Source organism: Mesocricetus auratus, unplaced genomic scaffold (genome assembly GCF_017639785.1).
Source record: "Mesocricetus auratus isolate SY011 unplaced genomic scaffold, BCM_Maur_2.0 Super-Scaffold_100040, whole genome shotgun sequence".
NCBI lineage: Eukaryota > Metazoa > Chordata > Mammalia > Rodentia > Cricetidae > Mesocricetus > Mesocricetus auratus.
Window position 1 is genome coordinate 5,373,169 of NW_024429217.1, and position 71,195 is coordinate 5,444,363.

At 49.0% G+C, this 71,195-nt stretch overlaps 2 protein-coding genes and 1 pseudogene across 2 annotated transcripts in view; 2 read left to right on the forward strand and 1 right to left on the reverse strand.

The window, feature by feature from the left end:
• Positions 1–7,657: 7,657 nt before the first annotated feature.
• On the forward strand, positions 7,658–40,852 carry Tmem123 (transmembrane protein 123). The gene is made up of 5 exons (XM_040734724.1): positions 7,658–8,056; positions 12,152–12,208; positions 37,417–37,671; positions 37,876–38,029; positions 38,732–40,852. Exons 1-5 carry the CDS (start codon positions 7,948–7,950, stop codon positions 38,754–38,756), a joined length of 600 nt encoding a protein of 199 aa, XP_040590658.1. The 5' UTR covers positions 7,658–7,947; the 3' UTR covers positions 38,757–40,852.
• Positions 23,854–29,248, forward strand: LOC110342259 (annotated as a pseudogene).
• A 21,523-nt stretch (positions 40,853–62,375) lies between the features above and the next one.
• Positions 62,376–71,195, reverse strand: part of Birc2 (baculoviral IAP repeat containing 2) — a 21,986-nt gene continuing 13,166 nt past the window's right edge. Inside the window, exons 6-9 of the mRNA XM_040734778.1 lie at positions 66,180–66,419; positions 63,550–63,804; positions 63,284–63,325; positions 62,376–63,006 (exon numbers count right to left, since the gene is read on the reverse strand). Coding sequence (XP_040590712.1) covers positions 62,813–63,006; positions 63,284–63,325; positions 63,550–63,804; positions 66,180–66,419 — 731 coding nt within the window. The 3' untranslated portion in view covers positions 62,376–62,812. The remainder of the gene's footprint in view (positions 63,007–63,283; positions 63,326–63,549; positions 63,805–66,179; positions 66,420–71,195) is intronic.

Below are 71,195 nucleotides of genomic sequence, written 5' to 3' on the forward strand. Positions count from 1 at the left end.
AAAACCACCCAACACTTGGAAGTCTCTTCCTCTGCTAAGACAACTTCATTCTGACCAGAAACATCCTGGAAACACCCCCAGAGTGACCTTCCAGGCAGTAAATTCTCAGCTTTCAGACACAGATTCCCCATATTTTTCTGTTCCAGTGCCAGAGACCAAATCTAGCATCTAAATACAATGGTTAGTGTCCGTGTCAAGGCGATGATCTAGGAGACGGACCTATGGGCGTGCCTGCGGGAGATTATAAGCGGTGGTGGGACGTCCCATATTTTAAACATTTTGTGTGTATGGGTGTCTCATCTGCAAGTATGCCTGGTGCTCCCTGAGCCATCAGATCCCCTGGGACTGGAGTTCAGACACTTGTGTACTGACTGACATACGGGTGCTGGAGATCGAACCCGTGTCCCCTTGAGAAGTAGTCAGTGCCCTTAACCACTGAACAATATCTCCAGTCCCAGGGAAAACCCATCTTAATTGTGGGTGGGACAATTCCCTGGGCAGGGATCCCGGACTGTATAATCATATCGCATGCAGAACTGAGTGCAAGAATTCACTACATTTGTCTCTCTTCTTGTCCTGCAGATGCAGTGTGACCAGCCTGGTCACATCCCTTCTGCTGTGACTTCCTCTGCCAGTGTAGATTGTAACCTGAAACCGTGAGCAAAAGCAAGGTCTGTTTCTGTGGAGCCGCCTGTGCTCAATCACAGCGACAGGAAGGGGAGGAAGGGGGGCCACACTAGGTGAATGCGGCTGTAGCTGCCTTTGCCTGGACGCTTGTGCCCCTCCGATCGTCTGCCAGGCTGTTGAAAGTGCCCAGAGAATGAAAACATCCTCCAGAGTCTCACGCTGGGGCGAGGGAAGGACAGGAACCTGGGTGACAGCAAAGGAGGACCTTGCCTCCCCCCAGAGAGACCTCACGCCGATTTGATTGCTTAAATGAGCAAGTGTCTTTTCCAGAACATTGTTAATATTGCTACAGAGGATGCAGCAGACAGCCGGATTCTCCTTTGCTGTGACCTGGCCCGAGTATAAGTAAATCCATCCTCCTTTTTAATTGGAGTGTGTGTGTGTGTGTGCGCGTGCGCGCACATGCTCCACTCGGGATGTGTGTGCCTGTCAGTGCAGGTTCCGGGATCCCAGCCCTAGTCTTCACGATTGCACAGCGAGTCTCTAAACCTCCGAGTCTCTAGAGCGTCCTTGCGTTTTCCTTGATCCATTTGCTCTCTGTCTCCTTTTAAGAAGTGGGGGTTAGAGGACCTAGGAGCCCTATAGCACTACCCCGCGCAGAGCACCACAGTCCCTCCCTCTTTCAGAGGCCGTCCCTTCAGAACTTCAGTCCACTCAGAACTTTTTTATTTTTGTGTTTTTGAAACAGGGTCTTGCTAAGCATCCCTGGCTGGCCTGGGACTTGCTATGTGACCCACTGGTCTCAGATCTGCAGCCATCTTCATTCATGTAACTGAATTTCATTCATTCATGTAACTGGATTTGCAGTCAGCACCACTATGTGTGGCTCCTAGAATTCTTTCCTGACCTCTGCATTAGAAGTGGAAAGTCCAACAGTGTAGGCTTCTTTTTTTGTTTTGTTTTGTCTTTGTTTTTAGCTTGTTTTACTTCCCTTTTATTCCTTCTGTCTAAAATCTTATGCAATGTCAAACAAAAATGATATGCGATTCTTTTTGATTAATTAACTATATGCACATTGGCGGCAATTTTTACTCTGAGGAAGACTGAACTAAAAGATTAGAGGAGAACGTATAAGGAAACCTGGGATTTTAGAATGCAGAGGGAAGAAATGGGTGAGTGGGCTTTCATTGTAGACTCAGTAACAGTTTATGGAAGCCATCACTCAGTCTGCTAAAATGGGAGCTGCCAGGCACTTGGCAGAGACGTGGAAACGGACCCAGGCCAATTTACAGTCTTTTGTTACAGCTTTCCACAGCTTTGCCTAATTACTAGCCATCACAGTCTCAAAGCCAGGCGGCCTGATTCTTTCATCATGCAAATATTAGTTTATCAAAAAGTCCTATTGGCTCATTGCTGTGAGATAACTATTCATAGAATGCAGACCAGACGGGCCCTTCTCTGGCATCTGCTCCGTTATTTTCTCTGGTGTAGGCTGGCTATCCTCAAAGTATATATAGCCGAGGGTAGCCTCTGGTGCCTGACCCTCCTGAGTGCAGCGGTTACAGGCATGCAGACCCAAACCCAGCGCCCGTTTCTTTTTAAATAAAAACTTATTGTGGTGAAGTTTCAAGCCAGTATGATAGTTAGTCTTACTGCCAACTGGACTTAGGACATACCTCTAGGTATGTCTACTGAGGTTGTTTCCTGAGGGTTTCAATGAAGAAGGTAGACTCATCCTGAGGTGTGGTACCATCCTGGACTGAATAAAGTTAAAATAGGCCAATCTTCACCTTTCTGCTTTCTGACTGAGGAGAGGTGACCAGCTGCCTTACCTACACGATAGACCAGGCCCCTCAAACTATGAGCCAAAGTACAGTTTTCTTTAAGTTGCTTTCATTCAGTACGAGACAAGCAACGAAGACAGCAAGTTTTTTCTGAGAAAACATGAAATCTTTGTGTCTTTTGCACAGTCCTCACAAGAGCAGCCTCTGCTGTTCCTGTGTGGAAAGCAATTCATGCCTGGCCCTTCAGGGCTATGTTAGTATTTATTGTAATTTCAATTTATGATCGGGGGCACACATGCAGGCGGAGGACAGCTGTGTAGAGCTGAGATTAAAGGCATGTGCCAACTACTGCCTGGCCTCTCTTCTATATTTAAATTTTAGAACAAATTTATACCCGTTTATTCCCAGTAACATGCTTACTGAAAACAATGAAACATTTCACTAATTAAAAATGTCAAGAATGTAAAGTATATGGAATCATTATTTTTGAGACTGTCCTGTAGTTTGGATAATAAAAACCCAGATATTGGGGTTCAAGCTGAAGATCAGAGAAGCAAAACAGCCTGTCACTAGCTCTTACCTCTACCTCAACTGAGTCCATCCTGTCCTCACTGTGACTGGAAACTGAATGCTGAGTACCTGAAAGAGACGCTGAGCTCCTGTGTACCATGAATAACATAAACCCAGAGACAGATCTTGGGGTTCAAGCTGAAGATCAGCAAAGCAAAGCAGCCAGCCATTAGTTCTTACCTCTACCAAGCTCAAATAGAAGTTCTGTCTCCACGAATCCCCAGAGACAAATGCTCTCCCTGTCTGGAAACTAAATCTCACATGAGTCCCTTTGTTTCTTCCTTTTATACCTCCCTAGTGCTGGGATTAAAGGCATGAGCTCTGTTTCTCTTTTAGACTGGTTCACTCTTGTGTAACCCTGAGTGGCCTTGAACTCACAGACATCCACCTGCCTGTCTCCTGAGTCCTGGGGTTAAAGGCGTACGCCACCACTGCCTGTCTCTTGAGTCCTGGGGTTAAAGGCGTGCTCCACCACTGCCTGGCCTCTATGGCTGTGGCTAGTTTTGTATTTTGGTCCCCAGTGGCTTTTAGATCATAAACAATGCATCACCACAGTAGCCTGTATTTCTACATTTATCAATGGTTAAATCATAATGGTTATAAGGTAAATCATAATGTAGGTGTGAAGGAAATGAATTTACTAGGTTCCCTTTCCACCTTCTTTATAAAAGGAAACTAAGTCACTCTATGTACAAATGGTGTACATGTGTTTGTGTGCGTGTGGAAGTACATATGACCATGTGTGTGCAGGCCAGATGTCCAGCACCTTCCTCTACCAATCTCTACTGGCAGTTAGTTGTTTTGAGACAGTGTCCCCCTGACCTAGAGACGTACTGGTTATCCAGTCAACAAGCTGTGGGGAGTCACCTGTCTCTGCCCTGCTAGCATTAGAGAGCCATAGGCACCTGTCACTACGCCCAGTTTTCACATGAATGTTGAGCATTGAATTTGGGTCCTCACGCTTGCACAGCAGACACGTCACTGACTGGGCCATCTCCCTAGCCCCAGCTCACTTCGAACCCCCTCATTGGGGTCCATCAGGATTTATCTTGCCACTAGACTATAAACGCCATATGCTATATCCATCATACATACGCCAAACATTCAGTAAGGAGTTTGTAAACCGTCTTGAGAAGACTCACAGCAGAAGCAGTCAGCTGTGAGGAGGAGGAGGAGGAGGAGGAGGAGGAGGAGGAGCAGAGCACTGTGCCCTGCCCAGATGGTTGAAGATGACATGTGAAGGGAATCTGGAGAGAGCAGTAAAAACTGTACAGAAGAAAAGGTCAGTAGGTATCTTGTATAAAAGAAGTGTCAACTTCTGTTTAAAAGAAGTCACTGAGTCCCCAAAGAATAATGCTGAGAATGGCATTGCTATGGGAATGTGTGTCATAGCAAACTAGGAAAATTCATAGAAGTTACAACAAGGAGTTTTATGTTTTATTTTCTTCATTATGGACTTTTTGTTTGGTTGGTTTATTGGGTTAGGATCTGATGTAGTCCAGGCTGGCCTCAAAATGCCAGTGATAGGATTAGAAGACTGTGCCTCCATTCCTGGCTGGTTTGGTTGAGACAGGGTCTCTTTATGTATGTATGTATGTATGTATGTATGTATGTATGTATGTATCTCCAGCTCAGCCTGGCCGGAACTCACTATATAGCTTAGATTGGCCTTGAACTTGCAACAATCTGTCTCCTAAGCACTGGGATTACTGGCATGTGCTGCTCCTCCAGCAAGGGGTACTGCTTAAAGACATAAGGGCAGATTGTGTCAGTACTCTTAAAACATTTCTTCTCTGACACAACAGCGACGTGGCGTCAACCTGGGGTGGAGGTAGGCAGACGTGCTGTAGAGAGCACTGTTGATGAGATTCTGGTGGCTTCTGGGTAAGCTTGTGGTCCTGGTAATCTTTTGTGATGGTTTCGATCAAGTAATTCCTTGGTATACACACTTTTTCTTTGTAACTTCTCAGATTTAATTTTTCGTGGGGTTAGCGTGACTCCATTTTGAGTTCTAATACGGCTCGAGGGAAATATGGCTCGAGGTGGGACCATGGCATATCCTGCAGCAGGTGAGGGACAGACATCGGGTGGAGTATGGACAGAGACCTGCAGATGGGAATTGTGTGGAAGGTTTACTGGGGGAAGGGAAGAGATAGAGACACAGAGACAGAAAAAAGACAGAGAGACAGGGCTGCCTCCTCAGAGGAAAGAGAGAAGAGAAAGGAGAAGGGGTGGCGTTTTCCTCTTAAAGGGTCAGGGTACACATGTCATGTGCAGAGGGGTGACTCTGTGCCAGGCTCCCAAGGGGCGAGGCCAGGTTTGCCTGGATACAACACTGGCGATCTTTACATTTCTATTATATGAAGATGAGCAGAGATAGAGCCTGTAGACACACTGGCATGTCTAGAGAACATTTACTGCTTGGGTCACAGGGCTATCACTAAACAAAGCAAGCACCTAGCATGGTGGTGCACGCCTGCAATCCCATCACCTAGGAGGCTGAGGCAGGAGAATTGCCATGAATCGGAAGACATCGTGGGCTACATAGAGAGACCCTGCCTGAAAATGAAGCAAATCATCCATTGTATGACGGAATGAGAATCAGGCAGCAGACATTCTGGGGGAGCCTCCATCAAGGTCAGGCCTGAGAACAATTGTCAATAAATGTCTTCATACTGTCTCCATCCACTCTCTCTGCTGCTAAGTACCTTAGACTGATTAGAAGTAGCAGAAATTTGGCACAGTTCTGGAGGCTGGAAAGTCCAAGGAAATGCCAGCAACTAATTTAGAGTGTGTTCAGGGTCCTTGGTCTCACAGACTGTTTTTGGAGATGGGGTGGGGGACGGCAGAGTGGAAGTTTCCCTTGGGTCACTTTCGTGAGGCACTAATTTCATAGTTGAGAGCTCTGCTCTCCTGACCTAACCACCACCAATTTATATCACCACCCTGGGCACTGGGTTTCAATACTTGGAGCTGGGGCAAGCATTCATGCTACAGAACCATGTCTGGAAGCACTTGTTATTCCCATGGCCAGATTCTTCAGAAACAGAACCACCAAATCCTAAACACACAACTGGTTTTTTATAAAGCCTGTGGTAGATACCTGTATTTTCGGGTTGGCTGACTGCAACCTCGGATGTAAGTCTTATAAATGTAGAGCAGAATCGACCATCCGGCGTGAGAGAGCAACAGTGCCCTGAATCTGTCTTTGACATTAGTTGAAGGGTCTGCACCAGTCACATACCATTTTAGAATTCTGAGTGGAATCAAAATACAGTCTTTGGGAACACTGGCCCGAAGGGCTTAAGAGGGATTTTTTTGCCAAAAAACAAAACTGTAGGGAAAAGGGACCAGTCAAAGAAACACACCCTGAGCAGAGCCAAAGAAACACACTTTGGCCCTGCAACCAGAACTAAAGAAATGCACCCTGACCCCAAAACCAGTGCCAAAAGAACACACTTTGTCCCTGGAATCAGAGTCAGTGAAAGAAATGCACCCTGGTCCTAAAATTGGAGCCAAAAGGCTAAAAAGGACCAGAGAAAGTAACACACTTTGGCCCTGAAACCAGAGCCAAATCTGACCTTAATCCTGTGCAGAAAACTAACCAATCCTTGAGCAGAGCTCTAGCCAATCTGAGCTCAGCACTAAAATCTGACCAACCCCACCCCGGAAGCCCTATATAAACCATGTGTCTGTTCAGCTTGTGTCTGTTTGAGCTACCAGGCTGTCCTCTGCCACTCTGGCAGAGGGCAGCCACTCTCCTGGATTCTTCCCTTTCAATGGATAAACCCTTTCAATGAGCTTTGGGTGAAGATCTTTTGCAGTGGCGAATGGAGCAGAGTCCACCCTGGACAGAGCAGAGCAGAGAGAGCAGGGCTGTAACACTTGCCCTGAGGAAACCTTCCCTTGGCAGAGCCTAGTTGTCACACTCCGCTCCCGGCTCTCCCGGAGCAAAGCTGAACTGTAGCAACTTCGCCCAGAGAAACCTCCTGCCTAGCAAAACTGCTACACTGGGCAAACATGCCCAGCTGGAAGACCCTGTCCTGCCGGAGCCTTTCCCCGAGGCTGGGCTGTAAGCAGCTAAGTTTACTACAACCTGTGGTGGTCCTTGGCTCCCGAGCTCCAGGATACCTTTCCACCTGAGCTGTGTAACACTCAGTATTCTGTGACTCCCTAATGCCAGAATACCCGACCCATCCCCATCTGACCGAAATGCCAACAAAAACAAAACAAAAAAACTAGATTGCAACAGGCTGTCCTGAGCTAGGTCAGCGGACTCGGTGCAGAGAGGGGCCTAGGTGATAGGTGGAAAGTTTCCAACAGTTCTGCGCGCCGCACCACCCTGCTCTCGGAGTTGCTTCCGCACACGAGTGGAAAAAAGGAGGCGCGACTGGAGTACGAAGATCGTGATGAACTTGCGTGTGTCGGCTCTTACACAGAGTCTGACCTTCCCATACTCCTCTGCAGTCATCCAGCCTGTGACTCCCTTTCTCGCTGCTCACCACACGCACCCAAACCCCACCGGAATCTCCACCCCACTCAAAAACTTCTACACAAAACCGCCAGCCCGAGGGCAAAGAAAAGCCACGCCCCCACCCGCCTCCAAGTGCCCCGCCCCTTCTAGGCTCGGCCTCATTCCAAGAGTCACGCTCCTCCCCGCCTCCTTTGACCACGCCCTCTCTCGGGCGCGCCCCTTCTTCTCAGAGCCACGCCCCCTCAGGTTCGGCCGCTTTCCCGGCCCCTCCTCCTGTGGGCCACGCCCCTCCTGACTCTGCGGGCCCCGCCCCGGCCCCGCCCCATCGCTGCCGGGCCCTCGCCGTATTCGGCCAGTGGGGGCACCGGCGGCGGCGGAGGCGGCTACTGGGGAGCGGGACGCGGCGGAAGGGGACGCGGAGCGGTCGCGTGCGCGGGGGGCAGCTCCAGGTGCGGAGCGGTGGCCGCGGGCGCTCAGGGGCCCCGGGGAACAATGGCGCTGGGCCCGCGGGGCGCGCTGCTGCTGCCGCTGCCGCTGCTGCTGGGCGCGCTGCAGGTGCTGGCGCTGCCGGGGGCCGCGGCGGACGGTGCGGACCTCCAGGGTGAGTGCGCGGGCCGGGAGGGAGCGCGCCGGGGCGGCCTGCGTCTCCACGTCCGGCGTCTGCCGTGGGCTCCGCGGGCGTCGGGAACCGAGGTGGGGGCGGGTTCCTCCCGGCCCCCCCCCGCGGGGCCACCTGCCGGTCGAGCCTCCGGTAGCCTGTTGAGTTCCCCCGGGTGGCCCTCCTGCTCCCCAGCCCTCCCCCGGAGTTCTGCGGCTGGAAGAAAGAGCCGTGGATGGAAACGTGTCCGCTGACGGGTGCGGAAACCATTCTGGTTTTCGGATACCCGCGCTGCCTCCAGCTGCTACAAGTTTGATTCCAGGGCCGGTGAGGCTGGGTGGGGGCCTTGGGTGCGCGCGCCGCGGTCCTCCGCGCAGGTGAGGCGCTTGCCCGGGCCGAGGCCGCTGGGGCTGTGAGCCACCTGCGCGGCAACCGTCGGGGCTCCGTGGTCCGGAGCCCACGACGTCACTAAGGTCGGAACAAAATGATGCTGGCAGCCTTCTGTGTAGGGGATTTTGTTTCCCTTCGGGACCTTGACCTTTTGGACACTTTGAGAAGAACCCTGGGTTTGTTAGAATTCTGTTTTCCCTTATCACCTCCTGGAGTCCAGTCGCTACAGAAGTAGTAAACTAGGATAAGCAGCTTTAAGTGACCAAAGGCTTTGTGGTTTTCAGTTCTGTACATCAGGGTGTGCGGTGTGAGTGAGTGTGTGTGTGTGTGTTCTCATCTATGGAGAGATAACCTGTTAGTTTACTTAAGCAGATGGTTTGGTTTGGGCCCATGTCAGTTTACTTAAGCAGATGGTTTGGTTTGGTTTGGGCCCAGCACCTGCTTTTGCCGGAATAATCCTGGTGAACTAAAAAACTTTGTTTGTTTGTTGGGCCGAATTTCAATCTGTTTTGTTGAGGCAGGATCCAGTAACCCCGAAGCCCAAGCTGGCTTTGAACTCCCTACATAACTGAAGATGACCTTGAACTGCTAAACTTCTAGCTCTACTTCCCAAATCCAGGGCTTACAGGTTTTCATGACCTCAATCGCTAACATTTTATGTTTGCACTTTTGACTTGTACCTGTGGCAAGCTGTAACTGCAGACCTAATTCTGAGACAGGCTAAAGAAAGAACAAAAAGTGAAATTGTGCCAGTGTTCTGCCTTAGAGCAAATATTATGCTAATGTTTATGGAAGGAGGCCTTCATTCTCCCAACTGCCTGCTTGTGTGTACCAATAAATCGGTTTCCTCTCACGATTCGCTGACCAGAGAGGAAAGTGGAGTGCCCCTTTCTGTTGCTGACTGGCCAGAGAGGAAAGTGGAGTGCCCCTTTCTGTCGCTGACTGGCCAGAGAGGAAAGTGGAGTGCCCCTTTCTGTTGCTGACTGGCCAGAGAGGAAAGTGGAGTGCCCCTTTCTGTCGCTGACTGACCAGAGAAGAAAATGGAGGGCCCCTTTCTGGCTTTTGCTCTCATAACACTTTGTGTTGTCCAACTTTTCACTCCACCTTGTTTGTGAATGTCTCGCTAGAGAGGTCAGTGCTGTTTGAAAAACTTGAAATGCTCGGATGCCCCAGTGCCAAGAACTGGTAGAACCAATGAGTTCGGTTCTATAGACTGTCACCTTCAAACTGTGCTAAAAGGTTTTCCTAAGTGAGTAATCAACAGGACCAGGCCCCCTGGTAATCCCTGGACTTAAGAGGAACCAGCAAGGCAGGATGATTCAGTTTAAGACCAGCATTGGCTAAAAATTATAAAACAAACCAAAAACAAAAACAGGTAACTGTCTTAGAAGCCTTTGTATGCAACATGTAATTAGTATAAGCAACATTGCAATACATGGTGATTTTAGCAGCCATACTGAAACATGGCTAATATTTTCTGGGTACATTTTCTGCCGTGTTCCCCACCACCACCACAACTATGCTAAATTAAGCTCTGTGAATCACTCCTGGGATCCTCATATACCATCTCCATCAGTTGAGAAATCTGAGACTTGCAGGAAGCTAACCTACTTCCATTAAAACAAGTGATACTTGTTTGGCCGCAGATCGGAACCCAGACTCAGCCGTTTCATCACGGAGTCACATCAGCTGATGTTAGCTCTCACTGTTTTCATTCCACAGCGCTGCCGGGAATATTGTGGAAGAAAGAAAATAATGCCATGGAGCTTCTGGTTTTCAAATATTATTCTGCCTGGCATGGTGGCACATACCTTTAATCCCAGCTCTCAAGAGACAAAAGCAGGTTGAGCTCTGTGAGTTCCAGGCCAACTTGATCTAAATAGCGCCAGGACAGCCAGGACTGTATAGGGCCTGAGGAAAACAAAATAGTAGTAATTCATAGTGATGATGACGCTGCCGGGTGTGGTGGCACACACCTTTAATCCCAGCACTCAGGAGGCAGGATGAGAAGCTGTTAGCATGGACATGTCTGTTCAAACAATCAAAAACCTTGCCGTGAAATGCTGCCTCGGGAGTGACAGTGACTGATGCTTATGCAGCAATTGTACAGAGGCTGACCTCCGTGACAGAGATGTGCCCAGTGTCTTGGGCAGTGGGACAGATCACTGATTAATTAATAAATGCACAGTGAAGCCAGAAGAGGGAGGACCCAAAGGATGGCTTGGTAGAGGAAGGAGCAGCTAGTGACGTAACGTCAGGAAGATGTTGAGAGGAGAGACATAGATCTATGAAGGCTTTGGATTAAAATCAGCCCGATCCAAGCCCAGACTCATTAACAGCTGAGTGGCTTTCTCTGGGCCTCAGACTCTGCCACTGCAAAAACAGTTCTCCTGCCACAGAATGTCCAGGAGGCCGAAGTAAAGGGAACCCACCCCCATAAGCACTTACTGTCCTTGGCCTTTACTCCATACCTGCCAAGCACATCTGAATTGACGAGGACCTGCCTGAGTTCCGTCTCACAGTCACTGATAGTCCCATCCAGAGGAAGACATTTGCACAGGGAGTAGATTTAACAGCAAATATTGCAAAGCTGTTGTTGCCGACTTTCCGTTGTGTTTTAAAGGTTTGGTTTGGATTTCTGTTTGCTTTGAGTGAGGGAGTTTGTTGGAAGTGGGTTGTCAGAAACATAAACACCTTTGTTTCTCTTTACACCAGGAGTGTCTTAGAGCCGGGCTCTCGGCCTCACCTCACTAGGGCTGGTCTCTGTGACAGGAAAATTAACAGTATTACCTGAGCTCCTGCCCCTCGTGGGTTGTAGTCTGTATATGGATTAAAAAAAAATCACTAAAAAGTTGCTTACCCGAAGCATAGGATCCTCCCAACCCCCCCACCCCCGCCTTAAGGTACTAGCATAAAAGTTAGAAGACGTAATTTTCACTGAAAAATGAGAGACCTACTGAGTGAAACTAGGGGTGCTTGTGGTGAGTAGATGATCAGGAGGCATCCGCCAACAAAGAGCCTTTCCAGGATGGTCCCCACTTCCCGGGGCAGAGTCTCTGCAGGCACCTTGACAAAGCTGTGTTGTCACCAGAGAGTGGCCCATAGTCAGCACTGTGCACGTGCTTGTCACGGAAGCTCCCTGTGTTGTGTGTGAAAGACCTAACAATGCAGCCTCAAACTCACTGACAGCTCCAGGATGTTTCATAGCAACAGTGGTACAAGCAGAATTTCCTGTGACATTGTCTCCCCTCCTCCTGCCGTTGGCATGCTCAGGCCTTGCCATCTGCAGCTGTGAGCTCCCCTCCCTCTCATCTGCATACAAGCCCCGGGCTTAAAGGCTCAAGGTCTCGGCCAGACACAGATAGATGGTGGATACGCTTGAGGTAAATGGGCCTCGTTTTCTTCAAGCTCAGTTACTTCTTCAAAAAATGCAAGCCTCTCTCCCCTCCCCCTGCAGCTCAGGAAGCAGAGACGGCCTGACTGTGAGCATGTACAATGGGCTGCTCATCAGCCTGGTGGCATGTGTAAGGGAAACATTCCGCATTCTTCCTCAGGGCCCTGGCCAAGCTGTCTTTCCATGGTGTGGCGCCTCTCTGACTTCTCAGTTGGCTTCAGTGTGCAAACCCCTCACTGAAGGGCAGGGGCTCATGCTGTGTTCCAAGTCAAATCCTCAGTGCGCCTTCCTAATGCATCTCTCTATTTCTGTAGGCTCTCCAAGGGGAAACGACTCTCTGCCTCTGCTGACCTCCAGTGCTAATGTGACAGGTAAGTTTTAAGTTCGGGTTTCCTTCCGTGTAGGCTATAGCCCTGCTGGCCTAGTACTAGTGTATGTATTCAGGCTGGTGCAGGACCTGCCTGAACCCCAGGCTCCTCTCAGGAATCCCATAGCCTGTGTAAAGTATTGCCCACTATAGACATTAGCACTTGACTGTTGCTGTTGGTCTAGGAAAAAGGTGGATAACAGAGAAAAAAAGTACAGGAGGCTGGGTGCCTGTAATCCCAGCGCTTGAGAGGTGCGTGCAGGAAGATTAGGAGTTCAGGGTTGTCCTCGGCCACATAGGGACATCAAGGCAGCCCAGAATGCGTGAGAAGCCTGTTCTAATTTGCTTTCAGTTGCTGTGATAAAATTCCATGACCAAAAAAACATGGCAAGGAAACAGTTTAGTTCATCTTACAGCTCTCAGGCCACATTCCATCACTCAGGGCAGGAACTCAAGAGTTAAGAACTGAAGCCCAGCCCAAGGGGGAATGCTGTTGAATGGCTTGCTTCTCCTGGCTTGTTCAGCCTGCTTTCTTACACAGCCCAGAACCACCTGCCTGGGGTGGCCCAGGACCACCTGCCTGGGGTGGCGCCCACAGTGGGCGGTGCCCTCCACATCGACCATTAATCAAGAACAGTTTCCTGCAGACTTGCCTGTAGGCCAGGCTGACTGAGATGTCTTCTCAGTTGAGGCTCCCCTCCTCCCAGAGGGCTGACCCTGTGTCTCGTCGACCGGCACAGTCTTCATCTCAAGCAAAGCAAAAACCTACCGGGATTTCAGCACTGAGGGAAAGCATGTGGCTTGTGACGTTGTGAGTCTGCAGGCCCACTAACAAACGAAGGCCCCTGAACTGCCCGTGCTGGCTCTGGATGTGACTGTTCAGCCCGCCGTCTTGTTTCTCAGAGAGACCGTTAGTGAGCCCCTTCCCTCACACCGCTAGTTGGGGACATGAGCCCTTCTTGGGGCTCTGCACTCGCTAGCTTGAAGGTGGTATCGTGGCATAATCGGGCATCTTGACACTGTCTCATTCCCAGTGCTGACTTAGTCAGAAACTGGAAACAGTCACACATGTTGTGCTCTTACCGACACACTGAGTCTTGACTCCGGAAGTGTTTTATGTTTAATAGTCTCATGGTTACTGCCATTACGTGCACTAACGTCATTGCGCTACTTCATGGAGTGGTCTTGTTATTTTTTCCTTGTCTAACCATGTCATATAGTGGGGTTTAGGTTTCCCCTGAGTCCACTGTGTGATGCAGGCTGATCTTGAACTTAAGATCCTCCTGCCTCAGCCTCGTGGGTACTGGAGTTGGAGACTGACACCACCCACCTGGTCACAGAATCCTGTGTGGTTCATCTCAAACTTGTGTGATTTGCTCTCATTAGCTCTGACTTTCCTGCTGATGTCAGGTGATCATAGTAATGACTGTGCTGAATTTCAGCTTATGCAGCAAAATTATAGAAAACTTTTCATGGGGGAGAAAAGGCCTAGAAAGATGCCCCCATGTTTACTAGTATTTATCAACTGGGTGATAAATTATCAGCAAGTATAGTAGTAATTACTACTGAGGAGTTGAATGTTTTACATATATGTTATTAGACTGTTAGGTGGATGTTTTTTCCTGTTGGCTTATTTTTGGGGGAAAGAAAATTGTGTGTGTGTGTGTGTGTGTAGGTGTGTGTGTAGGTGTATAGGTGTGTGTGAGTGTGTAGGTGTGTATAGGTGCATAGGTGTATATGTGTGTGCGTGTGTGTAGGTGTGTATTGTGTGAGTGTGTGTGTAGGTGTGTATTGTGTGAGTGTGTGTGTAGGTGTGTATTGTGTGAGTGTGTGTATGTGTATGTGTGTGTGTAGGTGTGTATTGTGTGAGTGTGTGTGTAGGTGTGTATTGTGTGAGTGTGTGTAGGTGTGTATTGTGTGAGTGTGTGTGTAGGTGTGTATTGTGTGAGTGTGTGTGTATGTGTGTGTGTGTGTGTGTGTTAAAGGCATATTCATCATTTGAGTCTGTGTCCTATGGAGCCCAGTGGTTGTCCTCAGGTCTCTTCCTTCCTCACTCTCCATCTGTATTATTTTTATGTTTATTTTATTTATTTATAGGAGATGGCTTAGCAGTTAAAAGCTTTTGTTGCTCCTATCAAGGAAGAGCCTGAGTTCAATTCCCAGTACCACACCAGGTGACTCATACCCAGCTGTCACCAAATCCAGAGAATACAATGCCCTTGGCCTCAGCAGGCACCTGTTCTCCTCTGTGTGTGTGTGTGAGTGTGTGTGTGTGTGAGTGTGTGTGTGAGTGTGTGTGTGAGTGTACGCACACACGCTCCCCCCCCCATACACACACAACTAAATTTTTTTTAAGTAAAAGAGCGGAACTTTAAAAGGGGCGGGGAATTACATAGAGAGTGTTATGGGAAGAGTTTCTGTAACTGCTACGAAGCCGGTTCAGACTGGACCTGTGCAGTTCTTCGTGGCATTAATTACACTCATGTTCACGTGCTTGCATTTGAAGATTGCTGATAATGTGTAATGTCCCTAGGTTTCTCCTCACAGATCGTGGAGTGGAATAATCATACACTGTATGCCCACTTACTGCACCAGATGAATATTTGGATTACCCACTTGGCTTGGTGCTATTTCATGCACGAGACATTTAGTAAATAAAACATCTGAGTTTGCCCTCATGAATGTTCCATCAGGGAGGGGGAGGAAGTATAAGAGAGTAATGAACTGCATGGTTTAGATGGTGGTAAGAGATAAACTGTTAAAATACATAAGTAGGTGAGTGGTAGAGACTGACCATGAGGTCAGGTTCTTTGGGGTGGGTAGACCTGTGAGCTGAGTCAAGGTGAGATTGGAAGACAGGAGAGCCAGCCCTATCCACACCAGAGGAGAGCGCCTTCCTTCCGGGCAGGAGAAACCACTAGCATAAGCGCCACTTGCAGGTACTCTGAGGCAGGAGTGAGCCTCTTCCTCCAAAGATTATTGGCATGTCAGACTTGGCAGCAAACACCGTTACCTACTGAGCCATCTTGCCAGCCCAATAACAATGTTTCATACTTGAAAATTGTTAAGAATAGATTGTGAGGCTCACCAGAATAATGTGTGAGGTGTGGGGCTTGATTTAGCCATTCCACAATGGATCAAAACATGTAGTACACCAAAATATATACACGATTTTAAAGTTCTCTGTTTTGGTCTGGTGTTTTCAGCTGAAATCTGTAGGCACGGTGTTTGAAAACTGGGAATTCAGCCCCCATGGCCCTGTGCGTCTAACGTAGTTGCTCACTCATGTGGCCGTTGTCCCTCTTTCCTTCTCTCTCTCTCTCTCTCTTGGTTTTGTTTCTTTTTACAAAAGAAGCAAAGTGACTTTATCCAGAGCAGAAACATAGCGCAGGTCAGAGTGGGCCAGCCAGCCAGGACTGATACCGGGCCATGTGCAGAGTGCTTAGGAACCCCAGCTATCGTCTGGGACTTCCTTTGACGGAGTTAAGGGAGCAGAAGCGCTCACTAAGGGGGATCCAGTGGGCAGTTCTTTTTGTTTCGTTTTATTTTTTCTTGTTGTTGGAAAAAATTTTCATACAGTTTTTTCAGCTCACAGCCCCACCCCCCTCCTTACTGGAGAATGCATTTTAGCATCTTTGCTTTGAATAGTTTCTTTGCTACTTTGCCAAGAAGGGGAGAGAGGGAAGGAAGGACGGGGAAAGAATGAAAGAAGGAAGAACATTAACAGGCTGTGCTGGGTGCTGAGGCTGGTCTCAGGGCTCTGGGGAACTGTTTGGGCTGCTCGCTGTCCCCACTGGTTCTAGTGTCTACCCATGTTGTCTTTCAGAGGACTTACAAAGAGGGAGGGATGCTTTGGCTGCGGGTTGGGTATGTGTGGCATGGAGTCGCTCTGAGTCTCCCCTCTCATGAGGCAGCACAGGTCTCACGGGGCCGTTGGCATGTGCAGCCCCCAGCGCTGAGCACTGGCAAAGCAGGAGCTCAGATGGTTCTATTTCTCTTCTTCCTCCTCCAGTCTCTCCGGCTCCCTCTCAGGGTCTCTGGGCAGACTGTCGTTGGTACCTAAAGCGCAGTCCCCTCCTGTCTCCGCCTTTCCTGCCCGCCATTCGCCCATGAGTGCTGAACATGACGCTCAGGCCTCGCTCCTTAGCGAACAGTCCTTGATCTTCAGCGCTGTACTGGTCTGTGTCCACGAGGTGCTCTCTCCCTTTACTCCAGCTACAAAGCCAGTGCCGGAGGGGGCGGTACTGATTTCAGTCACCACTGCATCCCAGGGCCCGTGCGGGACCTGGCACCGAGTTCTTTAGGAACAGTGAGCTGTAACCAAGTGTTCTGAGTGGAAGAAGTGTGCACGCTCTCCTAGCCCTGTGCCAGGAGTCACCGGGGTGCAGTCAGAGAGCACAGAGCGCTTGTGTTTCTGCAGTTGCCATGATTAGATTCTGTGAAGAAGCAGCCCTGAGTCTTGCTTCTTCCCAAGGTCAGACTGTCCTGCTGCACAGCACTCTGGGTGAAGCCTCCACAGGTGATGCTGGGCACCCAGCAGCCTCTTGGCAGGACATCTCTGTCCTGTGCTGATCTGTGAGAAGGTAGAAAAGGCCAGAGGGGAAGGCTGTCCTGAGGGGGACAACTCTCTGTCCTAGAGAGTTGCTGAAGTCTCCCTGCAGTTTGAGATTGATTGGAGTGCAGTCAGAAGCCACTCAAAGGCGGTGGCGGGCAGTCCCATGATCTGATTGGCATTTCAAAGAGCAAGGTTGGTGATTAGAACTATTGAGTGAGTGCAGGCAGCTGTGGTGGGAGCCCGCACAGGCCGTCTGCTGACGGATAGGGATAGCAGGTGGGGGCAGGAGCACAGGCTGGTGTTCTGAGCGCAGAAGTTTTATTGTCTGGGTCAGCATCAGACACAGCCTCCACATTTGGAGATGATTTCAAAGGGAGAAATTTAAGACTGAACACTGGCGTTCACAGCAGACGAGAGACCCACCAGGCAGAGCTGTGTGAGGGGAGAAAGAATTGGGCTAGGGGAGGGACTCCCTCCTCTTGTGCTCCGTTGTCTGTGAGGCAGAGCTGACTGGGCAGTGGCAGCGTTGGAGCAGGCAGGTCTCGCTTCCTCAGCCAGCCACTTATAAGAAGGGTTCGTGTGCATCCTTGAACCCTGGAGATTGTCTGGCAGTCAGGCTGCTCATCGCTTTTTAACTTGTAACCTGAACTTCGTAGCTCGCTGCAGGCTTTGCTTACCTGTGTGTCTGAGTCTGTGCCACGTGAATGCAGTTACCCTCAGAGGCCAGAGAGGGAGTCAGATCCTCCCTCGGGAGCTCTGCCCCAGGTGGCTGTGAGCCATCCAGTGTGGGACTTGGGAACTGAACTTGGGTTCTCTGAAAGAACAGTGAGCTTGTCTTACTAACCACTATTTTGCAATGAAGAGACACCGAGGTGAATCTATTTGTTGGGGGTGGCTTACAGTTCCAGAGGCTCAGTCCATTATCATGGTGTAGGGAGCATGGCGGTGGGCAGGAGAGGTGCTGGATATGTAGGGGGGAGGGGTGGAGGAGAGATCCATGACGAGCCAGCTGAGATCTTCTGGAACCTCCACCCCTAGAGACACACTGCCCCTCCCTGGTGACCAAGCGTTCAGATATATGGCCTTTGGGGGCCATTCCCATTCCGACCACCACAGCAGCCTGGACTCCTGAGTCTTCTCTGCAGCCCATGTCAGGCTATCATCTTTAGAGCAGCCGCCCAGGCTTAGAAACGCTGACGCTGGTGCCAGTGTTTCGGAGCGGGAGGAAGCATTGAGACACCCACTGAGCAGCTGCAGTGGGAGAGCATCGGAGGGGCCGTCCCCTCCTGGGAGCTCCTTGCACAGGTCCGTGCTCAGCGTGGTGGTCGTAACTGGACACGTGAGGAGAGCACAGCGGGTTCGGCGAACAGGGGATTTGTTTCCTTGCTGGGCTGTAGGGTATGTTGCCTGGCGATGGCCGCTGCGTGGAAGCCTTCTGAAAACAGGCCTGGCGCCCCACCCACTGAGGCGTGCGAGCAGTGACGGCAGCTATAGATTAGTGTGGTGGGGTTCGCCTTTCCGGCTAACCTGTCCGTCTGATAGTCAGTCCATCAGCTGTCAAGAGAATAAGGGGAAAGCCCGTGGGGAAAGAAAGCTTCCCTGAAGTTCCAGAACTGAACCTGGAAGTTACAGAGAGTAGTGGAGATCCGCTGCTTAGATCAGTGTAACACTCGTGTTCTCGTGGTCCATCCCAGGCCCAGCCGTGAAATGTCCTGACACTTCAAAGCCAGCCCATCCCCAGTAGTCCTTCGTGACGGTGTAAGCGGAGGAGTGGAGAGAAGTAATAGGAATTTGAATCATTTATGCCTTGTTCCAGGGTACATGGCTTAAAACTTGGCCCTTTGAGAGATTCCTGTGAAGGTGGACACCTAGATTTTTGTGGGTTTTGTAAATATACATGAAGACTTTTCAAAACCATACGGTAATGTCATGCTGATAGTTTAAAAATATCAAGTCATGTTTTAGATGGCTGTCTCTAGGCCACACACTAACATTCTTCTCTAATTATTGTTCTCTGAATAATTTTTCATAAACATACTCTGCAAAAAAAGAAAAAGAAAGCAAAATTTGACAAGCCCTTTGCCCACCGAGTCATCCTACTGAGCATTTTTCTTTTTCCTCTCTCTCCATGGTCGAGCTCCCGTGAGAACAGCAAACTTCTGACTGTTCTAACCGTGTCTAAATGCCCTCCCCTTTCCCTGAACCCTTCCACCCTCTGTCAAGGACCACAGCATCCACATGTTAAAAGTCAGTTGATTTTATTATGGTTTACTTGGTGCAGATGCCCATGGAGGCCAGAAGAGGGTGTCGATCCTCAAAGGGATCAAAGTCTGGAGTCGCTGGTGGTTGTGAGCCACCCCAGTGGGTGCTCTGAGCCCAAACCCAGTCCTCGGCCAGAGCTGCAACCTGTTTTGTTTTCCTTCTCCTTTTGCTACAGAGTCTGCCTGTTTTTCCTAATCGTGTTCCCGTACCTCGGGAGTAGCTGAGCTGCTGCTGTTCACCACCTGGCCTGGCTTTAAGGGCAAACTTCAGATTTTGTGCGCGCGTCTGTGGTGCCTCTCTTGTGGCTTCTGGTTTATATCAGGTGGCACGATCCTCAGTCCGTCTGTGTCACGGGATGGTCAGGGTGTCTTTTTTATGATCGGTGGTTGTCATTCTGGTTTGGGTACACACCACGTTGACTTTGTCATTAGCGGCTGTATTGTTAGTTGTCTGCATTTCTGGTGATTGTGAGCCGCTCTTTGATATGTGTGCTTTCTTTCCTCTGGATTGAGACCCAGACACTAGTGACCTGTCTGTTGCTGACAGAATGCTAAAGTTGTCAACTGCTGTTGTTGAAATTTTACCTCCACAAGGCCTCCTAGCATTTTCCTCTGCTGTGGGGGGGAAAGGGGCGCTCCCCTGTTGAGTGCGAGTGTACTGGGAACTGTTTCTTCCTCTTGCTGGACCGAATCTCCCGTCATTGTGAAGTGGTCACATTTATTTGTACTGCTTTTGTCTCAACACATGTTTTACCTGTGAGGTTACCCTCTCGTTTAGATCCCATTTTCAGGGGATGCTGTCTTCCTTTACTTCACGTTTACATGTACACACACACTTGAACTTAGTGTTTTGTAAAGACCATTTAGCTTGATGGAGATTTGGGGTTCTGTCCACATTTAGTCACAGCCTTTTCATTGGGGGACTTGATGTATTTACATGCAAGGTTACTATTGATAGGCAGGGTCTGAGTCTAACTGTTTTGCAAGTGATTTCCTAGTTTTGTTGTATTTCCTCTCTTATAGTCGTGTGGTAGTATGCTCTGGTCCTTGTTTACTACTTTTGGGTTTACCTACTAGTCTTGATTTATGGGTTTTCTTCACACCCAAAAGCTCGAAAGAAACAAACCTTGATTGTAATTACTGTTTCAAAACTAGCCCACTGATTTCCTTAGCACTCAGGCACAGGAATAGCTGTTCACTGGTGTGCCAGTAGGAGACTATAGTGATATATTATTTATGATTTACTAAAGCTTTTCTGAGGATTCAGAAAGCAAAGTCAGCCTCCAGCTATAGAGATCAGGCAGTGGTGGTACACACCTTTAATCCTAGGACTCAGATTAAGAGGTAGATGGGTCTCTGTTAGTTCAAGGCCACGCTGAGCTACATGAAATTGATCCAGTCCTAAAGAGAAACAGCTCACACAGAGATGATCTCAGCACTTGGGATCACACGCCTTTAATCCCAGGACTCATGAGAGGTATTTAAGACGGGAGCAGGGTCTCAGAGCTGGCATTCACTCTCCAGCTTCATTGAGGATAGGAAGACACTGAGTCTCAGGACTCTCCAGCCATGATGAGGAGAGCACAGCAGTCTGGGATTGCAGTCTGAGGTTTGGTGGAACCAGGATCGCATTTCAGTCTGAGGCAGAGGTAAGAACCTAGTGGTCAGCTGCTTTGCTTCTCTGATCTTCAGCTTGAAGCTTAAACCCCAGGATCTGTCTCTGGGTCTTTCATTTATCATGCTACAGGAGACTGTCACCAAGGCTCTTACTCAGCTGCCATCTTGCTGGGAAGACCACTTTTTTAAACATTATGCAACAAGCTCTCTATCTTCCTTCAGAAAAAAGCAGGGTGAGGGTGCAGGGCATTCAGTGTTCAGTGCACAGCCCCAACGTCTGCACTCGGAGCAGAAATGCCATCAGTCCACCTCAGGAGTCCCCAGAGTCTGTCAGCGTCAACCCTGTTTTAAAGTCTCTTCTGAGATTCATGTACTCTCTTAACTGTGACCCAGTGTAAAATCAAAATCAAAAAGCAGATCACATACTTCCAACATACAACGGCACAGGATACACATCACATACTTCCAACATGCAACGGCAGAGGATACACATCACATACTTCCAACATGCAACGGCAGCAGGATGCACATCACATACTTCCAACATGCAACGGCACAGGATGCACATCACATACTTCCAACATGCAACGGCACAGGATGCACATCACATACTTCCAACATGCAACGGCACAGGATGCACATCACATACTTCCAACATGCAACGGCACAGGATGCACATTACCATTCCAAAAGGGAGGATGGACCAAAGCAAGACTGGAAACCAGCTGGGCAAACTCCAAACTGCATCTCCATGTCTGATGTGAAAACACTCTTCAGATCTCCAACGCCTTCCAGCTTTGTTGGCTGCAACACACTTCTTCCTGTTGGGGTGGGACCACCCTGCTAGCAGCTTTCCTCGGCAGGCATCCCATGGCTCTGTCTAGTGTCACCATATCTTGGGGTCTCCAAGGCAATCCAGGCTTCACCTTCACAGTTTCTCCCAGTGGCCTTTCTGGGCCTCCATGTAGGGACACCGCTGACACGTGCCTGGCCTCGGCTGCTTTCCTTAGCCTCGGAGTGAGATTCCATACCCCCTTTCTTGTATCCTTGACTCTACACTCAGAACCATGTGACCAAAGTTGCCAAGTTCTGCTGCTTGCTGGGGCTGGAGCATGCCCCGTTGTTTAAATACATCGCCTTGGTTTTCTTTTATAATGGTTTTCTTCATTGCCTAAACGTGGCTGTCCTTGAACTCACTCTGTAAACCAGACTAGCCTTAAACTCTGAAATCTGCCTGCCTCTGGATTAACGATGTACGCCACCACACTGGGTCCTAAGCTTTCTTTCATTCCTTTTCACAGGTTGGAAGCTTAGCTGGGCGGGGTCTTAGTCTGAGGTCACTATTCTCTTTATTCCATTTAGCATTAGCTTTTCCTTTGAAACTCTCTATCTTCATGTTGTATTTTTCCTTGCTCAGCTTACTCCTTTTCATTACAAATCTGCGTAAGACTGGCCACTAATAACCATGCCACACAGTCAATATCTGACTATTTTGAAATTGCCTCAGCTAAGGCTGTTAACCCAGAACCCTTCACTTTAGCCTCAGGCAGATTTTTAGCTGGGGGGCGGCAGAAAGCAGCCACATCCCTCCTCGAATATCATGCTAACATCCTTCTCCTCTAAAGCCTGTTGAGCCAGGCCCCCACAGTTCAAATCACACTCAGCACCAGTCTTCCATGGTTCACTAACATTGTCCATGGAGGCTCACTTAGCAGAATTCAGATGCTTTTCTAATCCAGAGTCCACATTCTGTAAGAACATGATCTGACCTCTCACAGCAGTTCCCCAGTTCCTGGTACCAACTCTGTCTTAGTTAGGGTTTCTGTTGCTTGAAGAGACACCGTGACCATGCAGTTCTTAGAAAGGACACATTTAATTGGAGCTGACTTACAGTTGAGTGTCATCACGGCAGAAAGCATGGCGGCACACGGGCAGACGTGGTGTTGGACAGGAGCTGGGAGCTCTGCATCTGGATCAGCAGGCAGCAGGAAGAGACAGTGAGCCACTAGGCCTGGCTTGAGCGTCTGAAACCTCAAAGCCCACCTCCAGTGACACACTTCCTCCAAGATCATGCCTCCTAGTGGTGCCTCCTAATGGACTTGGGGGGCGGCATTGTTATTCAAACCACCAGAGGGGGTCAGGGATCCGGCCCTGGTACTCTGCCCCTGACTTTTGTGCCCAGCCATCCTTGTTTTAGCTGAAAATCCCGAGGCAGGGAGAGCGTGCCAGTGGGCCCGGAGGCTTTTGCTGGCTTGTTAGAGGTAAGTAATGAAAGTTCAGATAGTTGGAGTTGCTGGTGAGTATTGCATTAGTTCCTTTCAGTTGCTGTGATACAATACCCTGGCAAATTCAGCTAAAGGGAGGAAGGGTTTATTTTGGCCCACAGTTCCCGTGGGGGGGGCACACACCTGCAGGTGCATGAAACTAGCCCAGCAGTCAGGAAACAGACTGGTCATACTGTATCTGCACACAGGAAGCAGAAAGACAGAACAGGAAGTAGAACCAGGCTGTAAACCCTCAGAGCCTGACCTAGTAACAGACTTCCTTAATCAAGGCTCTGTCTCCTGAAGTGCTACATTGGGGACCAGGTGTTCCAGTACAAAGGCCTGTGAGGACATTGCTGGCCCAGAACACCACAGCTCTAGGTGGTGGAAACCTGAGAAACCACGTCAGTGTGCTTGAGAATGGAGAGAAGCTTGAACAGGTGCTGAGCACAGGGATTTCGTAAAGTTCAAGGAGGCAGAGCATCTGAGTGGCTGTGAACAGCAGACGGCACTTCAAGGGTTAATGGAGTCCCTTTGGTTCTTACCTGGATATGGTATTTACTAGATGTGCCTCCCCACCCCCACCCTCTGCCCAGCCTCACACCGCTAACCAAGGCATCCAGCCTAGAGTAGCACTTTTATTCGTATTGTCAGGAGGTCTGGTCTTTGTGTCAGTTTCCTTCTTGGAATGCTCCGTGGGTTTACAGGGATTCGAGTTGGGACAGGCAGAGTGTTTCGAGCAGCCTGCACGAGCTGGCAGTCTGTACCTGTCCCAGTGTTAGGACTGAGTCCAGTGTTCAGGAGTGGAGAAGCCAGGTCTGGTTAGGATACCATTGTCACTTAGACCCTGAAAGCTACCAAACTCTGTGTGCTGACAATTCTGCTTTTGTACCAGATATCCCTCTGCCATGGGCACTCAACAAATGTTCACTCTGTACTTTGTGTGTCCCAAATGACGTCGGACAGTGTGCCAGGTACCAGGAGGTGCGGAGACTTAGTTGGCCTTAGGTAACACCTGTTAGGATGTCTCAACTGACTTGGAAAGTTGTAAGAACAAAATAGTACTAAAGATACAGTGAAAAGATGAGGAAGAGATGACTTTCAAGAAAGAAAATCTTGGAGCTGGAAAGATGACTCAGCAGTTAAAGAGTACTTGTTTATGCCGAGGCCCCAGGTTCGATTCCCAGCACCTACATGGTGGCTCACAACCGCTTGTCCAACACCTTCTCTGGCCACTGTGGACACCAAGCATGCACATGGTGCACCTGTATATGTCCAAGCAAAACACACATTCATATGAGATAAACACATCTTTAAAGTCTTAAGAAAAAAAAAAACCCAGAAGAAAATCTTAAGGAGGGGAAGCCAGCCAGGCTGTGCTCCCAAGGCCCAGACTGGTCTAACCTGTGCTCCCTGTGCTGTGTGCAGTGGTAGCAGCAGCGGTGACTGTGGCAAACCGGGCTACCAGGCACGGCACAAGTGCCTCGCCTGTGTCTGCATTCGGTGCAGCGCGTGCCTTTCTTACACAGAAAGGGGCCAGGACTGCGGCTCAGTGTGGGTCATTCATCTGTTTATATTACATCCTGACCACAGCACCCCATCCTCCCCTTCCCGTCCCTCTCCCCAGTCCCCCCCACAACCCTCCCCTCTTCCATCTCCATTCAGAAAAGGGTAGGTCTCCTAAGAGTATCAAGAAAACACGGCATATCAAGTTGCAGTAAGACTAAGCACCTCCCCTTGTGTTGAGTCAGGGACAGCCCCTGCTTCCGCTGTTAGGAGTCCCACAAAAGGACCATGCTACACTACTGTCACATATACACAGAGGGCCTAGGTCAGTCCCAGCAGGCTCCCTGGTTGTCAAGTTCAGTCTCTGTGAGCCCCTGTGAACCCAGTTAGCTGATTCTGTGAGCCTTTCTGTGGTGTCCTTGATCCCTCTGACCCCTACACTCTTTTCTCCTAATGTTTGGCTTTGGTCTCTGCTTCTGCCTCCATCGGTTACTAGATGACACCTCTGATAACAATTGGGTCAGGCACCAATCTGGCCACAGGAGTCAGCCAGTTCTACTATTGCTGGGAGTCTAAGCTTGAGTACTCCCCATAGACTCCTGGGAGATTCCCTGTGCCAGGCTTCCAACCGACCCCAGAATGCCTCCGGAAGCAGTCCCCCTCAGTCCACTCTCAAAATCTCTCTCTTTCCCCTTCCCAGGGAGATCTCAGTGTCCCCCAAGAACTCTTCTTGTTGCCTAGTCCTCTGGGTCTGTGGATTATAGCATCGGTAGCCTTTATTTTACAGCTAATAGCCACTTACGAGTGAGTACAGACCATGCTTGTCTCTGTCCATCTGGGTTACCTCACTCAGGATGGTTTTTTCTAGTCCCATCCATTTGAGGCTCGTCTGTTCCTGATGTGCCTGGCCGTGGAGACTGTCGCACGGCTGACTGATGCATAAGGGCTCTGTGTCCTGCCAGTCTTGACCATGAGGACTGATACAAACGGGCACATTCTTCATCCTCATCTGCATCTTTACAAAGATGGCTGCCTTCTTGGTGTTTCTCAACACTGAGGTGAGCGTGACTTTTCCTTGTTTCTGCCCGGTGAGCATGTGGTTGGATGTGGAGGTGAGCTCATTCTCATTTCTGTCTCGAGGAACCACCTCAGACTTTGCCTCGCCCTTTACAAAGTCGGGAAGCCAGTGAAGTCTCCGTAGGTGAAGCTTGAACTCTCAGAAAGGAATCCAGTCTTCCATGCCTGCCGCACCCCTCCCCATGCCCACTCCCGGTCTGTGGGACGTCAGTGCCCCCTTCCCCAGCTGTGCTCGGGTGAACCCTGCATGTCTCCCCGCCTCCTCAGCAGTTTCTCCTTGGACGAAGTCTCCCAGTCTCAGCCACTAGGCGGTTCAAGCCTCAGAGCCTTCCAGATCCTAGGCCTCTTGGTTCCTCATTCCAGAAGCTTCAGATAGCTTAGGTTAGTCAGCTCTGTCTGTGTTCTCTGACAGTCGTCTGTCTGTCTTGCACCGGCATTATTCCTCCCTCTGACTGCCCACTCCACCCTCAGTTTGCCTCTTTTTATCAGCAGTCAGCCAGGAACTTGTTCCAGTGTGTCTAAAATTAAGTTTGTTCTTTCTTTTACAAGAGTTGCAATTCAGTTGTTTTAGGAAGACACACCCCCAGGAACAGACCTGGCTGGGGTGGAATGAAGAAAAGTCAGATAACACAGAAAGCTGGGCTCGGTGGTCTGCTTCTCAGCTGGAGAAAATACATCCGTGAGGTTCTGGTGTTTATAGAGAAATAGACCATTGCATACCATTAGACAAGCAGGCAGGCAGGGTTAGCTGGTCTCAGTAGCATGGGGCGGGGGTGGGGGCGGATCTTCAGGCTACAAATATGAGGCAGAGGGAGAAAGCTATGGTGAACATTCCTGCACTCTGTCAGCATTCGGTCCCAAGCAAGGCTTTGCCATCCTTCTGAGTCTGAGGCTATGTGGTCATTGACATGGCTCAGCGTGTCAGCACACATTGACTCAGGATTCCTCTGCACCCTGAAGGGTGTGACTTGTTTAAAATCTTTACAGGCCTCTGGAAAACTGTGGCCATTAGCGTGCATGCTAATTTAGTCTTTGAGCTGATGCTTTAGTGTCTGAAGCAAAAGCTTGAAAGGGTCCTGACCTCCTACCTCTCCTTCTAGTAACTCCCAGGAGTAATGGAGACATCCCCATATTGTTTACTACTGTGAGTAACAGAGAGACACGCCCTCATTGTGCACTCCCATGAGTAATTGAGAGACACACCCACATTGTTCACTCCCATGAGTAATTGAGACACGCCCACATTGTTCACTCCCATGAGTAATTGAGAGACACGCCCTCATTGTTCACTCCCATGAGTAATTGAGAGGCACGCCCACATTGTTCACTCCCATGAGTAATTGAGAGACACGCCCTCATTGTTCACTCCGGTGAGTAACAGAGAGATATATTCTCATTGTTGGCTTTGTCTCTTGCACCAACTGCAGGTTAGAGCTCCAAGCTTAGCGGGAGTTTACAATGTTTCTCTTATGTAGTGTCATGCATGTCAGGGTTAGGCAGTGACTCGGTATGGCTGATTTTATATTGCAGTCATTACTGGTGTGATCAAGTAGGACACAGCTCTCGGGTGCTGACATGAGCGTCCTGTGGGCAAGGGGTCTCAGTTCTTCCCCTCAAGGCTGTCCATAGGCCTCAAGTGGCTAGCTTCCCCAACAGCCCTCTCCTGAAGAGAGCTGTGGAAGACCACCTCAGGTCAGGAGGCTTCCCCTACACCACAGTCCCTTTCGCAGAAGACAGTCTCCAGACGGGGTGTAAATGCAGACCTCAGCTTTTGGAATGGGGTATATCAAAGAATCTGTACACTTTACAGTTCATGCGTGAAGGTCAGAACACAGCCTAGATTCTCAATGTACAGTGCGAGTTTCAGGGACCGGATTTCATATAACAAAAAAAAGCATGAATGTGTTTAAACCTATGAGACAGTGCAGCTCTTAGAAAAAAAGGTGTAAATATTTTAAGAAACCAATTATATTGAATGCAAAGAGATGCTGGAAGACATATGCATGGAGTAGTGACATTAAAGTTAAACCACAGAGAGCAGACGTGTGGCGTAGAAACCCTACCGAGTGAAATACCGTAAAGAAGCCCTCAGTGCATGACCTGAGGGGAAGCAGGTTAGGGTACACTTGCACCTTGGCTCCTTTGTTGACAGACTGTCTTAGGTTGCAATTGCTGTGGTAAGACTCCATGAACAAAGTAACTTGGAGAGGAAAGGGCTTATGTGGCTGACACGTTGCAGTCCATCACTGAAGGAAGTAAGGACAGGGACCTGGAGACAGGAGCTGATGCAGAGACTGGACGGGAGCTACTTACTGATTTGTTCCTCTTAGCTTGCTTGGCCTGCTTTCTTATAGAACCCAGAACCACCAGCCCGGGGATGGCACCACCCACCTGGCCTGGGACCTCCCCCATCAATCACTGATTTAAAAAAATGCCTTCAGGCATGCCTACAACCCATCTTACGCAAGCATTTTCATAATTGAGGTTCCCTCCTCTCAGATAAGTCTAGCTTGTTTCAAGTTGGCATAAAAGTGTCCAGAACACAGACTGACGAGCACTACAATCGTGAGTGCTTTGACACTGAGCTTCTTACTTCCGGTAGTTGTGGCAGGTACCCATGTGTTTACCGATGCTGCCTATAGTGCCTTGAGGGCTGTCAAAGGGAAATCAGTGTCTGAGTACACACTGCGCGTGGGCTCGCAATGCTGAACTAGATGTTTAAACGGCATGGGCACGAGGCTTGCAGGACTAAATCCTGCTGCCCTCCTCTGGGTCTGTGACAGAGATCACACAAACTTGAAACCATGAAGACCATCTGCATGGCGTCTGGCTCTCCTAGGCTGCTGCTGTCTGCAATCCAGTATTTCTAGAAAATTAAGCATGTGTGTATTTTAGTGTCTTGAGGTTTCATTTTCCTTTGTCTTTCAGGGAAAGTATTGGCCAGTAAGTATTAAAGTTTCTAGTGCCAAAGTCAGCCCAGATGACTTACACCTGTAACCCGGGCTTCCCAAGGCTGAGGCAGGAGGATTGCAGAGAGTCCGAGGCTACCCTTAACATAGTACTTCAGGTCAGCCCTGGCTACAGAGTAAGGCTCGTATCTTTAAAACAACAATTGCTAGCATCAAAACTGGGCACGGGACCATGCTAATCTGGGTATTCAGGAGACTGGAGCAAGAGGATTCTAAGTTCGAGGCTAGCCTGAGAAAGTTCCAAGCCAACCTTAGCTACATAGCAAGACCCTGTCTCAAAAAACTAAAACGAGAGAGCAGGACATCCATCTTCACATCGCAGCGAATGTGGTGTTGATCAAATTAAAAATGGGCAGTGTTGAGAAAGCAAGAAGATTTTTGTTCAGAAATGTGCCCAGTGCCACACTGGAAAGGGAGGCAAGCATAAGACTGAACCACATCCCCATGGTCTGTTCCGGAGGAAGACAGGCCAGGCTGCTGGATTCTCGCACACAGATGCCAGCAAGAACAAAGACATCACCCGGGGGAGAGAATACCCTGATGGAGCATTTGGAGAATCCCAAAGCACATCCCTGGAACAAAAGTGATGTTCGCTGGAATTAAGAAGGGAGAGAGGGCAGACCTAATAGTTTATCTTTAAAAAGCTACTGATGAGTAATTCTGCTGCCTTATTTATTGTGAAACATTTGTCTCATGACTTTTAATGTGTACCATAATTTAATTCATACACCAAAATTCAGAATAGCTAACTAATGTTTTTGTTGGACAGTCCTGATTAAGTAAAACTGACTTATAGTAAAGTGGATATAACCTTTTTTAAGATAACAAGGGAGGGAGGGGAGGGGAGGGAGGGAGGGAGGGAGGGAGGGAGGGAGGGATGTCCACAGTGAACAGGAACCGTTTGCCAGGATGCCCCGGTGTGTGGTTGCCTCCAGGGGCGGCTTTGCTGATGTTAGAGCTGATGCTGTTTTGCTGACTGGCTCTCTGTGTGGTGCTCTGAGCTTTTGACGATCACATTCTTCTGTGGCAGCCACACTTGGCACAGGCCTGCTCTGTGTTTAGGCCGTAATCTGCTGAAAGCGAGTGGCAGCACCACCTGCGTAGCCTATGAAATTTCTAGTAGAGCGTGAATAGTGTTGTCTGAGGCACGATGCCTCCCCCATCTTAGCCCTGCAGAGACACGGGTATGAGAGAGGTCACTGGCAATGCCTGTGTGGGCTCCCTGATGGGGGCAACTCGTGGTGTTTCTTATATGCAGATTCAGGGAACATCAGAGTGCTCGGTGCAAACCTCGCTGAAGTTGATACCTGAAGTAATTGAGCGTGTTTGTGTTGTAATATTTTATTTTATGTGAACTGGTCTTTTGCCTGCATATATGTCTGTATGAGGGTGTCAGAACCCTGGAACTGGAGTTAAAGTTTTGAGCTGCCATGTGGGTGCTGGGAACTGAACCCAGGTCCTCTGGAGGAGCAGCCAGTGCTCTTAACCAATGAGCCATCTCTGCAGCCCCCTTATCCTAAATTCTGTTCACAGGTTTCATCCCCCAGTCAGGAGCATGTTAAAGGTTGCACTGGGCAGTGGTATGCCCCCCCCCATTCCAACCAAGGCTTTCTGACTCTGGCACTGCTGTCCCTGTGACCAACTTCGTGGCCTGGCTTCCACACTTGTGGCCCTCTGCATGCCTTTGCTTTATCTGTAAATGGGCTCACATCTGCCTCAGAAACTAGGAAAGTTCCAGGTTTTTAAGATGTGTGGAACAGTCCTCACACAGAGGACATGGCCTCAGCTTTGCCAGCTCTCGCCAGGTCACAGCTCAGTAAAAATTACTGGCCTTCCAGTTTTGCTAGCTCAACATACCACTATAGAAGGAGGGTCAGAACACGCTGGCGGTGACACTTCCCCTGAGGGCACACGGCAGTCCCAAGTACCACTACTCAGGGCCCCGAGCCACTGGGACAGGGTGGGTCTCGGGTCATGTTTATATATAGTGTGCATATTTATACCACTTTCTATGTAAGAATCCTTCCCATTGCCTTACAGTATGTTTTCTAATTTCCTACAGAAAGAATTTGGATTCATCTTGTAAAATGGAAAGTTAAAACTGCTTAAAATGCGCTTCCAGCATTAGAATGCCAATGCCTAAAAAGGGAGAAGCTGCTTCCTTCCTGTCTCACCTAGAAAAGCCATTGCCAGCATGGTAGAAAAAATTTTAGTTATGGGATGTGTGTGTGTGTGTGTGTGTGTGTGTATTTATGTACATGCACCCTCAAACCCCAAGAAACATTCATTTCTAAAGTAATAATAACAAATAAAATTAAGAACTTTAAAAACTGAAAACCAGGCATTTGACTAAAAGGGAGATGCCCAAGGGGTGGAAGGCTAGCCCTGACCCTAGCCCGGCTTGTAACTGTATTGTTCCTGTCAGGTCCACCGTATGGGCCCTTGCAGAAAGCCCCGCTGTGGCAGCGCTAACTTGGGTGTGAAGAGAGTAGGATGGGTCTGGTGTGGTGGTGCACGTCTTTAATCCCAGGACTAGGGAGGCAGAGGCAGGCGGATCTCTGAGTTCAAGGCCAGCCTGGGCTACAGAGGGAGTACAGGACAGCCTGGGCTACAGAGGGAGTACAGGACAGCCTGGCTACACAGAGAAGGGAGAGCAGAGAGGGATGCTGAGGTCTGGAGGGACTTGCCATTCTCGTTTCCCTCTTCTCGCTGACTTGGACCTTCTTAGCTAGCTAGACTTGGTAACTGTGGGTGTAGGACATGGTTGTGGGATGGAATGGGCAGGCCCTTGATGAAGGGACCTGGCTAAATGGGTCTTCAGGGCAACCTCACTGCCCTGAACAGCCAGGCCGCTGTTTCCTATGCGGTGTGGGAGTGGCGGCTCTCTCTCCTGCACACTGAATTCATCAGCAGACCAGAGAGCAAGGTCTGCCCTGGGGTCTTTACACCCTGTTTATACCAGCCAATTTAACCAGGTAGTATAATCATAAGACATTTGATATTCAGGAAATAGACACCCCCTTATGATGGTGTGCCTCTTCAAAGACCCAGTTTTCACCTAGACCCATTTTTGGTACAGATTCGTCTAGGGTTTGTGTGTGTCTTTTGTTTTGTTTTGTTTTGTATCAGGTTTTCAGTTCTGTGTTCTCATTGTCAAATAGTTTGAATTGAGAAGAATTTCTAGAATGAGTCTGTGGACTCAACAGTAAGAAGGCCTTCGGCTCTTAAGGGGTGTCTGGGCTTGCTGATGATTCTTGGCAGGGTAAGGGTAGGGTGCACTCTAAAGAGTGATGATTCTCGGGGATTTCATTTTCTTTTAATTCTAGGAACTGAACATTCTAATTTTATTCAAGTTTTCAAGTTACAAACCATGCTTCCTCAGAGTATCACAGGCACCAGAACGTTCTGACTGTGTTGGAAATAGCACAATGTTTTTAACAGCTGTAACAAATGTAAAGCTACTGCTCACATTAAGATAATTTGAGTTTTAAAAATTGGATGTATGGTGGGAGGGTGTGGGAGGAGGGGAGGGAAACGGAGAGGGACCTGGAATTGACACGTGAAGCAACCTTGTTTCTAATTTAAATTTAAAAATAAATAAATATATATATATGTATATAAAATTGGATGCTAGCTTTAAGTGTGCATTTGATGCCCTGTCCTCTTCAGTCCTTTAAGGACAGTTGCTCATCACAGCAGCTCCCCTGCTCTGAGGCAGCAGGAGCTATCCAGGCTTAGGTCAGCTGGGGCAGCTGGTTCACAGAGCAACACTGGCTGTGTCAGACGGTGGCTTCTGTAGCTGAAGCTTGCCATAGCTGAGGGACAAATGGGAGACGGGCTTCACGGAGGGAAGTGCAGTCTGTCATAGGCTTGATGAGCTAGTATCACCTCAGCTAACGCTCTCAGCCCCGGTTCAGAACTTGACAGGCACAGGACGGTGGCTCTCAGAGACATTAAGCCGCTCTGAGTTCTGCTGCCTGTGGCTGGGACTAACTGGGTAGAGGAGTGAATTCTGATCAAACCAGTGGAGGCCCCACCACAAGCATGCGCACTGTGAGTCTGCCCTTTCCCTTCACGCTGCAGCTGCTGGGGGCACATGGGGCTGTTACTGGAGTGCTCCCTTGCCTTTGATGTGATGTGTTCAGAGAGCTCACATTGGACCAAATTCATCTCCCTGTGACGGCAGAGATGTGTAGAAGCAGTGAGCGCAGCCACGGTACCAGTTACAAAGCTGCAGGGACTGTTTCTTACCACTGAAGGAGGCCCTGAAGCCGAGCTATAGCTTGCGAGGGCTGCCTAACGCAGCGTGGAGGATGGCAGGGAGATGAGCATGTCGGCCACCCAGAGGGAGCCTCCCTGGGCACGCTGGTGGCAGCCAAGAACTTCTTGGCTATTTGAAGTGTGAGCAGTTTTAGGGCAAAAGTGTCGTCTCTGGGAGTCACAAAGGACCGGGTTGGCCACCCATCCCACCCTAATGTTTAAAGTGGTGTTGGGTGAGGGGTTTGCTTACTGCGCTAGGAGGAGCAGAAGGTCTGGTGACCCCAGCCGTGTCTTTAGAGTTCACGACTCATCACCGAAGGAACTGGGGTGGGGAGATGGCAAGAGATTTTACATAATGAAGCTGTCTTGCTCAAGACTGAGGTCTGGTTGGTCTTTGATCAGGGTGGCTCAAAGAAGTCGTTACTGTCATCCGAGAGTCTGGTTCTCGTGAGATGGTCCCGTCTGCCCAGGAGACAGCCTTGCCTTGAGGTGACAGCCTCTGTTGGGCAGTCTGCCTGCTGGGCCTAGGCTTGCTTGTGGGTAGTTTGCGTCCCTTGTCACGGTGTTTACAAATGAATCCTTCTCCTGGAATCTGAGGAGACTGTGGGGAGAGTAGCCATGAGGAGAGTTTAAGAGGCAAGCCCAGCTGGGGAGGAATGACCCCGGGGAGCGATGGGGCCGGTGGCGGGAGTCCTCCTTCCGAGTGATCCCGGGGAGCGATGGGGCCGGTGGCGGGAGTCCTCCTTCCGAGTGATCCCGGGGAACGGTCGGGCCGGTGGCGGGAGTCCTCCTTCCGAATGGCCCCGGGGAGTGATCGGGCTGGTGGCGGGAGTCCTCCTTCCGAATGGCCCCGGGGAGTGATCGGGCTGGTGGCGGGAGTCCTCCTTCCGAATGGCCCCGGGGAGTGATCGGGCTGGTGGCGGGAGTCCTCCTTCCAAAGCACCCGTCCTCTCTGTCTTCGTGCTCATGTGGCAGTCTTCCTTTCGCGAAAGAAACCGCAGTGGATCATAGTCTACCCCGACAACTTACCTTAATTTGATGACCTCGGTAAAGACCCTGAATATCAGGGGTGCATTCTGACACTGACTTTGAACCATAACTGGGCCATAACACCTCCCCAGCCTGCCTTTTCAACCTTGCCTGAGAGTAGCAGTTCCCACCTAGGGGTCACATAGCAGATACCCTGCACAGCAGATACTTCCATTGCAGTTAGTAGCTAGCAAAGTTCCAGCTAGGGATAGCAATGAGCATAATTGTATGTTGTGCTGGGGGTCAGCACATGAGGACCTGTATTAAAGGGTCGAGGCATTAGGAAGGTTGAGGACCACTGGCTTAGAGACTAGAATAGAACACAGCGTAAGGTTGGTGGATGACAGGGTTTCTCCCCAACAGTGCCAGATGGCAGGCTGGCCTGTTGTCCTAACATTGCTGTCACGTAACTTGGTTAACTGGTGTGTTTAGGTGCTCATCGGTCCCTGAACAGTGAAAAGAGGGAAGTCAGGCTTAACATGGTTACCATTTATATCAAATATTTTATTAAACTTTATTCAATGTGAGTATATGAACATGCATGTGTGTGTCATACATAGCACACGTGTTGAGGCTGGGACAACTTAGAGCTTCTTCATGAGGCTCGCAGGGATCAAACTCAGCTCCTCAGGCTTGGCAGCCGGCACCTCGACCGCTGAGCCCTCTCCCTAGCCCAGTCACCCCTTGCTTTTTGTTCTTTGAAGCAGGATCTTGCCTCATAACACCGGCTGGCCCCAGACGAGCAAGACCCGCTTCAGCCGCCTGAGATCTGCTTCCGCGTGTGCGCCTCCTTGTCCAGACCGGTCGTGGTTCACCAAGGGGAACACGGAACCTTTAGTTATGCTTGACAAGGGAGTTGAGTCACCAGCTCAGAGAGCATTCTTACACCCCAGCCCTCATGTGTGTCCTTGGAGTATACCGGTTTTTAGACATTTCCAGCCACTTAGTGTTTTTTCCGAGTAGGGAACTGCTGTCACCGTTTTTGCCCGTGTGGCTTTAGAGGTCTGAAGACTGCCTTACTGTGCAGTGGGTAGAAAGCATTGCTGTTTATTGTTTGTTCTGCTGAGTGACAGCACGTGAAGGCTGCCGTTCACTGTATTTAGTGTCGACACAATAGAGTTCATGCAGCAGTTTAAAATGTCATTAGATGGCATAACATTCAGGGTTAATAATAAAAGTTAGCTCAACAGTGGTACCTCCTAGAATAATGATTAGTGTTCTCTTGATCTTAAAAAAAATAGCTGACCTGAGCAAGAGAGAGCTCATGGACCCCAGACTGATAGCTGGGAAACCAGCATAGGACCGAACCAGGATCCCTGAACATGGGTATCAGTTAGGAGTCCTGGGCAGTCTATGGGGCCTCTGGCAGTGGAACCAGTATTTATACCTAGTGTACGATTCGACTTTGGGAGCCCATTCCCCATGGAGAGATACTCTCTCAGCCTAGACACACACGGGAGGGTCTTGGCCCTGCCCCAAATGATGTGACAGACTTGGATGATCCCCCATGGAAGGCCTCACGCTCCCTAGGGAGCAGAAGAGGGATGGGGGGGCTGTGGAGGGGAGGGAAGGATGGGAAAGGCACTGGAATTGATATGTAAAATAAGACTTTCTAATTTAAATAAAAGAAAACTTAGCTACTACCCCATGGAGAGAGCACAGTAGAGAAGCCAGGTTGTGAGGTCATGAGCCAGCAGGTGCCCCAGGATTTAAGAACTGGGCGTGGAGAAGCAGTGCCCGTAAAACCAGCCTGTACAGTAAAGCTTGACATACTCAAGTCTTTTAAGACGAGTTGTGGAAGAAGGGTGGTGACGTGTGGAGTCATAATTTCTCTTTATAACAGCAACAGAAGGAATAATGACCTTCGTGCTGACAGGGCAAGAAGCCCCGCCCAGTGATGAACTTTCTCCATCTTTACTGTTTATGAGGAGAAAATGGGCAACAGGGATAGAGAGCCACCACAGAAATTAACTACACCGTCTTCTGCAGTCAAAGCTGCATCACAGGTCTCCACACACGCGTGTGCACTGTAACAACAGTGCAGCTCATCACAGGTCTCCACACATACGTGTGCACTGTAAGAACACTGCAGCTCATCACAGGTCTCCACACACACACACACACACACACACACACGTGTGCACTGTAACAACAGTGCAGCTCACCACAGGTCTCCACACACGTGTGCACTGTAACGGTGCAGCTCATCACAGGTCTCCAACACACACACACACACACACATACGTGTGCACTTTAACAGTGCAGCTCATCACAGGTCACACACGCACACGTGTGCACTGTAACGGTGCAGCTCATCACAGGTCTCCACCACACACACACGCGTGTGCACTGTAACAACAGTGCAGCTCATCACAGGTCTCCACACACATGTGTGCACTGTAAGAACACTGCAGCTCATCACAGGTCTCCACCACACACACACACACACACACACACACACACGTGTGCACTGTAACAACAGTGCAGCTCATCACAGATCTCCACACACACACACACACACACGTGTGCACTGTAACAGTGCAGCTCATCACAGGTCTCCACACACACACACACACACACACACAGGTGTGCACTGTAACAGTGCAGCTCATCACAGGTCTACACACACACACACACACACAGGTGTGCACTGTAACAGCGCAGCTCATCACAGATCTCCACACACACACATACACACACACGTGTGCACTGTAACAGCGCAGCTCATCACAGATCTCCACACACACACACACACACACAGATGTGCACTGTAACAGTGCAGCTCATCACAGGTCTCCACCACACACGCGCGTGTGCACTGTAACAGTGCAGCTCAAGAACTTCAGTGGTAGCATTTGGGCGTTAGTGTGGAAGGACTTGGTCCTGGTCACATGGAGTGTTCTCACTCCCTCTAGGGAAACACCTACTGAGTAAGACATACAGAGACATTTGTGCTTGGGAGTTTCACTTGAGGACACTGACATCTCTGTCCCTTCTTTATGCACACAATATTTCATATTAAAATACGAACTGGGCGTGAGCTGAGGGACTGCACTGTAAACCACCACTCGGGAACTGGCTTTGAGACACATCCTTCTACTGTGGGCCTCACAATCACAAATGACCACCTAACTCTGGTGGCCTTGCATTCAGAGTCAACACGGGGAGTTCTTTCCCCTTTAAAGAACAACTCTGCTTGCTCTTATCCTTCTGAGGCTTGGACATCTGCAGCTACTGGCTGTCCTCGGAGTCCTCGAAACAATGTAGCAGAGAACCTTAAACTTAAAAACCATTTCACTTTCATGATTGCTCTAGACAAGGAATGATTTGTTGCAGGTTATAAGGAGACCTGTAATCCCAGCACTCAGGAAGGCTGCAGTGATTGCCGCAAGCCTAAAGCCAGCCTGGCTCCAAAAAAACAAGCAAAAAAGTAAAACAATTGTAATAGGAAGCTTGGTGCAACTCTCAGATTCAGACACAGCTCAGTCTTACAGGGTATCTTTTTTATATCCTTATAGAACTTCCTTGCTGTATAAAAACAGGCCTGGTTTGGTTGACAGTTTGGGTGCCATTGTTGGCACAGCTGTCCTGCTGCTGCCCTTACTAGACAAGTAACGGTGTGTGAGATCTTTTACTCTGGATTCTAACAGTTAAATTCTTGGCATTTTTTCCAGAGAATATCACCGTGGCTTCCAACCAGACCAATGAGGTTAACAACAGCACTGTAACTACAGGACTGCCGAGAAATGTCACAGCTGTCACTGTGACACCCACAGCTATTGCTAAAATATCAACACCAGAGGTCTCACCACACATGACTTCCACTGTCTCAAAGTCTACACCCAAAGCAAGTGCTTCTCCAAACTCAACCCAGACGTCAGCATCCATGATGACCACAGGCCACAGTAGTTTGAAGACATCTATAACGAGTATGTATTAAAATTACTTCCTCCTTCTGTGCTGTAAATCAGTTGTTAAATGCCACGCTAAAGCCAGCATTCCATTCTGCAAAAATACAGAAGCTTATGTGCCCAAACTTCCCCTCGTCTCCACCTCAGCATTCTTACACAGACATTGAGACTTCAGAACGTGTACTGTTTTAAAATGCAGACATCTGTTTTGTTTCCTTTCAGTAACAGCAACTACTCATTCTGACAAAAGTAAAGGATCAAAGTTTGACACCGGCAGCTTTGTTGGAGGAATAGTGTTAACACTGGGAGTTCTGTCTGTTCTCTACATTGGATGCAAAATGTATTACTCGAGGAGAGGCATCCGGTACCGAAGCATGTAAGTTTGACCGTTCTCCATGGCTTTCTCATGACCAGTACCAGGGTCAGACCAGGTCCTCCCAGGGACAGACTTCTGCTGTGCTCGTGTGCAGACTTACAAAGGACAGCACGCCTGGGAGCATGGTTCTGCTCTGCCTGCCATCAAACACTGCTCTACCCGCATGTAGCAAACGCCTTTTGAGGTCTTACTGTGCGTCATGAGAAATGACATACCGGGTCTCATCAGCCTAGGGACTTAGTCCACATGCCCTGTATATGCCTGTGGTACCAAAGAGTATTTTTGGTAAAAACGTGGTCTTTATTTTTTATGACAGACACAGATACAAAAGAAACTCCTCTGTTTAATTTTCCCTGGCAATAGTTACTGTGCACAGCTCTGTAAGCCATGTGTGGTGTTCCATGACTTGATCATAGACTTTAAAGTTGCTAGAGTTGCCTAACTTCCCAACTTTACCCTTTACGGGCTAATTTTTCCCTCGAGTGTACATGAGCAGATAATGACGTGTGCCCTAAGAAAAGTCACAGGGGTTTGCCTGTGGGCCTCTTTGGCAATGTCGACCACTGCAGTGTACTGGGTACGCATAAAACTTAATGCTGAGCAGCAGTAATTAATTTTGATTTTGAAAATGGAAATTGTTGTAGTGTTACTTTCCTTACAAACAATAATTTTACAGTAATTAAAAATTTCTATATCTTACAGTGACGAACATGATGCCATCATTTAAAGTACTCCCTTGGCCAAAGAAAGAAGAGACTGCAGCCTTATCGATTAGTTTGGTTTTTATTAGCTCAAAATATTATTTTCTTGGAAATAGTATAAGCAAGCCATTTATAAAATGAACAGTGTTTTCCATAAATATCTGGAAATCCTTCATTACTAAAGGTAAAGGGTATGGTCTGGATGGTTCAGTGAATATTTGGAACTAACGGATGATTATCCAGTGATTACATTCGCTTTAGAAAGCCACAGCAAGGCGAGTCCTGTCTTTAGGAGTACGCGCGTGGCCCTGTCCCTGAGGGTCAGGGTCCCATGGAGCGCTGCACTTCCTGTGTCATTCAGAGCTGGGTGCGCCCTGACTCACGCCTCGGGCTCCACAGCCTAGCTAACCAGCTCACCTTAAGGAAGAGTTGGCGTTTCAGGGTTTCCCGTCAGGGTTGATCTGGAGAGGACTTGCACTTCGACACAGCCCTCGAACACCGTGTTAAAGGCCGCCAGAGCACTGTGGAGCGTGGACTTCACTGAGCACTTGTTTCCAGCTGCTCAGATGTCTCTCCGCTCTGTATGACTTAGACGAGCTGCAGTGCTTGACACGCTTCTCAAAAGCTGCGGTGGCAGGCCTGGCAGTGCAGGACACGCAGCCGGCTGCCGTGAGACCTGTCACTGCGCTTGAACCCCGTTCACACGCGCCTGCCAATTTGAGTTGTAGTCAGTGTTTTTTAGAGACTTTAGAGCTGCTTCCCATGGGTAGAAATTTGTAATAGAGTGTAAAAATCCTTTCCTTTTTTAAGTTCCCATTATATGATTTCCAAATCAGTGTTTAGAAGTCTATATTGATGGCAAAATGTGCTGTTATCTAAAGCAGGGACTATGAACCCCCCCCAAAACCCACAGGGTGGAGATGCTGTATTTTTTTTACACTGTCAGTGTACTCAGATTTGAGAAAATGACTTTTTATGATAAGCTGTGTTTTGGAGTAAATTCCAGCTTCCTTATCCCTTTGGAAAGGGAGCTGCATCCTGGTGTTTGCAGGAAAAGCAGCTTCCGGTCCTCCAGCAGCCCATGTGGTATTTAGTTCTATAGTTTATATTCCAGGTCAAACTCAGGGTCACGTTTAACAAAGGAGGTGTTTAGTTACAAAATACTAATATTTCTATTGTGGAGGGCCAAAGCAAATTACAGCAATTCCTGAAAGTGTATAAATAAGCCAAAAATGTCCTAATGAGTGCACACCTGTTACAGTTAAAAATGTAAGTGTAACTTTTTGAATCTGCTTCTGGTTTTCAAAAAGGGCAAACTAGCAAGAATTTTTTTGTATAAATAAGAATCATTTCTACTTGCTGTATATTAGGGCCACCATGGACTGCTCAGATCTCCATTAGTGCAGAAAGAAGGGAAATGGACCATGGGGTAGACCAGTTTCAGAGCTGGCCTGATGGGAAACTGTAGGGGTGAGTCCACAAAACTGTCTTGGTTCACGTAGAGGAAACCAGTGCTTTCTCATTGGCCGCGTGTCTTCAGAATGTAGTTTGGGTGGTGAGGGCTGTAAGTTTCACATGGTTTTGTTTGCTATGTTCCTGGTCCTCACAGTGCCAGCCGAAGATGTCCTTTACTGCCTGTCTCTAGCACTTTGAAGATAGAAACCACTTTGTTAAAGCACTGTCTTTATGTGCCTCTTAGTTTCTGGGGTTGAAAGTAATGTTACGGCTTTTCTAATTTGTTTACTTTCAAATGCCAGGACCTTTAGCGAAGGGATTTCTTTTTAATCTGCGCAAATTGACCACGTCTTCCAAGACTGGCTTAAGCGAATGCTTGTCTTTGCTAGCTTTCCTATAGAGTGTGCGGATTAAGATAACACATCCTAGATGTTCAGATAGACCCCAGACTATGCTACTCTGACTTTAATAATTCAGTAACTCCATAAAAGGAGTAAGTCAAAGGTAGAGAAATGAGAGTTGGTGACATATTTTCTGGTGTGATAATTTTGTATCTTCAGGGGAAAGATTAGCAAACTCTCGTTACCCTTTTTTCTATAATGACCAGTTTTGGTATTTTGTTGCTACTAAGATGTATTTTTAGAATAAAATTCGTTCTCCATTCAAAGATTTTAGTGTTTTATTGAATGTGTACAGAAGTTTCCTGTTTTATTTATTCGGTATATAACCCTGTTTCTTGTACAGTAAAAGCCTGGTGTTACACCTAGGCCACACCTTGAACAGTTTAGTTTCACAACAAAAATGTCTACTTCTTGGCACAGGCTTTGAAAGCTTGCCACTGGGGTCTCAATGTTCTTGGGTGCAGTTTCTTATGCGGCAGATTAGCACCCATCCATTCCCACCAGAGACTGCAGGCCTCGTCACACACCCCAAAGCAGACAGTTGACTCCAGGAACCAGACACCATCTCTCCCGGCCCTGCACCAACTCCCAACACTCCAGACCTAAGCTCCGAGGCTGCACCGTGCCTACCTGTGCTTCCCACATGGGAGACGTCCCCAGGGACCCTCAAGCCACGTGTGCATTTAAAGTGCCAGCCCAGCTGTCACTGAGACGAGGCCATGCTTCCAACCTGACTCTAGGCCTAGACATGCAACGTGAGCACTGCGATTAGAAGGCCATGGTGTAGCCTGCCTGTTTACTAATGCTAGCTCATGTGGTCACCAGAGGGAACATAGTAGCCGTGTGCCTGTCACGTGAACGTGTCACGGGGCCCCATCTGAGAACCCACGCTTCAGTCTCTGGGTCCATAGACTGCACAAGCACCCTTCAGATATGGTGATATCACCTGCAAGCTGGACCCAGTTACACAATGACTCCAGCAGACATCACAAGCGGAGACCCACAAAACCCTGAGCTACTCAGTGCAGAGGTCTGGGGACCTTACAGTGCCCGCCAAAACTACCTCAGCTGCCAGCTGTCCCTCCCTGGCGCCAAGTCACTATACCTCTCACCGGCGCCTGCCTGTCTCTCTCTGCCTGCCTGTCTGTCTGTCTGCCTGCCTGCCTGCCTGCCTGCCTGCCTGCCTGTCTGTCTGTCTGCCTGCCTGCCTGCCTGTCTGTCTGTCTGTCTCTCTGCCTGCCTGTCTGTCTGTCTGTCTCTCTGCCTGCCTGCCTGTCTGTCTCTCTGTCTGCCTGTCTGTCTGTCTCTCTGTCTGCCTGCCTGCCTGCCTGTCTCTCTGCCTGTCTGTCTGTCGGCCTGCCTGTCTGCCTGTCTGCCTGCCTGTCTCTCTGCCTGCCTGCCTGTCTGTCTGTCTCTCTGCCTGTCTGTCTGTCTGTCTGCCTGCCTGTCTGTCTCTCTGCCTGCCTGCCTGCCTGCCTGCCTGTCTGTCTGTCTCTCTGCCTGTCTGTCTGTTTGCCTGCCTGTCTGCCTGTCTGCCTGTGTCTCTGACTGTCTGCCTGTCTGTCTGTCTGTCTCTCTGCCTGCCTGCCTGCCTGCCTGCCTGTCTGCCTGCCTGTCTCTCTGCCTGCCTGTCTGTCTGTCTGTCTGTCTGTCTCTCTGCCTGCCTGTCTGTCTGTCTGTCTGTCTGTCTCTCTGCCTGTCTGTCTGTCTGTCTCTCTGCCTGCCTGTCTGTCTCTCTGCCTGTCTGTCTGTCTGTCTGTCTGTCTGTCTGTCTGCTCAGCCTGTCTGTCTCTCTGCCTGTCTGTCTGTTTGCCTGCCTGTCTGCCTGTCTGCCTGTGTCTCTGACTGTCTGCCTGTCTGTCTGTCTGTCTCTCTGCCTGCCTGTCTGTCTGTCTGTCTCTCTGCCTGCCTGCCTGCCTTTTCTTTTTTCCTTCCTTCTTTTTTTTTGAGGGTGAATCAGGATGGCTGCCCATTTATTGAAAACAGGCTACACCTTGTATACTCTGTAATTGTATCATAGTTTAACCCATGCAATATTGAAGGCAGAGTTCCTGATTCTGGGATGAAAGTGGTCATCAATGTTGTTACAGCATTTTTCTCTTGAAGCAATAAACAAGCTTAGCAGGAATCTAAATGCCCACTGTCCTCGTAAGTTTCAGTAACGCAGCCAGATGCCCTCTTAGACTTCCTCCTGCAGGGTCTCAGCCCTTGTGGCCAGACACTAAATCTTGAGGGAAAACCCATAGGAGCACTTTTCATTCTTCAAGAGCACGATGCAGCACCGCGCCCTGTAGCACAAGCATTGAGCTGTCCCCTGTCGCATTCCCTTGTGCCTTAGTCTTCCTGCACGGCCCGTTCCCCTCGTGTTCCCAAACGCCAGGGTCCTGACACTTGCTCTTTGCCATCCTACCCTACCGTTCTGATCCTTCAGTGTATGCTCCTGCGTAGCGAGCATTCTTCCCGCCAGCCTGGCCCCAGAGCCGCGTCAACCCCAAATGACACGCAGAGACTCGATTAGTTACAGTGCTGCCGGCCAACGTCGGGGCATCTCATAGGCTAGTTCTGTCTTAAATATTAGCCCATAACTAATAAAGGTCTTATCTTACCGGGGGCGCCAGCCTCATGCGTCCTCTCTTCTTGGGTTCACATGGCGACCCTATCCCTTTTCCTACATTTCCCAGAATCCTCCTCGACTCCTAGTCGCGCCTGTGTTGCTTTGCTGTTGGCTAACAGTGCTTTATCAATCAATAAGACAGGCATACACACAGAACTTCCCCCATCACTTCCGTATATGGCAGAGGGGTGTTCACCAGTGCCTTTTCATCCCCAAGTAAGTCCTTTGTCCCAAAGCCATCCTAAAAGTGACAGTACCACTAAATGCACAGAAATCAACAAGAAATAAGAGCTCAAGGAGACACGAACACCAGCCAACAACATCCCAGTAGCTCGAGAGCTCCGAACTATTAACATATAAAAACAATTCTGGATGATCAATCATTTTAAGGAAAATTAAACATCAGAAGATAACACAGTTCAACAAAATGAAATGAGGAACAAAATGAAAATTGGAATACAATGGTGTGGTAAGTCTGCTTTACGTTACTGTAATAAAATAGCTTGATATTCGGCCTATAAAAAGTGTTTCTTGCCTAAGTTGGGGGAGTGTTCATCTGTGATTGGTTGGCTGCTTGCCTGCTTTTGGTCCCATGGTGGGGCAGGGCATCACAGGGGAAACTGTTTTGTGGTATCTGCAGGCAACTGGATCCAGGACTCCAAAAGATACCAAAATCCACTTAAAATCATCACTGGGGTACTTACAATGCCTTCCTAGTACAATGCGAACACTTGTGGGCTAAGCCCAGGTAGGGACAGCAAAGTACACAGTCACCAGAGGAAAAAGATGTTACGAAATGCGATCCCACACCACTTATGAGCCAGTGTCACAAGTGAAAATACAGCATACAGTATTAAAGTAAGAAAAACTACTTAAAGGAATAACAGCAAGAAATGGCTCAAATCTGGCTCAAATGGCGCCAAACACTGACAGGATCCTGAACTCAACAAGAAAAAGATGCGCAATACCACACAAAAGGTTCCAGTTTCACCATCAAGATTTCAGTGGAAGCCTGACACGCTAGTGGGGTGCTGTGACCTTGTCAGCGCTCAGGGGCAAAGCTGTCCTTCAGCCACAGAGATGGAGACTTGCCTCTGCACACGTGTAGGTGGTGGCCATTATTACACCACGGGTGCTCAAGGGGGGCGGCTGGCGGAGTGCTGTGGGAGGCATCTGGCTTTAGCATGGGCATAGGAAGATGAGGCGTTTATGGTGACAGCTTCTGCACTACTGTTTGTGGGTGCATGACTTCAGGGGATGAATTATGATGAGCAATAAAAATGGCAAGGGTATGGTAAAAGTCCAGAGTAGTTTACACAAAGTTGTTATTTCCTAAAAATAACCACTGGGTTATGTAATATATAATGGCCAATGGGTACATTACCATTGCTGGCATAGAAGATGGCCCAGTCACAGGAGATAGCCAGCGGATTTGCGGGACCTAAATAAGAACACAATTCTTGCCTGTGAACACAGGTTCAGTATCTGACCTGAAATGCTACAGAAGTGTCTCAGAGTACCTACATGTGCAAGCGAGGTGTCTTAGGGACAGAAGCTGTCTAGTTTGTGCAAATATGCATATGAATCTTAACCACTAGCCGACAGGTTATTTATGTGGCATTTTTAGTGTGCCTTCATTTTGACTGAACACAGGGGGTCGGGTATGGAAATATGACATCATCAGGTCATCACCCGGGAGTTTCAGATTTTTGAAGCATTTCAGGTGTTAAGAGCAGAGAAGATAGGAGGACGGCGGTGGAGCACACCTTTAATTCCACCATTCAGGAGGCAGAGGCAGGCAGGTCTATGAGTTCAAGGCCAGCCTGGTCTACAGAGCGAGTTCCAGGACAGCCAAGGCGACACAGAGACCCGTCTTTAAAAAAAAAAAAAAAAAAAAAAAAAGATGAGGATGAGCAACTTTGAATATATTTAATAAATAAATATAAGTTGATTGAAACCTCGAGTCAAAATCAGTGACTGGCTGGGAGATGCTCAGTGGGTACACAGATCTTTGTGTAAGCACCAGGACTGGAGTTTGATGCCCAGCCCCCACATAAGAGCTGGGGTAGCAGTGTGCACCCCATAACCCCAGTGCTGGGGACCAGAGACACAGGAGGTCCCTGCAGCTTAGCCAGCCAGTCTACCCAAAGAGGTGAGCTCTAGGTTCAGTGGGAGAGTAGTAGAGGTCACCCAAAAGTAGCTTCCCACCTTCACATGCACATGCGCAGACTGATACACACCTTCAAACGATACTCAGCTTCATCAACCTGTGAGCAGCTCACTTCGCTCTTAAAGACAAAGTTTGCAAGTGTGGGCATGGAAAACGATACTTGTGTATGAAAAAAAAGGCTACATTTAGATGAATTAAACTGAGTTAAAAACTATGCTGTAGAGGATGTGGAGAAAAGGGAACACTCCTCCATTGCTGGTGGGAGTGCAAACTTACACAGCCACCTTGGAAATCAGTATGGCTGTTTCTCAGGAAAATGGGAATCAATCTACCACAAGATCCAGCAATTTCACTCTTGGGCATATACCCAAAAGAGGCACATTCATAACATAAGCACATCTATTCAGCTATGTTCATAGCAGCATTGTTTGTAATAGCCAGAACCTGGAAGCAACCTCGATGCCCCTCAACTGAAGAGTGGATAGAGAAAATGTGGTACATTTACACAGTGGAGTACTATTCAGCAGAAAAAACAATGGAATCTTGAAGTTCACAGGTAAATAGATGGAACTATAAGAAACCATTCTGAGTGAGGAAACCCAGTCACAGAAAGACAAACATGCTAGTACTCACTCATATATGGATATTAGACATAGAACAAAGGATTACCAGCCTACAATCCACAACCCCAGAGAAACTGGGAAGCAAGGAGGACCCTAAGAGAGACAGACATGGACCCCCGGAGAAGGGGAAAGGGACAAGATCTCCTGAGTAAATTGGGAGCACGGGGGTGGGGGGAGGGAGGCAGGAGAAAGAGGAGGGGGGAGGAGAACATGAGGGATCAGGAAGGTTGAGTTGGGGGAAGAACAGAGAAGGAGGGCAAGGAATACCTGAATACAGGGAGCTGTTATGGGCTTAACAAGAAACCTGGCACTAAGGAAATTCCCAGGAATCCACAAGGATGACCCCAACTAAGAATCTAAGCAATAGATTAAATGCCCTTCCGCTATAATGAGACTGATGACTACCCTAAATGCTATCATAGAGCCTTCATCCAGTAGCTGATGGAAGCAGAAGCAGAGATTCACAGCCAAGCCCTGAGCAGAACTTCTGGAATCCAGTTGTAGAGAGGAATGAGGGATGAGCAAAGGAGTCAAGACCATGCTGGGGAAACTCACAGAAAAAGCTGACATGAGCAAGTAGAAGTTTACAGACCCCAGTCTGACAACTGAGGAACCAGCATCGGACTGAACCAGGCCTCCTGAACGTGGGTGTCAGTTAGGAGGCCTGGGCAGTCTATGGACCCTCTGACAGTGGAACCCGTATTTATCCCTAGTGCTTGAATGGTCTTTGGGAGCCCATTCCACACAGAGGAATACTCTGTCAGCCTGGATACATGGGAGAGGGCCTAGGTCCTGCCCCAAATGACGTGACAGACTTTGATGATCCCCCATGGGAGGTCTCATCCCCCCCTAGGGAATGGGATGGGGGGTTGGTGGGGGCATGGGAGGACAGGAGAGAGAGGGAATTGGGTTTGGTATGTAAAATAAAATTATTTTTAATTTAAATAAAATTAAGAAAAACGTAAAGAAGGTCAGTGTATGATAGATGGGTCAGTTTGTCAAGGGGATCCGTGTGTAAAACACATGTGTGCTATAATAGGTAATGCCACACTCAACAATGCATCAGATGGAAAGTCAGAAGGGACTGAAACGACACAGCAGACCAGAAAGCCTACAGTTACAAAGCACACCTAAAAGTCTATAGTAGTGCCTATGGATTTAAAAAATCAAGATCTAAAATCATAAGACACTATACAAAACAGGGGGAAAGGTGCAAACCACGCATGTGATAAAGTTTAATGTCCAAATTTACAAGGAGCTCAACAGTAAGAAAATATTAAAAATGGGCAAACTACCTGGAACAGGTTCAGAGACGCAGAGGAGGAAGCCTTGTAAGGCTCGTCTGTCAGCGTGGCTGCTGTGGAAAACAGAAGTGCCTCCGAAAACTGAAAACAAGAACCATGCACGCTATCACACTCGGCGCTGGGTCAGCGCCTGAAGAAATGACATGAGCGTGGTAAGATGTGTGTTGATACTGTGTCAGGGCATGCAGCTGTAGCCACGAATCTCTAAGGAGTCCCGCTGGGAAGGGGGTGACGCAGTCAAAGGAGGTGTGTGGAGACTGCACCCCACTTCCTTCTGCATCAGCTGCTCGTGGTCGGGGTCCTCTGAGGGATCAGAACTGGCAGATGAAAACCCACGAGGGGTCCCTCAGAGAGGTCCATGGGATGTGATCTTCAGGAGCTAACAACGGCAGTCGCAGTCGGTGGTTGCAGGCCCACGGGGCCGGATGTCTCAGCAGTCCCCGTCTGATGCTGGAGGCCTGGAGGAGAGCCGCTGGTTTTCAGTGGACGGCGCAATTCTAATATCAGGGAAGGAATGCCGCAGCAACAGCACACATGAACTCAGCAGGAGAGTGAGCGGAAGCAGTAAAAAAGCGTCTCTCTCTTCCTTGACCTGTTTGTGTAGGCAGCCGCCAGAAGGCGCAGCTGCAGTTTCTGCTTCCAATTATCTGACTGAGAAAATCCCTCTCAGGAGTGCCCAGGAGTTTGTGCTTCATTGTCAAGTGGACAGCCAAGATTAGCTCTTTTAAAAAGGCTTCTTGCATCTATTGAAAGGGTTGTTGAGCAGGGCTGGAAAGATGGCTCAGTGGTTAAGAACATGCACCGCTCTTGCAGATGACCCAAGTTCAGTTCCCAGTCACGACGATGGAACCACAACTTTCTGTAGCTCCTGCTCCAGGAGACCCAGTGCCTCTGGCCTGCTGAGCACCTCTGCACGGGTGTGCACATACACACACATGAGACACACAATAAGTCTCTTCTAAGAAAGCCATTGGGTGTTGCGGTATAGACCGGAGACTCCAGTAATGATGGGGTGTGGTCATTTCACTGGTCCCCTAGCCAGGGTCGTGCCAGGCAAGGCCAGCATGGACTGTAGTCTGGGAGCTGCCACTTGACATTGCTGCCATACGTAGGCACTTACATGTTCCAGACACTGGGATGTGAAACGCTTTGTTTGCAATCCCAGAACGTAGCTTGCTAAAGGGAACTTTACTCTGAGTTCCCTGTGATTCTGCTTCCTGTTCTGCTTCCCCGTTCCAGGGTATGAAAGCAAAACTTGCGGTTAATATAGTCACTGGCCCAGGTCATCACCCCTGCCGCCTCCCGACCCCTCTCTTGACTCCCTCCTATCTCTTCACTCATTTCTCACCCCCACTCCTCCGCCTGGAGACCCTGTTCAAACCCTACTCAGCTGGCCTGGAGTCAGGGGAGGGGCTGAGACGCGTTTGATGCTGGAAGCCCAGGGCAATGGAAGGAGCAGCAGCTCCACAGAGCCGTCCTCCAATCTCCACTCACGTACCCTTGACCACCTCAGCACACGCCATAAACACAAAATGGTGTTGGTGCTTTTATTCCACACTCCCACTGCCCTTAGGAAACTGCCACTTACCGAAGGTCTGGGGACACAAAGAGTGCACATGAATAGCACGTGCTTCTGCATGCTGACGCCAAAGCATGCCATGGGCAGTGTTGTGCAGGTGGGTAAGAATGCAGCTGTCTGGGGAAAAAATAGAATCTTGACATTTGCAGGCAAATGGCTGGCACTAGAAGAAACCACTCTGAGTGAGGTAACCCAGTCACAAAAAGACTAACATGGTATGAACTCACTCATATATGGATTTTAGACATGGATCAGGGGAGTGCCAGACTACAATCCCACCACCAGAGAGTCTGGGAATCAGGGAGGACCCTAAGAGAGACATGCATGGTACCCCAGAGAAGGGGAGTGGGACAGGATCTCCTGAGGGGATTGGGAGCAAGAGGGGAGGGGAGAGGGAGCTGGGAAAAGGAGAGAGAGAGAAGAGGAGGGGAGAGGAGGACATGGGGGAGCAGGACAGTTAAGTTGGGGCAAGAATAGAGGAGAGCAGGATGAGAAATACCATAATAGATGGAGTCATTATAGGTTTGAGGAGAGATCTGGCACTAGTGAGATCTCCAGAGGTCTACAAGGATGATACCAACTGGCAATCTAAGCAATAGTGGAGAAGCTACCTTAAATGCCCTCCCAGGATAATGAGATTGACGACTTCCTTATATGCCATCCTAGAGCCTTCATCCAGTGACTGATGGAAGCAGAGGCAGACACCCACAGCTAGACACTGAGCTGAACTCCTGGAATCCAGTTGCAGAGGGGTCAAGACCAGGCTGGTGAAACCCACAGAAACAGCTGACCTGAACAAGGGGGAACTCATGGACCCCAGACTGATGGCTGAGAGGCCAGCATGGGATTGATCTAGACCTCCTAAATTTGGGTGTCAGCGAGGAGGCCTCAGCAATCTATGGGGCCTTGGGTAGTAGATCAGTATTTATCCCTGGCATACAGATGGACTTTGGGAGCCCATTCCACATGGAGGGATGCTCTCTCATCCTGGACACATGGGGGAGGACCTAGGCCCTGCCCTGAATGATATGACAGAATTTGGAGATCCCCCATGGAGGTCCTCACCATTCCTGGGGAGTGGAGGGTGGGGTGGGGAGTTGGTGGTTGGTGGGGGCCTGGGAGGAGGGGAGGGAGAGGGAGCTGAGATTGACAAGTGAGGCAAGCTTGTTTCTAATTTAAATTTTTAAAAGTTTGAAAAACAAAACCAAAAATAACACAGCTGTCTTTTAAGGCAAACGCAAAGCTTTGCTAACAGGAACTACCACTCCCAAGTCTTCTTATACTCTTGAAAAGCAGTTTTGAGATCTAATGGTTGTATCATTTCAATGAATTGATACTTAAAATTTTTGTTTTACTTTCTAAGTGAATTTTGAACTATTCAACCAGCTGTTTTGAGATATTTATTGGGGTGGAAGTATGTGTCCACAGCACGCATGGAGGGCAGGGACAGCTTTCAGGGATTGGTCCTCTCCTTCTACTGTGTGGGATTGAACGCAAGACACCAAGTGCCTTTAGCCACCGAGCCATCTCGTGGACTCGAAAAGGGTTTTACTGTTTTGTTTTTGCTATTTGCCCTCAGCTCTTTGGCTTTTTCTATCCAAAGAGGCAGAGGCAGGCAGATCTCTGTGAGTTCAAGGCCAGCCTGGTCTACAAAGTGAGTTCCAGGACAGACAGGGCTACATAGAGAAACCCTGTCTCAAAGAACCAAAATAAATAAATAAAAATAAAAGTGACCAAAAGTTTTAAGAACTTCTTCCTAAGTTTAAGTTTAAGTTTAATGTATATTTTATATACATTAATTACATAATACATTATATATTAATTATATATTATGCATATGGTCAAGAATAGTCAATAAAATATTAAAACTTACAGAAGAAACTTAGATCTGGGCTTATCAAGATGACCAGGAATATAATAGTGGATCTGAGAAACCAGTCAGAAACCAGTCAGGATCAGTCACTTTTCTACCGCGGGGACAAAACACCACAACCAAGGCAACTTACAGAAGGGAGGGTTTATTTGTACTCAGGGGTCCAGAGGATAAGGAGTGTGTCGCCATCACCGTTGGGAACCCTGGAAGCGGACAGCACGGCAGCCGCCACAACTGAGCACCCACATCTTCAACCACAAGCAGGAAGTGGAGAGGGCGGAGAGAGAGTGGAGTGGGGCTTTGCAGTCTTAAAGCTGCGCCCAGGGGCGGACTCCCTCCTGCAAGACCACTCGTCCTCAGCCTAGCAAGCAGTACCATAGCGGGGACCAGGCACCCACATGCCAGACTGTGAGGGACATCTCGCCCAAACTGAGAACTGAGTCCAGGAAGCTGCTTCTGACCTTCACATGCGTGCTGTGGCGTTCCTTTGTGTACACACACACACACACACACACACACACACACACACACACACACACACACACACACACACACACAGTTTTTTTGTTCTTCTGAGGGTATTGCTCTTTTTGTAGCCAGGCTGGCCTGGAAGTCATTATCCTGAGTATGAGGATTACAGACGTGGACCACTTTGCTCAATGGGCTGGTTGATAGGAAAGCAGCTAAGGAGCCAGGCCGTGTTTGAGGCCCGTGGCCAGTGCTCACTCTGCGGCTGCTGAGCGCCTAGGGCTCGTGCACTCGGAGCACCTAGAACAGGCGTGGCAGAGCTCCCCAGACTGGGCGACTCATCAGTCCTTGCGTCCAAGCTGACGGTGTTGGGAGCTTCAGTGCCCTCCTTGTCTTACGGGTGGTAGTTATTACTGTCTGGCGTCACTAGACTTATTAGGGTATACAGACTGTGGAAGCCCCTTGAGGCAGAGTGGCCAGGCCCCTCCCCGAGGACCCCCAATTGTCAGGTTCCACCCACAGAACTTTCTAACTGTCCCTAATGGCTGCACCCTACAGACTAAAGAGCCCAAGCTCTGGACCTGAAATCCCACAATCCACCCCCCCCAGGAACACTTCACCCGAAAAGGTCCATCCCCACACCCTGCCCTGAAGAAACTCCACATAAGCCCTGCCTTCTGCTCTGTTCTCTGCTCCGTTCTCACCCGAGCAGAGGCAGCCACCCTCCTGGTTTTTCTCTCCCAGTAAATCTCTTGGGTGAGGTTTATGTGTGCTGTGTTTGTGGCATTCTTTCGCTCCTGACTGCCCAGTTGCCTTCCCTCTCAGAGCTGTAACACATTGTCTCCATGACTTGGGTAAGCTCTCCTAGTGCCTGTGCTCCCCCTCCAGGGCCTAAGCTGCACTGGGACCCGACCCCTCATCTCCAGTCCACCCACAACAGACTCACTGTCTGCTCAGCACCGCGTCCACCAGCAACGGTTAGGTAAGCTTCCACTTTGGCCGGCTTTTGTACTCTGTTCTCCACCCTGTCCTGTGGCTAAGACCCCCTTCTTAGAGCTCCGTTTTTGTCCTTGCCTTCTGGCCTCCACGAAAGCCCTGGTACCTGGCTCCAAGTCTCTCTGGCTTAGGCAGGCTAAACTCCTGACCCCTCCTGAGTGTGGTGATGGTCCCGCTGGGGTTGCCCATGACTACAGGCTGCAGGGACTTTTATTCTCTCCCACCCATGGAACAGTGTCTTACACACCCTCTCACTCCCCTTTGGGGTGCCTCTTAGGAAACCTCCAGTCTCTACACCTAGCACCCCACCTGAGGACCTTAATTTGTTCACTTTGCAATACACTTTGGCCTCCATACCCCTTAGATAATCAATCCAAAAGTCTGCCTGACGGCACCCTAGATCCTAATATTACTTCTGGGCTTTTGCAAACACTGAGAGTAGTCTGAGAAATGGAAAGAGATTCCCCATCCCTATTCCTCTTCTCTGTGCCTTCTACACGGTGTACATGTCCTTTCCTTTAAGTTACCGTTGATGGAGCTGAGAATTTGTAGCAAAATGGGAACCAGGAGTGAGGCCTAGCAGGAGGGAGAGAAAGCAAAGGAGTAGATCCAGCTGCAGGGCACAAATCACCCCCTACTCTCTCTCTCTCTCTCTCTCTGTCTGTCTGTCTCTGTCTGTCTCTGTCTCTGTCTGTCTCTGTGTCTCTCTGTCTCTGTCTCTCTCTGTCTCCTCTCCTCTCTCTCTCTTTCCAAGGACTGGTGCATTTCTCAACTCCCTCCCATGGTGCTCCCTCTCTCTGTCTGTCTGTCTGTCTCTCTGTCTCTTGTCTCTGTCTCTGTCTCTCTCTCTCCAAGGAGGGCTGGTGCACTTCTCAACTCCCTCCCACGGTGCCCTCTCTCTACATCCAAAACTCAAAAACTTTCTGTCTCTAAGCCTTCTTTGTTCTCAGCTTACAAGACTCAGTTGTTACAGGGATTCAGGTCTTTTAGGTATGAGTGGCACTTAATTAAAAGCTGACTCTGGAGTTAGGGTGTGGGGTGTGGCTCACCCTCCTCTAGACCCAAGCATGCTTGTTTAACGGTTTCCTCCAAATCTCTGTCCCCTATCAGGCGAGCCACGTCACTGACAGAGAAAGGAGAGAGGGACAAAATGAACGGACAGAATATTCCCAGTGTTGGGACTCATCGCATACTCTTGGTTTGGGTTTAACTCTCTAAAAATTTTGCTAAAGTACAAATCTTTTGCTTTGTTTTTGAGACAGGGGAGGCCCAGCATGCCTGCCTGGTTCTGGTTGTTTGGGAAGTTTCGTCATCTTCTGTATGCAGACGGGTCTATGCTTTCTGGTGTGTCTGTAAATCTCATTGTAAACACGAAGCGGAAATGGAAAGGGGCAGGCTGAGCTGAAAGTATGGATGATGGCCGCGGCATGCTTTGTTTCTGACTGGTCTTCTTTGAGCGTGCGAGCTTTCTGTGCTCCCTGTTGATGGGTTTTGCTTTGCTTTCTCTGCTGCTGCAAGCCGCCACTGCTAACACTGCCTGCGGGGGCTGCTTTGATGGCCAGAGCTCAGAATTTATCTCTGGGCTTTCTGGTCACTGGATTCAGTTTATGAAGGATAGGATTTAAAAACAATGCTTGCTTAATAAGCTAAACCTCCGTGCATTCACACAAGAATGTACCTCTGGCCATGGCCAAACTTCTTATATGTGAATCAAAAGTTAACCTTGGGGTCACCTATAGTACTGTCTTCTCTCCTCGCCACCTGTCCCACCTCCTAATATATACAAGGACTCCAAACACTCCTCGCTTCCCGAGTTCTCTCCCCTCAGGTAGCATTGATAGAGGATGTCGTACTTTTCAGCCATGCCCACATCTCAACATTTCAAACTGACTCAAGATGTAGATTTGATATTTAAGCTGGAGCTCTCCTCCTCTATTTCTTCCAGGGTAGCTCTTACATACGGGTGTTTAACGTCCAAGAGACCCTCACCTCTAACTAACAGCCCATTCTAATAAAGTTGGGTGGTTGCTCTAAAGCAGGCTGGCAAAGGTCAGTTCAGTTCCCTACAGCTCCCTTACCCATCTCTCCTTCACCGTGGCTACCCCAGGCCTGTTTTCTGTGTGGCCAAAAGGAAGACTACTATAAAAGGTGGTCAGAAACGTAAAGAGGTACCCGTACGGGCCCTGCAAATGCCACGGGACAAATCTGGGACATCCTAATTGCGTATCATCTACTGGCCGATTTGGAGAGTGCTGGCTGCATGTCCCTCCAGGTGGAACTCACAACCATCATTCATAGCCCAACCCACTGGACTAGACTCTCCCACCTCCCATCAACTCTCTCTTCCGTGTCACAGGCTGTCTTTAACTCCTCAGGAGCACACTTTATGTGGGCACCCTGGATCCCTCCGGCTGTGACAACACTTGACTCTGAGCACTGCCTGCCAGCCCTCAAGTCTGAATGTCCCCATGCCTTGGTTCTCCGCAGCACTCAGCTTTACCACCCTACCCACTGGTGACTGGTGCCCCGGTGTTCCTGTTTTCCAAAATCAGGAGTGGTACCTGGTGGAGAATGCTTGCCACTTCCCACCACAGGGTTGCAGGGCCGCGGCATGACAGAGGAGTGGTTCAGGTCCTGCCCTCTCTCTCTGTCCTGGGTATAACAGCACTGCACTGCTCCTGAAGCAGCAGAACCAACTGCTTTCCCAGCTGACCATCAGTTTGCATCTACATTCATGCAGGATATCCGGCGGGTGGCTCAGACCGTCCTTACACTCCAGGGCCAAACAGACTCACCACTGCCAATCAGCAAGGAGTGGATTTACTAACAGCAGAGAGAGGTGGTCTGATGCTTTCCTGGCCTCTTCCTCTCCCCGGGTCCTGGGCAACCTGGCCCTGTTCCAGCTCCTGACTCCTCTCCTTCTCCTTCTCCAGTGGTTTCTCCTCAGCACCTGCCTGTCAATCCACGCCAGCCTCTCCTGGGCCTGTGCCTTCTCCAGGAACCTTTCATGGTCACCTGGCCTCTCTAACTCTCAGGCTATCTCCCCACCCAGGGACTGGTCTTCTCTGGGCTACCTTCCCTTGCCCGGGGATCCATCTTTAACTGGGATCCATCCCCACTGACAGCTGTCAAAGGCTGCATGGCTGTGTCATGCATGCTTAGGTGGCTGCAGAAGGACTCTGCATGCAGAAACCACGTGGACCTGGGGCCGCACAGAGCTGAGCCAACGGCAGCTCCATGACTCCAGTTTCAATGGCCCCAACTGCTGAGACTCGTTCTAAACCCAGGCCCCCCTTTCCGCATATAAGCAAGAGCCTTCTGCCTACTCTCTCTCTTTGCTACCGATCAGTTAACACCTACCCCTCCCTTTGCTCCCTTTCCCAGTAAACTCCATGTGGGCTTGTTGAGTTTGGTGGATTGAGTTTCATTGCCCAAAGCTGCAGCAAAGGACATTTTTGGTGCTGTGAAACCTGCTCAGGCTCTGTCTGTGACGTCTCCCGCAGCCCACTAGCAGGCCACTGGCGACGCTTGGGGATCCTGGTCCAGCCCACTTTCCATCTACCCGTCCACTGGGATCCCGCACAATGTTGGCTATGATTGGGTAAGATATCCCGTCTCCCAGCCAGCGTAAATGTTTCCTTGGACCTGCGGGAGTGACTGCTGATTGTCCAGCACCTTTGTTGTGTTCTTGGAAGCGGGGGCGGGGGGCACCCCCAGTCACAGCCTTCAAGGCCACAGCTGATCCCTCCCGCTGTGGTATACTTCTCACAGGCTAGGCAGTGCCTTTGACTTTCGGCTTCACCCTTCTGTGGTTACGGATTACTGCCTTTTCTCGGACAACGGTGTCCTGTAAGGCTTAGCCCTTGGCCATTGTTCTTGGGCTGACAAGTTGCAAGGATGACCTGTGCCCACTATTTTCCTCTCTGCCTCTCCGTGGGAAGTAAACCCACAAAGAAGATAAACCCATCCACTCCACTGATGATTGTTAGAAAATCTAAAGCCCCTTCACTTAAAGCTGTCTGTGAAGGCACCCAGACTCACTCACCTCTATACAAAGAAGCCGCCTAAATACACCCTGGATAATGGAGATATTGGCTCTTTGGATCCTGATATTCTACGGGACCTTCCCGACTACTGCCAGCAGACAGGTAAATGGAAGGGGTTACCATACATCCAAGTGTTCTTCTACACCTCTGCTAAACATTCTCTTTCCTCTTCCTCTTCTCCATCTCATGTCCTTCTAGCTATGAGCGCTGAACCAGAGGAAACCTCCACTGGTTTGGATCCTGATGACGCAAACTCCACCATTTCATCCTCAATATCCACCTACTCCTCCTGCCCCTTCTCCCCCCCAACTTCTCCCCCTCCCCCCAGCTTCTCCCCCCCAGCTTCTCCCCCCCAGCTTCTCCCCTCCCCTCCAGCTTCTCCCCTCCAGCTTCTCCCCCCAGCTTCTCCCCTCCAGCTTCTCCCCCCAGCTTCTCCCCCTCCAGCTTCTCCCCCTCCCCTCCAGCTTCTCCCCTCCAGCTTCTCCCCCTTCCCTCCAGCTTCTCCCTCCCTCCAGCTTCTCCCCCTCCAGCTTCTCCCCCCCAGCAGGTGGCCGCTCCAGGTGCCCGATTCTTGCACCTATTCTCACCCCCACCCCCCACCCCGTTAACCACTCTCGTGCTATGTCCCCCAGCCTAGCAAAGCTGACCCGGCTACGGTTCTCCCCTTTTGAGAGGTGGTCAGAATGGATGGTCTGGTTAAAGTCCATGTCCCCTTCTCACTATCAGAACTTCCTCCGATAGAAAAGAAACTGGGTTCCTATACCTCTGACTCCACTGCTTCCATAAAAGACTTCCAGCACATCACCCAATCTTACAGCCTCACCTTTCACGATAAAAGACTTCCAGCACATCACCCAATCTTACAGCCTCACCTTTCACGATATATACATGATTTTGACCAGCAACCTACCACCTGAGGAACGCAGATGAGTTTGGGAGCTGGCCAGAGCCATGCAGATGTAATTCACAGGACTAATGCAGCTCCTCCCGCTGGGGCAGAGACTGTCCTCCATCAGTAGCCCCTTTGGGATTACAACACTCCAGGGGGCATTCTAGCTAGAGATCAGTTTACAAACTGCCTCATGGCTGGTCTCCATAAGGCTGCCCTCACCCAGTAAACTATGATAAATTGGAGATAGTTGGAACAAACAGAATAATCCCTCTTAGTTCCTAGAATGCTTCATAATACTAACCTAGACCCTGAGAACCCAGAGGGAAGACACCTCCTTATGACATTTTTTTCCTGGAGCTCCCGACATTAGGGTTAAGCTTAGGTGTCTGGAGAGAGGACCTCTAACCCCACAGGCAGAAGTTTTGAGGGTGGTTTTTAAGGTGTACCATGAGAGAGATGAGAAAGCCCTTAAACACAAACACCAAATGCTGGCCAAGGCCATCGGATCAGCCTCGGAGTCTGCCCGGGATCTCTGAGGCTTGAGGACCACAGCGTCCATGTTTTAAATGTGGTCAGTATGGGCACTGGGTTCGAGCTTGCCCAAATCCCCGTGCGCCACTTAAACTGTGTCCAAAATGCCAGAAAGAGGGGCACTGGTCAGTGGACTGTCCCCATGTCCCTCGTGGCAGGAGGACATTAGACATGACTTCCTAGCCCTGGCCATGGATGATGACGATGAGTGAAGGGGCGCCGGATCTCCTGACCCCACCACTGTCATCTCTGACAGGGAGCCCTGGGTGGACATCAAGGTATCAGGGTGATCCATCTCCTTCCTCTTGGACGTCAGTGCCACACACTCAGCCCCGAGGGAGTTTTGGGGACCCACCTCTCCGCCTTGTCTCCCTGTTGTTGGGGTAGGACAGCCTTACCTACCTCATCAGACCCCCCCCACTCAATTGCACTTTCAGGGGAGTTCCCCTTACTCATCCACTTCTGGTTATGCCTACCTGTCCTGTGCCCTTACTGGGAAGGAACCTTTTAGCCAAAGTAGGAGCTTCTATTTCTTTTGCTCCCCCAATTCTCCTAAACCCAGACTCGCAGGGGCTCCTCTCCTCCTCCTCCTTAGCCACCTACCCTACCGGCTCCAATATGCCATTTCCTTTGCCAGCCTCTCAGGTGGACCCCCAAGTCTGGGACAAGCAAACCCCTTCTGTGGCTAGACACCATTCCCCCATTGTCATTCAGTTACAGAACCCTTCACAGCAGTCACTCAGGTCCAGTAACCACTCCCACTCCAGAGCCTTGGGGACTTAAACCATCATCTCTGACTTCCTAAGGGGGAAAAAGCTACTTCATCCTACATCCTCTCCCTATAATGGCGGTTAAAAAACCCAATGGGACCTACTGCCTAATTCAAGACCTCCGGCTCATTAATTCTGCAGTGGTCCCCTCCGTCCTGTGGTACTAATCCTTACACACTCCTCTCCTCTGTCCCCTCAGGGACCTCTCATTTCTCAGTTTTGGGTCTCAAGAATGCCTTTTTCTCTACCCCTCTCAACACTCAGTCTCAGAATGCATTTGCTTGCACCTGGACTGGCCTGACACTCACGCTTAACACAGCTCACCTGGACATTACCTCAGGGATTCTCGGACAGCCCACATCTTTTTGGCCAGACTCTAGCTTCTGACCTACTTTCTGTCTCTCCCCAAATCTAAACTCATACAATATGTAGATGATATCTTACTTTACAGCCTGCCCTTAGAAGTTAGCCAAACTGATACCTCTGCTCTTCTAAATTTCTTGTCCAGCAGGGGCTGGAGAGTCTCACCTTCCAAGGTTCAACTGTCCACTCATCAGGTCACCTATTTGGGACTAACCATTACCCTGACTCACAAAGCTTAAACAGAAAAAACCTAATGCAGTCTCTTGCAGCTCCTTCTACTAAAGAGGAGATTTTGTCGTTTCTAGGAATAGCTGGCTTCTTACGCTCCTGAATCCCTCCTACCCTCTCCTAGCTCGTCCCCTATATGAGGCAGCTCTTGGCTCTCCATGTGAGCCCCTCCTTAACCCTAAGCCCATCCAGAAACTCCAGGCCCCAGCCTTTCATCTTCCAGACCTAACTCGTCCTTTCTCCTCTGTGTAACAGAAAAGGAGGGACACGCCCTTGGAGCTCTAGGTCACCAGCTGGGAGCTTCCTTTGCACCCTCAGCACAGCTGTCACAGAAACCAGACCTAACTCCCCAGGATGGACACCCTGCACACGCGCTTTGGCAGCTGCCGAGCTCCTCATTCGTGAATCGAAGAAACAACCTTTGGGTCACCCACCACCACCTTCTCCCTCCACAGCCTGTCCCATCTCTTAACGTACAATGGCTTGCAAAGTCTCCCTTCTTCCCAGGTTCTTTCTCTCCAAGGGGCACTAGTGGAAGATGCCACACTTACTTTCCAGTCCTGCCCACCCCAGTATCTCAAACCTTCTCCCTCAACCTAATACTATTCCCCATCTCCTTCCTGCACTGAAACCCTAGAACTGTTGCTCATCCTTCACACACACACGAGGGCCCACTACCCCAGGGCTGGTACACAGATGGCAACTCCTTTTAATGTGAGGGGACCCGCAGAGCAGGCTACAGCACGGCGTCAGACACCAGGGTGGAGGAGGCAGGGGCATTCCCCACCCACACTACTAACCAGCAGGCTGAACTAGTAGCTCTCACCTGTGCCTTCCAATTAGCACAGGGGCATTCCCAAATGTTTGCACAGACTCCAAGTATGATTTTCACATCCTCCTGTCTCATGCTGCCATCTGGAAAGAGCTTGGACTACTTACTACAACAGGAGGATCCATAACTAACTCAGGTTCTATTATGGCCGAGCTAAAGGCCTCCCCCCTCCCCAAAGCCATAGGGATTATTCACTGCCATCTCATCAGAGTGACAGCTCCATTATCTCTGGGGGCAACAACCGGGCTGATGAATCAGCTAGGGCCGCAGCCCCCCCCCCAGGCCCAGATCTACCTCACCCACCACAGGGAGTCGTACACTACAACACACATCCTCACAGTCACCTCCTGACACTCGACAATTCCTGTCCTGTCTACACCAGCTCTTTCACCCCAACAGCCGGGCTCTGTAAGGCTCACCTCCAGTCCACCCCTGAGGACTTGCGTTTCTTAACAACTATCACTGCCTCTTGTAAAACCTGTCAGATGTCAGACCCTAACTCCAGGTATCACAGCCCCCCTTTTCCTACCCACCAGCCCAGGGGCTCTCTCCCAGAGACTGACTGGCAACTTGACTTTACCCACATGCCCACAGTCAGACGAGTCAAGTATCTCCTGGTATTAGTCGATACCTTTTCAGGGTGGGCAGAAGCATTTCCAACCACTAACAAAAAAAGCCAAGACAGTGTCTGACATCCTTCTCAGAGAAATTATTCCCCGATTGGAATTCCAGGCTCCCTTCAGTCAGACGATGGTCCTGGGTTCACCTCTCAGATCTCCCAAGCCCTATCTAAAGCTCTCAACATCTCTTGGCGTTTTCATATTCCATACCACCCCCAGCCCTCAGGGACGGCAGAGTGAACTAACCGTTCTTTAAAACATTCTTGTTAAAACGTCACAGGAGCTTCACCTTGACTGGTTAACTCTTGCCTGACTCTTCTCAGGTTCAGGGCTCCCCAAACCCCCCTTTCCATCTCACCCTTTGAACTCTAACACCTGCTCTCACCTAAGCCCTCGCCTCTCCCTGACCCCCTGCTTACACCCCTCCTCCATCATCTCCGTTCCCTCCTGCAGGACTTACTGACCACTCCCGACCCCAACCATGTACCAACCCTCGTGCACACCCAATTAACATCGGGGACCAGGTCCTTTTCTCTCCTCTAGACCAACACCACTCACCTGTCCCCTCAGTGGCAGGGCCCCTTCAAGGTAATTCTCGTGATTCCAACAGCTGCTAAGAGTGAGGGCCTCCCCACTGGATTCATTCACCCCACCTCAAACCCTTTAGCTGTCCACCTGAAGCTCACCCCCCACATACAGCAACTGCAACAGGACCCTGCTCCCTTAAGCTCCAGAGTACGGGGTCAACTACCTTGTGCCCGATTTCAGAAGAATGAGGCTTCAGCCCTACAACCACACTGTGCTGGACTGGGAACCCCACGTTTTCCTTCCTGACCCTTCTCCCTCTCCTCAAGCTGACCTGAGCTCTCCTGTTTCTTTCTACTAATTACACCCTGCTCATCAATCTCCTCTCCCAATAACTCATTAAAACTCCTATCAATTAGCCGTTGTTACAGGACGACCCGACAGTGGCCACGGATCTGGAGACACAAAGACCATCAAGCATGTCCAGGTGCCCTCAGATCAACCACCTGTGCCTCCTGAATGAATGTAAAGGTCTAAGAGTTCCGCTGGGCTGCAATGAAGCAGAGGCCATGGAGGTGTACTGTTTACTGGCTTTCGTTCTTGTACTATCCAGGACCACCTGCCTAGGGGTGGCACTACCTACAATGGGCTTGGCCCTCCCACATCAATCACTAATCAAGAAAATGCCCCACAGACATGCCTACAAGCCAATCTTAAGCAAAATATTCCATCTTCCCAGATGTCTAAATTTGTTGTCAAAAACCAACAACCACAGAACCCACCTGCCTTGGCTGAGCCTGAAGGTGTGTGCCATCATGCTGTTTGGTTTTTCTAGACAGGGTTTCTCTGTGTAAGACTGGCTATCCTGCAAACTCTCTTTGTAGACCAGGCTGGCCTCGAACTCATAGAGATCTACCTACCTCTGCCTCCTGTGCTGGTACTAAAAGCATGCACCACCATGCCCAGCTTGTTTTCTTTTTTTTAAATACATCTCAAATCTTCACAAGTCTACCATATCTACATCTACGACAGGCCATATATGATTTGGTTCACAAAGAAGGCACTATTTATCACTGCCTGTGTCCTAGCCCGCAATCTCATCAACACCCACATACAGGCAAGCACACTGTGTCTTGTAAATTGTCATGTAGAGTTATCTGAGTTTTTGATGGTGAAGTCTTCACCCAATGCTTTATTTGCAAAGCATACACAGTTTGTTAGCTAAAGGAATTCTTGTGAATCACATTATTAGAAACACTTTAATAATTTGTTTTATGAATTCATTTTTTTAGCCTAAGAGCAAATGAGTCTTATGAAAATTACTTTTAAATCAAGGAGAAAACAGACTGTGATGATGCAAGCCTTTAAAAAACACTTTATTAATATGTTTCTCACAACCTGGGGAATCCTATTTACCAAGTAACAGAAAAATCCTTATTTTCCAGAAAGGAAAAGCACCAAGAAGCATGGGGCACCCTAACTGCTGAGTGCCAGGACTACTGCTTTCCAGAACTTCTGAGCTCCACACCACCTCCAAATCCAGTAACTCGTGAATGACACAGCAAGCCACAGCACTGCCACTCCTATTCTTATACACACATACTCCCTTAGCTCATCGGCACAGACGTTCCCTTCCAAGCAAACAGATCAAGAGTCAATACACAGCACTACCTTTCACGAAGCAAGATCATTAATTCTGAAGAGCAAACATGAATGTATTGGTTGAATCAGTAATCCACTATTTGTGCAGACGACTTCTGGTGTCCAACAATACTTTAAAGCCACTCTTCACTTATGAGAGAAATGTGCGCACAGTCCCCTTGATTGTACCCCGGCAGATGGGGCACTTTCTCAAGGAAGGGGCACACTCCTGACAGACTACCAGATGACCACAAGGAATGAACACAACAGAAACCTCTCTGTCCATACACACTTTGCAAGTTCGTTCTTCTTGCAATCTCCGCAACTGCTCTTCCAGTGACAAGCCTAAGACAAAAAAGAGCGTTAGTGGGCTGGAGAGATGGCTCAGAGGTTAAGAGCACTGACTGCTCTTCCAAAGGTCCTGAGTTCAATTCCCAGCAACCACATGGTGGCTCACAGCCACCTATAATGAGATCTGGTGCCCTCTTTGGGCCTACAGACATACATGTAGGCAGAATACTGTATGTATAATAAATAAATCTTTAAAAAAAAAAAAGAGCGTTAGTAAAATGCAGCTTCTAAAAAGTACTAGAAATACTGTTGAGTACTAACTGTACTTTACCTGAAACATCTTCTGTTGGAATATACTTCATATTCTTTTCCACTGAAAAAGGAAATCATACAAAAATCATTCTCTTTTTTAAACTACTGTTTTTATACAGATTTTTGCTATATATTACAAAGAATACTACCTAGGCAGTAAAATACACCATTATTTTTGGAACAGGTAAAATGTAAAGATTACAGTTTAACTGGATTTATTCTACTTGCTCAACAGATATGAACAAAACCCTATGGGTATCTAAATAATTTTCCTAACAAACTCACCAAATAAGTCTTCATATAATGTGGAGTCGATTTCCTTCAGACAGTTTTTGAAGATGTTGGCTGCAGCATTTCCTTTGACTAAAACAGTGTCAATCAGCTCTCTTGCTTGTAAGGGTGTCTGTGTTTTCTGTCTAATAATATCATGTTCCTGTTTAGTAATCACACTGGCCTCAAGAAGACTGTCCAGGAGAGGAAGGACACATGTCAACTGCTGAAAGAGGGCCATTCTATTCTTCCGTATTAATGACAAGTCACCTTCAGTTAAAAACAAGCAAGAAAAACTTCCATTAAATGTCAAAGGCCCCAAGTATACCCAATGAACCCTATGCACAAATTAGGCCTAACCCGAGCTTGAAGGAGAAGGAAAATGACTTGTCTGCACCAGCATACTGCCATCGTAAACTTCCAGATTAAATTCACATGTCTCACACAGCACAAACACTCTCAAGTCTAAACGCTGATGAACTGGACCCACGTCTTCCAATTGTTGAGAACATCAGAAATCTTTAGAGAGAGTGGTAAAACATGGGCCCTTTTTCTTTCTCTTTCCCCACAATGGAGTTAAAAAGTAATTTATTTCTTCTGTATTGTATCTCTTTACTGGTCATAAGCACAGGTACACAAATTGTCATTCACAATGTTAATTACATAAGCCACCTATCTTCCAGAGAGGGAGCCTCAGAACAGCATGAGTGGCTTGTCCAAGGTCACAAAATGAGTTGCCAAATCAGTCCTAACCTAGCTGAGTCTGGTTATTTCCTTAGACAGGACCTTCTGTATCCAGGCTCTGCGTCCCTTCTATGTGCTGGGATTCCAGGCATGAAGTCCCGAGCCTGGTTTACACAGTGCTGATGTCCACTGAGACTCACACCACCTATGAACACAGCACTCAAGAGCTGAAGCGACAGATGGACTTTGCTGGCTCAAAGGCAGCAAATGCAGCCCCTTCACACCTCAGCTGCCAATCTGAAGTAGGAACCACAGCACCTTCCTTACAGAGTCCAATAAAATGGACACAGCCACTTAGCATAACACCTGGTGCATCTTGTATCTAAAATTATAGTGCAGCTTGAAAACTGAATCCAGCTTGCTCCTAACAGAGTACCCCACTTCAGAGGTAAGAGACCTGAAGCTGACTAGAATGAGCTGCCTACCTACTAACCAAAACAGGCCAGGACTTAATGCAAATCTGTCTCAATCCACACGTTAGAATTCTAAACATTTTGTTATATGGTCATACAATAATGCTGTCTTGAACTAGTCCTTTAAAAAACAAGAACATTTTCTACCTTGGGGGTGGGGGTGCCACCATGTGGGTCCTGGGCATCATACTCAGCCATCAGGCTTGGTAGCAAGTGCCTCATTGGCCTGAACTTTTTCTACCTTTACTTGAGGACAAAAGTGTTTTCTAACCTAATACCCCAATTTACATTATACATACACCTTTACTTCTCTGATAACTCTTTAAGGTTTTTTGTATTGTGTGTGGGGGGGAGTGTGTGTGTGTGGGGGGTGTGTGTGTGGGGAGTGTGTGTGTGTACACAAGTATCATGGCAGGCCTACAGCAGTCAGAGGACACCCCGTAGGAGCTGGTTCTCTCCCCGTCCTGTCTCCGGCTGTCAGCGGGGACAGCAAGCAGCCTTTCCCACTAAGCCGTCTTGCAGGCGTCTGCCAGCTCTGATTGTGTCTTTGAACCCTGTGTTCCCAGCTGATCCTTGGGAACAACTAGCACCTTCACATTATTTACCTCTGCTGCTGACATGGTTAAACATATGAAATAGTTGTTGAAAATGTAGCAACTCAGAAGACATGTTCTGGGAGGCTAAGATGTAAAAACAAATTACACAAATATCAAAATCATTTATATTGTCTCTGTGTTGGACAAAGGATCATGGCCAGGATGTCATCTTAAGTTGACTTTTTGGTATAAGGATAACCTAACAAGTAAATACCTACTAATAAAATACCATATTAGAACCCAGATTTGAAGAACTGTATTTAAGAAGTAGACATATTTCAATGTTTGAAAAAGAGGCTCTTGCTGTGTCGCCTAAGCTGACCCTGAACTCAGCATGCTCCTGCCTCCGTCTAGGAATGTTCCACCACAAGCAGCTCTGAATCAGCTTTAAATCTTGTATGTGTACCTGTATGGAGCTGAGTGTATGCGTGTGCAGCAGGTGTGTGCAAAGGTCACAGGTGGGTGTCAGATACCCTGGAACTAGGGTTTAGGACACTAGATTCCAAGCAGATGATGGGAACCAAACTCAGGCTCTTTGCAAGGACAGCAATAGCTCTTAGCCACTGAGACATCTCTCCAGCCCCTTAAATCATGCTTTTTAAACTTTAGCTATGTAGAAAGAAGAAATGCAATATAGCTCAAGAAAAAAGGGTTATTGTAAATCTGGGTATGGCAGCATATATATGCAATGCCAGCACTCTGGCATCGGGCACCAGAAGCTCAGGGTAGTTCAAGGACAGGACTACTTAGAGACCGAATTTGAAGCCGGCCTGAGCTTGACAATTTAGAAACCCTGGGGAAGAAGGATGTCTCCAGCACTGCATGGGTGTGGTCAAGGAGGCTGGCATGGAGCATGTAACTGGGACACCGTGTAGGCACAGCACTGCAATACCTGACGCGGTTTCTTCAGTCTGTCTCTCCTCCTCCTCCTCTCTCCTTTCACTCTCAGCATCAAGAAGTGCTGACACGAGGTCGCTGACCGTCCTGTAGCTCTCGCCAGTGGCCAGGATCTGACGCTGAACTGTCTGTCTTACCAGGCTCCTACTGAAGCCCATTTCCAAAGCCGCTTTAACCACAGGCGTGTTCATCATGACCACATCTTCTGAACTTTCATCAGGTCCGAAGTGCACAACTGTTTGCAGACAAATTGCTAATATTAAACTCCACCAAGTTAAAACTATGGAAAATAATGACTGTAGCACCTCTAATCTCATATCCTGATAGGCACCAATTAAATAAAATTAACTTCAATAACATTTTAACTTGATAATAGTTAAATGAGAGTACAATTAGTGTACTATGCATTTAAAAACTACTTCCTACACGCATGCATCTAGGCGCACGTAATGAAAACAATCTCCCAGCAATCTGCACTGCTAAGAATGTCCCCAAGTGGTGAGATGGCTGGGTGGCACTTGCTGCCAAGCCCGAAAGCCTTAAGTTCAACTCACAGGGCCCACAAGGTAGGAGGACAGAACCACTCCCAAAAGTTTCCTCTTTAAAACACTAAGGTTTATTTTTATGTGTATTGGTGTTTTGCCTGTATGTATGTCTATGTAAGAGTGTCAGAAACTGGAGCCACAAACAGTTGTGAGCTGCCATGTGGATGCTGGGAACTGTACCTGGGTTCTCTGGAAGAGCAGCCAAGTGCTCTGAATCACCGAGCCATCTCTCCAGACCTGAAAGCTGTCCTCTTAACACATGCTGTGGCATGTGCACCCACACATACACAATAACATATGTATTTTTTTAATTTTTCAAAAATCAAGCAGGCAAGATGGCTCATGGTATACATGTTTTCTGCTCAAGCCTATCAATTCATAAAACCCACAGGATGACTCCTGAAATAAGTAACCCTGTCTGTGTCTCTGTGTGTGTCTCTGTGTGTGTGTGTGTGTGTGTGTGTGTGTGTGTGTGTGTGTGTGTGTGTGTGTGTGTGTGTGTGTGTGTATAGAAATACCCTCCAGGCAGGGAATCAAGGAAACTGTGAAGTCCATTAAGAATCTAGACGTATGCCCACACAGACATAGCGTCTGGTCCTTTCCTGACACTCAGAAACGAGATGTAACAAGCTCCCCTCACAAAACAAAATGGACAGACACAAGAGTGGGACACGGTGTGAACACGCGGTACAGCTCCTCAGTACAATGCTTTCTCGCATTTGGTTGATAGCACAGTAAAAAGAACATAAAAAAACTAAGGAATGGGGTGTGGCCTAGGCAGAGGACCTGTCTGGCATGCTGAAATTCCATTTCTAACAATCATGCAAGCACCTGCCCCTTCCCCTGTAAAGGGTTGGGTGTAGGGCTGGGCCTTGCGCAGAGTGGCGAGCTTTTGCTAAGTGCACACTAAGCACTTGGGTGGCATTCACACCAACGGAGATGTACCAGAGTTAAATCACAAATAAAGTCTAAACAGTACGTAAGTGGGCAGGAAGAACAAGGAGGGGACCCACAAAGACAGCACGAAAACACAGCTAAATAAGCAAAGTAACGGGAGCCTGACCGGAGCGGTTATGAGGCTGGAAATGTAAGGTGACGAGAGGGGGAGTCGGGAGGGTCTGGGAAGCTTTTCTGCTAAGGGCAGTGCAAGCTCTGTGCCATTAGAGCTGGGCCTTTCCAAGACACTGTCCTGCCCTCTGCTGGAGACTGCTGCAACAAACACACAAACAGCCAATGCCAAACGTGCAGAGCTACCTCCTCAAAAGCATGTCCCAAGTGGCCAAGCCAGCCGACTGGACACCTCCTCCAGAAAATAAGAAAGGAGTGATGAAATAAAACCCTACAGCTGAAGTGATAAAGTAAGTGACAGGACTGTCTGAGAGAGAACACAAGCACAACAGCCTTAAGCAGGACTAGAACTAGCATGGTCAAGAAATGAAGACGGCAGCATGGTCAAGAAATGAAGACGGCAGTAGACGGGCAGACCGCAGGCAATGGCATACCGCTTTGTGAGGACTGCTTGTCTACCTCACCATAAGACTGCCAGAATACACGAGGACTGCACTGAGCACAGGGAACTCCCTAGGTGACTGGAGTGCTGCAGACACGGACTGGGGAGCTGGAAGGATAATCACAGAGCATGGAGAAGGCTGGCAGCGGTGGACAGTGAGTGTGTGCACTGTGAAGATGACAGACACTGAGTGTGTGCACACTGTGTGAAGGTCCAGCTGGGTCTGGGGCTGGCCGCTATGAACTGAAGTGGGGAGGGTGAGGGCATAGCCTCGGAGAAATCAGAGGAAGCTCGTGCTTGGCCTATTCACTGAAACGGCTACTTAAGCCAGAAATGAACGCACTTGAAACTTAAGCAGGTAACTGGACATTGCAGCCTAGCACCCACCCGACGAGCATAGACAACACTTCACTCAAAAATATAAAGAAGTGGTGGTGACGCACACTTAATCCCAGCCACTCGGGAGGCAGAGGCAGGCGGATCTCCGAGTTTGTGGCCTGCCTGGCCTCTGTTATACAGAGAAACCTTATCTCAGAACCAAACAAAGAAAAGAGCTAGCAAAGGAAACTGCTCAGAATCAACGGAACAACAGGAAACCCCAAAAGAATGACATCAGGGAAGTCACCAAGAGTATGCTGAGGACAAAAGCCCGTGTGCTGGAGTGCCTTTGTCACCCTAGCACTGGGAAGATGGAAGCCCTATGGATCTCCAGTTTAGGGCAGCCAAGAGTACTGCACAACACACTTCCAAAGGCAGCATTCAACTCTATCAAATGCCAGCGGTCAGGTGAGTAGGAGATCTGCTAATACAGCAGTTTCTGGTGACCATGACAACGTTTTTAAATTAGCAGCAGGGGACATAATCCAGAGGATGAAGCCAAGTTTGATGACATCCTGTACTAGAGCACTCAGAGGCTGAGGCCAGAGGATCCAAAGTTCAAAGCCAGTTTGGGCCCTGTATCAAAAATGAGTGAATAAAGGGGAAATAAATAAACAAAGAACAGAGAAAAGTGGCTTTGAAGAGAAAACAAGAGTTCTCTTTTCATTCTTCTATTTTCTTTGTTGTGTGACGTTTTTCTCTTTTACTCTTTGGGGCAGAGGGGGCAATCACACAGCCACAGAATAACATTTGAAGATATCCGGAAGTAAGAAAAGGAAAGAGCCCAAAAGCAAAAGGTAGTTGGATAATTTAAGAAAAGCTGGCAAGAAACAAAGCCAAGGCGAGGCACAAGCCTCTGCGTATGACGTATTTGGGAGCTGGGTGGCAGGCCCCTCAGAAAAGCCAGATGAGTAAAACATCCCGCAGCATCCCAGTGAAGGACATGAACCAGGAAACTGTGGGAAGAGTAGAGTGTTGTCGGGATGGCTGAGGGACGCGCCTGCCAGGCAAGCCAGAATGATCCAGAACTCATAAAGCTCAGAGAACCAACTCCTGAAAACTGCCTGGGGATCTTGTGATCTCACATGTGCACTGTGGCACAGGCAAGCCCAAACATGCACCACACGCACATGTACACGGTCTCACACATTCTCTATGATTTTGTAAATTAAAACCGTCATTCTGGAGACGGGCAGGTGAGATGTAAATCTTAGGATGGAATGTACCACGGTGCAGCATGGCAGTGTGGTGAGGTGCGGTGTACGTGGCATGGTGTAGTGTAGTACAGAGCGGCGTGGCACCGTGTAGCAAGGCCCTGGGTCCTAGCCTCAGCACCAGCCTAAATAAACCCTGAATAAAAACAGCTGCCCACTGCCCACTGCTTCACTTAGGTACGCCTTCCTTTCCTGACCAAGTCCCCTACGCACTGCAGTCACGCTTTCCATGACCGAGCCATGGTTTCTATGACTTTTCTATGTCTTGGTCCTCCTTCTCTGTTCTAGCCACAAAGCTGCCAAGGCCTCTCTTAAATGGTATGCCAAAGCCAGCACTCCCCTTCGGATGTGATTAGCACATCAAGTGACAGCTATTTCAGCCATCTTGGGGATCATAATACATGGAGATCACATACATAAGATACGGTTAAAATTCAGCTCCAGTCCAGAGCCCCTACACCCTGACTTGTCCCTGCCTTTCCACCTAACACCTGTCCATCATAAGTCAACTGTGACCCGCCTTCTCCAACCCTGTCCATCGTAAGTCAACTGTGACCCGCCTTCTCCAACCCTGTACATCGTAAGTCAACTGTGACCCGCCTTCTCTAACACCTGTCCATCGTAAGTCAACTGTGACCCGCCTTCTCCAACACCTGTCCATCGTAAGTCAACTGTGACCCGCCTTCTCCAACACCTGTCCATCATAAGTCAACTGTGACCCGCCTTCTCTAACCCTGTCCATCGTAAGTCAACTGTGACCCGCCTTCTCTAACCCTGTCCATCGTAAGTCAACTGTGACCCGCCTTCTCCAACACCTGTCCATCGTAAGTCAACTGTGACCCTCCTTCTCTAACACCTGTCCATCGTAAGTCAACTGTTGACCCGCCTTCTCCAACACCTGTCCATCGTAAGTCAACTGTGACCCGCCTTCTCTAACACCTGTCCATCGTAACCCAACTGTGACCCTCCTTCTCTAACACCTGTCCATCGTAAGTCAACTGTGACCCGCCTTCTCTAACACCAGTCCATCGTAAGTCAACTGTGACCCGCCTTCTCCAACACCTGTCCATCGTAAGTCAACTGTGACCTGCCTTCTCCAACACCTGTCCATCATAAGTCAACTGTGACCCGCCTTCTCTAACCCTGTCCATCGTAAGTCAACTGTGACCCGCCTTCTCTAACACCTGTCCATCGTAAGTCAACTGTGACCCGCCTTCTCTAACCCTGTCCATCGTAAGTCAACTGTGACCGCCTTTCAACACCTGTCCATCGTACAGTCAACTTGGCCTCTAACCCTGTCCATTGTAAGTCAACTGTGACCTGCCTTCTCTAACACCTGTCCATCGTAAGTCAACTGTGACCCG

Bases quoted from the DNA above. Each gene is read 5' to 3' on its own strand.
- Tmem123 (XM_040734724.1), top strand. From the start codon at position 7,948: ATGGCGCTGGGCCCGCGGGGCGCGCTGCTGCTGCCGCTGCCGCTGCTG. The intron at 8,057-12,151 runs GTGAGTGCGCGG...CTATTTCTGTAG, and splicing joins GGACGGTGCGGACCTCCAGG to GCTCTCCAAGGGGAAACGAC. The intron at 12,209-37,416 runs GTAAGTTTTAAG...CATTTTTTCCAG, and splicing joins CTCCAGTGCTAATGTGACAG to AGAATATCACCGTGGCTTCC.